The sequence below is a fragment of the Cetorhinus maximus genome, unplaced genomic scaffold, assembly GCF_964194155.1.
Source record: "Cetorhinus maximus unplaced genomic scaffold, sCetMax3.hap1.1 HAP1_SCAFFOLD_514, whole genome shotgun sequence".
In the NCBI taxonomy this organism is placed as follows: domain Eukaryota; kingdom Metazoa; phylum Chordata; class Chondrichthyes; order Lamniformes; family Cetorhinidae; genus Cetorhinus; species Cetorhinus maximus.
The window spans coordinates 5,701-77,789 of record NW_027596456.1 but is presented as its reverse complement, the minus strand read 5'-3'; the positions used below and the strand labels follow the sequence as shown (position 1 = coordinate 77,789).

The following is a 72,089-nucleotide window of genomic DNA, read 5'->3' as shown; positions in this document are numbered from 1 at the left end:
TGTAATTCTCTCTTTTCATAAACCTGATGCTTATCCACTTCAAGTAACTGTCCAATTCACTTCTGAAGAAGGAGTTTCTGCAGAATCCATGCAGTTTGCCTGAATTAACAAAATTTCCCTGAGTAAATCACATGATGAGCTTGACTTTGGTTCATTATACTGTTTTCGATATAACCATTACTCATTTACACAATTGATTTCGTATTGAATTTACAAAAGACGTTTATTCTGATTCAGCATGTCCTTATTATTACTGAGTTAATATTTACATTCTCATTACGTTTCCTCTTCAACCTACCGACCAAGTCTGTTATAGAACTGAGATAAATGATTGTTACAGAAATCCAAAGAGCTGGTTCGATCACATGCTTCAATAGATAGTATAGCTAAATTGGTTTAAAATAATTTAGAACTGGGTATGGAATCTTATAGAGGATAAGTATTTGCCTTGGAAACAGGAAAGCGAGTAACAGTGGAAAAAAAATCCCATGGTTTTCATTTCGAGATTTGGTGAATACTTGCAGATGAACGGAAATGCAGGAACTTGGAAGTGAAGCAAGAAAAATACACGGGAGAGTTTGGAAGGTTTTGATTCAATTTAACTGATAATTAATTCTGGAGACACCAAAAGGAAAAGACAGGGACCAGCGCAGTCGGCAGGATTCAAAACTACGTGGGGAGATTCCAAATGGTTTTCGAGTCTAAACTTAACCACTCGGCCACAGCAACGAGCCTTCAACGTGTATTAACGTTGTTCATATGAAATCATGCGATTGTTACAGCTGAGGAAGAGGGCTTTCGGCCTGATTGATTCCAGGTCACCCTGCAAATTGTACTGCCTTGTTATTCCGAGCACAGTAAAGCACTGCAAACTTCAATGCCGGGAGCAACCCTCGGGTATTTGCTCAGGTGAGGAACCAGCTGAAGCTTTCAATATTGGCTTTCTTAACTCCGAGTTTGCAAATGGGAATTGTGCAATGGCTTGAAAGCGAGAAAACGCTGGGTTAAGAAGAAAGAGAAGGAAATTGAGATTAAATAGAAAGCTGTTTGTACAAAACTGACAAAGACACCATGGGTGGAAGGTCCTCTTACTGCGCTGTGCCATTTGATGATGACATTGTTGATCAGTCTGTCTCCAGCATTCCTAATGAGAACAGCCGAATTCCATTTCTTCAAAACAAAGACCCAAAGTGCTGCTGCATGACGTCACCGCTTAACATTCCAGACAGCTCCATTGGGATCTTTACAGCGCAGGGTTTGTGCAGGGCAGTGGGGGTCACAGTCATTTCATATGTGACAAAGCAACGGTTTGAAGCTGGGAAAGAGCATTATCCAAGTTTGTTCAAGTGGGGGTGAAAGTTCACTAATTTGTATTTGTTGTTAAATATTAACACGAGGGTTCGAATTCTGCTGACTAAAATTTTCAACGTTTGTGATTTTAAATGAATTAGTTGTCATTTAATAAGAAGAAAACCGATGCAAGTACAGCAGTATTTTCTGGAAATCTTCCCCTGGAAGAACATTCAGGGAAATTGCTTTCAGGAATGGAACAATAACTGAGCCAAGTTGGTGACATCCTCGCTTTCTGGGCGTGTGTTTCTCTTTAGGCCTCTGTCACTCTCGGTGTATATCCCTCTCTGTTTCTCTGTGATTGTCAATGTGGTTCAATTCCCTGAGGGGTAAACGTGTTTTTAACGTCGCAAACGTCATTCGAATTAGTTGTGCAACTTCATGTTAAAATGTTACAGAAAAAAATATCAGTGCAAAAGATAAAAGAGGATATTGGTCAAAAGTAGCCTCCATAAGCCAAAAATCAAGCCTGATTGGTAGTTTCTCGGGTAGTCCAGTGACTCGGATTCGGCACCTTCATTGGACCAACAGCGATTAGGTTGGAGGGTTTTGGAAATTGACAGTTACATATGAGCAGCTTGTGGGACTATTTCACCTCACTGTCAATTTCATGTTCCAGCTCACTGCAACTGTTATTTTTATTGGCGGAAGAAGTGGTTTGTGCTGAGCCGAAACATGTAGTTTTGTGGTGAAAGAAATCTGAAATGAAAACAAAAATAGGCAAAAGCAGTGTAGATAAGCCAAATCGCATATCTTTTCCGCAACTTCCCTGGTGGTTAGCATTTGGTGCTCCCTCAGCCGTGGCCCGAGTTCGATGCACGGCCGTGGAAATAAGTCAGATTGACCTTGTGAACTTGTTAAAACGAGTCTTGATTGTTTATTGCTTGAAAACATTTAACAGCTCCACCAGAGTCAGTGGACTGAAAGTTTAAGCTTCGCCTCAGGCAAACAAGAAGTTCGAGAACAAACACAAGGCGTAGAGTGAGCGAATGAACGAAAAAATGACAAGGGCTGGTTGCAAATCACTGACCATGGAATTTGTGGTCAAAATATGGGTGAGAAGGATAAATCTTGCTGCCTCCTGTTTGCACTGGTACAAATATTACTCCTGATGGATCAGCAAATTACAACTGCTCTTTGATAGCAGCAGGCCCGACCGAATGGCCTCTTTCTTTGCTGTAGCTTTCTATAATTTTATGTTTTCCAACACCACAGATGCTTCTTCCACAGTCTTTCTGCCATTTTATAACCCAGTCCATCGAGATGTGCTTTCTTACCTTGTATTCGGCTCGTCTGAAAACAAATTATGGAGCAAATTCAGCGAGTTTTCGTGTCATTTCTAGCACAAGATTTGTCACGAGACTAATTGAACGACACATTAATGGTGCCAATCCTTTACTGGAGCTCACCGTGTCCAGAGAGCACTGTTACCATCAGCCTGTTATGTACCTTCTTGCAGTACATCTGCTGAACAATATAAGCTTATCACAGCTCTGCATTCTCCACCTTGAAATCCAATGTGAAAATATGAACAATTTCAAAGCTGAACAACGTACATAAGGAGGGTGTGACCGTGGATAATCGGCACTGTGTACATCCCCGTAATCGGCATCTGGGAGAATCAGGAAGATGAGATCCTGGTGTCTCTTTACCCTGTTGTGTGCAAACATTTCAACTTGTGTCTTACATTCTCACGAACTGGCTTTATCTTCATCAAGCAGCTAATTGACCTGGGAGCTGGACGGGTAGAGGGAGCTGGAGGCGAGGCAGGGACAGAAGCAGAAACAGATGCGACTTGAAAGTGGTTTGAATTTGATGCCTGTCAGTCACTTTCAGTAAGTTTCACGGTAGCCGCAGTGGTTAGGTTGGTGGTTTTTTTTCAAAGCAGCAAGAATTTTTAAAAATTACAAGGCTTAAACCCACAACTCTGAGATAAAGGGTCACATGCTCAGCCAACAGAGCGAGACGGACATGTGGGGGGAAAAAATCCTCCAAATCCCAAAATACATGGAGAAAAAATGTTCCTTTCCGCCTGATAAATCAGCTTGTTCTGAATTTCAAAGTGTAGAAGGAAATCGATCTACAAAAGCCCCAAGGTTGCAATGCATTCCTCTCAATCATCAATAACATCGTTCACATCTTCCACTTCTGAGCTGCGTCTCCTTCCAAACATTGCAAACCCCTATTGCATCTTTTATCCTGATATCTTTCTCTGCAACATTTTAATATGAAGCTGCACAACTAATGTGAATAAAGTTTGTGCTGGTAAAAATGTGTTCACCCCCTCAGGAGCTGAACCACATTGACACAAACAGAGGAACACACACAGACATCGACACTGAGAGTGACAGAGGGCACGGGTTTGTCTCTGAGGAGAGACAAACACCCAGAAAGCAAGCATGACACCAAGTTTTGTTCCAGTTCCAACTGCAAGTTTCGTGAATGTTTTCGTGAATAATGGGAAATAGGAAAACTCCCGAATGTTTGGATGGATTTTATTCAATTGAACTGATAATTAACTCTGGAGACACACAGTTAAAGCCAGGAATAATGAGAAGCGGGAAACCCCAATGGAGTTGAACTCTATGGCCTTAACCACTCGGCCACGATGACTGGCCCAATGCACAGGCTAATGTTCTTGGTAGAAAATCATACAGACTGCAGCATAGGAGGGCGGATCTCCAGCCCCACCACCAATTCTCCACCACATCCCGATAGCCCTTCATTCCGTCAGAGTCCAAATATCAGGAGAATTTTTGGATGAAAGTAAAATACTGCGGATGCTGGAAACATGAAATAAAAACAGAAAATGCTCGAAAACTCAGCGGGTCTGACAACACCTGTGGAGAGGGAAACAGAGCTAACCTTTCAGGTTCATATGACTCTTCTTCAGAGCTAAAGAGGGTTGCTGCATGTTTTTTTCTTCCATTGATCCGATAGTTAGTTCTGTAAACACCTGGTTGAAATCAGCAATAATGAGAAGCACAGTCCATAAGATTTGAACATTCCTGGAGAGATTCGATGCATGTTGAAACCATCCATTCAACAACTCAGCCGTGATGATTGACGAACTGTCTAATGCTTTTCACTCGATCATCAACAACATCATTCATAACTTCCGATTTTTGTTGCACCTCCTTCCAAATATTGGGATCCATTTTCCTCAGGTTTTGTTCCTGGGTTTAACATTTACCTGCTTTGTGCCCTCATTTTGAAACCAGCTTGCCTTCAATATCCAACACAAATTGAATTGAAAACCTGACGGACAAACAATGGAAAACAAGTCAATCTGTAGCACAAATCCCATGGTGCTCATTTTCAGATTCACAACAGTCAGATTTTCAATAAAATGAAGGAGTTTTCCAGTGAAACGATATAGAAAGTTGCTGTGACTTTTATTTGTGACTCACTCACTCGGGTATTCTGTAAATGCTGCTCGGAGGTTTAGTGACCGGGATATAATCTACTTGAATTTTCCTGAGCTTGTGTTCCGTGTATTGAGAGGCTTGGCCCGGGTTGGGGTATCTTGCATCCAGGGATGGGCAGTAACCCGCTGATTGAAGCTGCAGCAGCCGCTTTCTGCTGGCAGTGGCTGATTGGAGAGTGCGGGGCTGGAATATTGCTGCTTTTCTGCTTTTCCCTGTCTCACTCACTGTAGAGCTGAGGAAGAGAGAATAATTGATGAGTTTGTTTGAATCCAATAATTTCATGGATTTCTAATAAGTTATATGAAGGTACTTAGTGGGTCCAAATCTTTTCTCATTACATTTGACAGAAAAGTTATTTTTTTAAAAACCATTCACATTGGAACTCACTAGATAACAGTAGAGCTGGCAACGTTATGGGAATGTTATCTTGCAGCTCAAGTCCCCATTGACAAACCAGGACCCTGTGACAATGAATGTTGACGGGGAGAAAACGGCAAAAGCTTCACCATTGGATGGTCTCGAAACAACAACCATTCAGATGGCAAACAAATACAATGACCAACTGTGCCACAGAGAATGATACAAACCCCAGTTGCAAGATATCCCCAGCAGGGTGTCAGTAAGTCAAATCTTCAAATTACCACCACCCAAATGACCATTGTTCTCGATCAGCTTTACTCTTCCAAAATAAATTGTGGGGCATTCATTGTGGATACATGGAAACAGTCTGATCCCACCCACTGAAGACACATCCATGTCACTGGCAACCAGCTCTCCCTCAATCAGTGCCGTCTCCCTTCGAGGCTTTCGCTGTCTTGTCTGTTACCAAGCATTCTGAGTGTCCCGAAGCCGATATTAGGTTTGAATTCCTGATGTGCAGTAACGAGAATATTTTCAATGTCTCAGATCAGTTAATTTCACTGATAACATCAGAATCAATGTTCCAGCACCTTAAAGAAGGGAAAGGTGTCTCGACTGTCTCTGGTCAGTCGGACAGTTCACTCTTCATTCTCCTTTGACCCCATTCCTCAAAATGGATTTTCCTTTTCTTCTTGAGTTCCCTGACCACATCTGGCAGCAACTATGGATTGAGAGGCATAATTAACAGTTCGGATGCAGTGTCGTTCTGACGAAAGGTTAAAGACCTGAAATGAATACCATGTTTCCCTCCCGACAGACACAACAGATCTGCTGAGAATTCAAGAATTTTCAGTTTTTATTTCAGATATCCAGCATTTGCAGTATTTTGTTTTTCTTTAACTGATTCTTTAACTAAGTGCTAAGAATGTGGAACCCATTACCAGAAGGGTTTGAGATCTATGTTTGAGCTGAGGACGTATAGGTAAACTCACACTGTAAACAGATCATTCACCAGCTGGAAAAGGAAGGGGATTCACTCTATCATCCCATTTACAGACACAGCAACACAGTCTCACCAGTGCAACACCTGCTGGTTGGATCATACCTAGCACAAAGGAAGATGGTTGTGGTTGTTGGAGATCAGTCATCTCAGCTCCAGGACATCGCTTCAGGAGTTCCTCAGGGTAGTGTCCTCGGCCCCACCATCTTCAGCTGCTTCATCAATGACCTTCCTTCCATCATAAGATCAGAAGGGGGGATGTTCACTGATGATTGCACAATGTTCAGCACCATTCACGACTCCTCAGATAATGAAGCCGTCCATGTCCAAATGCAGCAAGACCTGGACAATATCCAGGCTTGGGCTGACAAGTGGCAAGTAACATTCGCACCACAGAAATGTCACGCAAAGACCATCTCCAACAAGAGAGAGAATCCAAACATCGTCCCTTGATGTTCAATGGTGTTACCATCACTGAATCCCCCACGATCAACGTCCTGGGGGTTACCATTGACCAGAAACTGAACTAGACTAACCAATAAATACTGTGGCTACAAAAGCTGGTCAGAGGCTAGGAGTCGTGTGACAAGTAACTCACCACCTGACTTTCCAAAGCGTGTCCACCATCTACAAGGCACAAGTCGGGAGTGTGATGGCATACGCCCCATTTGTCTGGATGAGTGCAGCTCACACAACACTCAAGAAGGTTGACACCATCCAGGACAAAGCAGCCGGCTTGATTGCTACCACATCCACAAACATTCATTCCCTCCACAACCAACGCACATTGACAGCAGTATGTACCATCTACAAGATGCACTGCAGGAATTCACTAAGGCTCCTTAGACAGCACGTTCCAAACCCACGGCCACTACCATCTAGAAGGACAAGAGCAGCAGATGCATGGGAACACAACCACCATGAAGTTCCACTCCAAGTCACTCACCATCCTGACTTGGAAATGTATTGGTGTTCCTTCACTGTTACTGGGTCAATATCCTGGAACTCCCTTCCTAACAGCGCTGTGGGTGTACCTACACCACATGGACTGCAGTGGTTCAAGAAGGCTGTTCATCACCACCTTTTTAAGGGCAACTGCGGACACTGCAATAAATGTTGGCCTAGCCAGCGAAGATCACATCCCGTGAATGATTTTTTAAAAAATTCAGATACTTCATGTGTGCAAAGGGCTTTATTCAGTTTCCCCACATGGTAACACTCCACCTTTAAAAGTTCAAACGATTTGATCCAAAATCAGAGTACTGCTACTGGCAAGACACGGTTTAAATGTACCAAGTATGGCGGAAATATAATTACTAGCTCACCCCATCTGCTGAGACTCCATTGAGTTCAGATCTAACTGACGGGGTTTGTTCTGCTGTTCATTACATCCAGGAGAGAATTATGGTGGATGCCAGATTGCATCAATTGATTCAACAATTTTATATCTTGGCCCAATGGCACTCATTGTATTCTGCTTACAGGACATAGGTTTCCATTCTGCATTATCGCCTTTCAATGGCGGGGCGGTCACCCAGCATTCGCTGCGGGACAGAATGTGCCCTATCCTTATTAAAGCAGCTCCCTGCACATGCGCATTGAGCTGTGTGTGCGAGCGCGCGCGTGATTGGAGCATGCGCAATTCGGTGTGTTTCATGAGCATGTGCAATGCAGGTCTGTGACTGAAGCTGCTCAGAGCGCGAGAGAATGTCGAGCGGAGCAAACTAACAGAGTTAATGGGTGTGTGAGGAGGAATGGAGCCAGCACAGTGGGCAGGGAGGCTTCATAAAGACACAGTTCAGGCCGTAGACCCCAAATAACAAGGTACCGGTCTTGTATTTGCAGAGAACGGGCCGAAAAAGTCTGGATTTCTCCCTTTGCCAGGCCCCGGGGTAACGGCCGCCATCTTTATAGGGGGCAATGTGCTGTAGGGCGCATGCGCGGTCATCCTGGTCCAGGTAACAGGAGGAGAGAATGTGGTGAATTTCCATCCTGGACTCTCAGGGATTTGATTTTGGACACTCCTTTTACAGGGGGTTTGAAGCGGAGGATTTACACTTCACCAAGAGAAATATTTGTCTCTTCTGATATAGGTCTTGTAAATTTCTTTTGCAGGATATTAGAAGGGGAGGATTTCAAGACAGGAAACTCAAATCAACAATCATATTCAAGTCTCACAGTCACTCAATTCCTCAGAAACTGAATATTATCAGCTTTTGAATGTGGAAAGAATAAGGTTTGTTTGTTTTATTTATGCTATGAGATTTTGAACATCTGTGTGACTGGAAATGGAGAGGAGGAGACCACAGAAGGATTTGTAACCAGGGATGTGAAGTTTAAAATTGATGTGTTGCTTCACCGGGAGCCTGTGTAGGCCAATCCGCAGAGTGCTGATGGGGGGAAGGGACACGGTGTGAGTAAGATTTTTTTAGATTTGATAGAGGTATTCAAAATCATCAGGAGTCTAGACAGAGTTGAGAGGGAGAAAATATTCCCATTGGTGGAAGGTTCGAGAAGAAGAGGGCAAAGATTTAAGGTAATTGAAAAAGAATCAATGGAGATATTAGTAGAAACCTTACCACTCAGTGAGTGGTTAAGATCAGGAATGCTCTGCCTGAGAGTGTGGTGGAGGCAGGTTCGATCGAAGCATTCAAGAGGGAATTGGATTAATACCTGAAAAGGGAGTGTGTGCAGGGTTATGGGGAGAAGGTATGGATTGGCATTAAGTGAATTGCTCATTCAGAGAGCTAGTGCAGACGGCGTGGGCCGAATAGCCTCTTTCTGTGCTGTAACAATTCTGTGACTCTGTGATACAGAGAGTGAAATTTTGGATAATCTCAGGTTTATGGAAGTTGAATGTGGGAGGCCGGATAGGAAAGTGTCAGCATCGTCATGTCTAGAGGGAACAAAGGAATGGATGAGAGTTTCGGAAATGGTTGAGCTGAGGTAATGGCAAAGCTGGGCGATGTTACTGAGGTGGATCTACCTGATCACAGACCTTCCATTTTGTTCTTCCCTCACAATCCCCCTTTCACTGACTCAAAACCTATTACATCTCTATCTTTCCTGAGTGTTTCCGACATCTTCTGTTTTTACTACTGATGTGGAAATGGGCGGTCTTGGTGATGATGTGGATATGTGGTTGGAAGCTCATCTTGGGGTGAAATATTTCACCATGATTGTGAACAGTCTGGTTCAGCCTCAGACAGTTGTCAAGGAGAGGGATGGAGTCGTTGAATAGGGAGTGGAGTTTGTAGTGGGCCTGAAGACAATGGCTTCAGTCTTCTCAGTATTTAAATGGAGGAAATTTCTGTTCATCCAGTATTGGATGCCGGACAAGTCAGGACAGTGTCACATGCACCTGTTACCCTGGTCCTTCCAGGTGGTGAAGGTTGAGGGTTTTGGAGATTCTGTCGAAGGTCCAGTGGAGTTGTAGATGTATAAAATCTCTCTCTTTCACCCCTGCCTCTCCCATCTCCCTCTCTGTTTCCTCCCAGAGATGCTGGTGTTTTGTATAGGCCTAGACTAGTTGGCAGGTTCCATTCGTGAAGGACATTAGTGAACCAGTTGGGTTTTTATGACAATCCAGCAGTTTTCATGGTCACTTTTTCCTAGTGTCGGTCCCACAAGTTCCCAGATTCATTCAGCTCAATTTCATAACCTGCCTTTGTGTTTATGTGGGTTCTCTCTCACTTCCTTTTTTCTGTTTTAAACCAATTTCACAGGGTATTAGAAGGGGAGGATTTGAAGTCGGGAAACCCAAACCGAACATCACATCAGGATCTGACAGTGTCGCCAATTCATCGTAACTTGAATATCATCGGATTTTGAACATGGAGCGAAAAAGCACCGTTCACCATGGGGAGAAACCGTGCACGTGTCCTGTGTGTGGACGAGGCTCCTGCCGATCATCTGACTTGTCAGAATACAAGTGCAGTCACACTGGGCAGAAACCGTGGAAATGTGGGGACTGTGGGAAGAGGTTCAGTTACCCATCCCAGTTGGAAATTCATCGGCGCACTCACACTGGAGAGAGGCCATTCACATGTTCAGTGTGTAAAAAGGGATTTTCTGATCCTTCAACTCTACTGAAACACAAGGGAATTCACACTGGGGAGAGGCCGTTCACCTGCTCTGAGTGTGAGAAGGGATTCACTCAGTTATCCACGCTGCAGACACACCAGCCAGTTCACAATGGGGAGAGGCCATTTACCTGCACTGTGTGTGAAAAGGGATTTGCAGATGCATCCACCCTACTGAAACACAAGCGAGTTCACACTGGGGAGAAGCCGTGGAAATGTGGGAACTGTGGGCAAGGATTTAATACACCATCCCAGCTTGAAATTCATCGACGCACTCACACTGGAGAGAGACCATTCACGTGCTCTGTGTATGGGAAGAGATTCACTCAGTCATCCATCCTGCAGACACACCAGCGAGTTCACACGGGGGAGAGGCCATTCATCTGCTCCGTATGTAAAAAGGGATTTGCTGATTCATCCACCCTAGTGAAACACCAGCACATTCACACTGGGGAAAGGCCATTTACCTGCTCTGTGTGTGGGAAAGGATTCATTCAGTCATCCACACTGCTTAGGCACCAGCAAGTTCACACTGGGGAGAGGCCATTCACCTGCTCAGTGTGTGGAAAGGGATGCACTCGCTCATCCCACCTGCTGAAGCACCACAGAGTCCACAAGGAACTGCAGGGTTTGGATTTTCTTACAAATGCCATTCAGATCTGAACAGTGTTCATTGGGGTCTGTTTCTGCTGATGTTAATAAACTCCAACCCAGTAAAATTCAAATAAATCTGCTTTGTGTTAGGTAAACTGCGTGTCGAGCCTTTATAATATCTCTAACACAAGTTAGTTACTTTTGAAGGGCTCTCCCTTACCCCTGCCTCCTCCATCCTCACCTCCAGCTAGAATATGAGGAACTCATGGAGCTTCTTTGTCACTAAGACTTAGACAATCCGATCAGCTGCTTCCCTCCCTTCCACTCTCCCACCGGGACAAACTGTCTCTAAAGTTCCCCCTTGTCCAAGACCTGAGCCCACATCTTTCTCCAGTTTCTCTCCCACCTTCCCTCATGACCTCTCAGTGCCCTCTGTGGGCACCACCTTCTCTCTCAACCCTATTGCCAGTTAACGACTGACAACACAACTTCCCCATCTTTGCTAACATTGTCAATGGTTTTCTCTTTTCAAGTACTGTTCCTCTCTCCTTTAAAACTTACGTCATTACCACTGTCCTTAAATAAAAACACAAACCCTTCAGCATCTTTGCATGCTGCCGCCCCATTTCTAGTCTCACTTTCCTTTCAAAAATACTTAAACGTTTTGTAATCTCCCAAATCCATGTCCATCTTTCCTCGGACACCAGGTTTGAATCCCTCCAATCAGGTTTATTCCCCACCACAGTTCCAAAACAGTTCTTATTGAGGCCACAAATGACATTCTATATGGCTGTGACAAAGGTAATATTTCCCTTCTGGTCCTTCTCGACCTGTCTGTGGAGGGCCTCCCTCTCTCTGGCCTTGGCTTCCATGTGATGTTCTGAATGATGACAGTATTAACCTTCTCCCTAACCTGTCCTAACCCTTCTGCTCGTTCATTTATTGAAACCTTTTTCCCTCCAGTGGTAACGATGACTTTCCCTGTCTGCCCTATTATTCCTTAAAGTCAGCCCTTGAATTGTTTGTACATTGTTTCATCAGTAACAAATGTTGAAATGTCTGCTCCACATCCACAGGGTTTCATCTGTTTAAAGTCACAAACAGAAAGGTCCACTTTTCTCCTGGAGTTTGAGACAATCCGTTTTCAGAATGATGCAGAGTTTCAGCCAATGAGGGAGATCCGGGCTCAGCCCCGCCCCTCATTCACTTTCATTGGCTGGAGGAGCAGCTGCTCCCATTCGGTCATCCAGCACTGCCTTCTTCTCCTATTGGTCCGCGACTGCCGTCAATCAGCCGGGCATTGTGAGCATTCAGGTGAGTGGCCAGTGTCGGGGGGCGGGGTTTATAAATCCCGAGTGCGGCCCCAGTGCCGAATCTGAACCAATGAACATTCTCCACTCTCTCAATCCGCCGCTTCCGGCTTCTCTCCGGCACCAACCTCAAGCAAAGAGAGCAGGAGACTCCGAGCATGCGCATTCCACCCAGACAACCCGCGGCAGATAGGGCGGTTTCTCAGGCGCACGGGATTGTGGGTAATCTGGCCGCCATTACAATTCCAGTTTCAGTTTATTTCCGGACTTAACATTGAGTTCAATAACTTCAGCCCATTAACTCTCTCCTCCATCCTCACCCCTTTTTTTATCCACTATTTTCAATATTAATTTTCACTTTTTAATTGTTATTTTTTCCACTTATTGTTATTATTATTTTTAAAATTTATTTTCAATTTTATTCATCGTTTTATCCCCACCTTATAGCCTATTTTCGATCTTTTCTCCCACCACCTTCCCCTCCCCCCACCCCACCCCCACTAGAGCAATCTGTCAGTTGCTCATGTTTTTTTCCAGAGTGCTTACCCTTGTCCGACTATTATCACATTCTGCTTTCTACCCTTAATGTCACCATTAGCACCTCATTTCGCCAGTACCATCACCGTCAACACCCTTTGACTTTTTGTTTATGACATCTTTGGCAATCTCTCTTTTAACTCCACGTATCGCTGGCCTTCAATGCAGCTTCACCTGCTCCACCCCCATTAAGCAGTATAAATTTCACCACATTTTTATTCTCTTCGCTCTGAAGAAGACTCATAAGGACTCGAAGCGTTAACTCTGTCTTTCTCTCCACAGATGCTGTCAGACCTCCTGAGTTTTTACAGCATTTTTTGTTTTTGTTTCAGATTTCCAGCATCCACACTATTTTGCCTTTATCAGTTATTTTTTTTTGTCTGAATCTGTTAATTTATGTATTGGAAGCTAAGTAAGATCAAGTGCACATCTCATTCAATGTAAATTTTCATTGGATCATCAGAGTCTTTGAACTCCACCTCTTCTAACAATAAACCAAGAAGGACAAGGACAGCAGATAGATGGGAACACCACCACCTGGACGTTCCCCTCCAAGCCACTACCATCCTGACTTGGAAATGTATCGCCGTTCCTTCACTGTTGTCGGGTCAAAATCCTTGAACTCCTCCCTAACATCTCATGAATGAATAAAAATAAATTGTAAACGCAAAGCTTCCAGCCGGGATTGAACCGGGGACTTTCTCATGTAAAGTAAAGGTGATAATCAGTGCACTAGGGAAATGAGTGTGAATCCCCCCCGGACAGAGGGGAACTGACCATCCATCTCTAGCTCTAATTCCCAAACAGAAAATGCTGCCAAGAATCAGCAAGTCAGGCTGAGTCTGTGGCCGCTCTCACCATCTGAAACCGTCACAATGCCCGGCTGATTGACGGCAGCGCCGGACCAATAGGAAGAGGGGGCAGCACTGGAGGACCGGCTGGTCCTCCAACCAATCGGAGTGAATGAGGGGCGAGGTCGGGCTGGGAGTGAAGCATGCGCAGTGTGAGTAATGGCGCTAGAGATAAGGTTCTTTCTCGGATCCGCAATCGGTGTGTGGAAGAATGGCGGGGCGAAGGGAACGATGGATCCAGTGGGTGAGCGGAGCGGTTTCGTAAACATGTTGTGTAAACCGCAAACCCGAAAAATCGAACTTCCCGGTTTCCCTGGGCCCGTCTCCCCTTTTGCACCGAGCAAGGCCGCAGCTTTCTCCCAGTTGCAGATCTTGATTAACGGCCGCCATCTTTAATTGGGGCAACGTGCAGCATGGCGCATGCGCTGCCGCCATCTTTGTAGGGGGCAATGTTTTTGGAACCTTTTCAATGACTGATGGACAAGTTGTTCCCATTCTGTCTGCTTCACGCTTAGAGTTACAATGTCTTCTTGGTGAGACAGAGACAACGATATATGTCCAGGTCAGTAACAATAACTTGTATTTATATTGTGCCTTTAAAATAATGAAACTTTCCAAGACATTTCACAGAAATGTCACAAATTCACATTTGATACTGAGCCACAAGAAGAGATATTAGGGCAGCTTGGTCAAAGAGGTAGGTTTTAGGGATAATCTTAAAAGGGGGAAAATGAGGTGGAGAGATTTAAGGAGGATATTTCAGAGCTTGTGGACTAGGCAAATGAAAGAACGGTCACCCATGGTGTAGCGATTAAAATCGGGAATGCTCAAGAGGCTGGAATTAGCTGAGGGTAGAGATCTCGGAGGGGTATATGGCTGGAGGCGATTACAAAGACAGGGATGATCACAACCATGGAGGAAAACAAGGATGATAACTTTAAAATGTTGGTGCTTATGAAAAGGAAACCTTTGTAGGTCACTGAGCACAGGGGTGCGGGGTGAACATGACTTTGTGTGAGTAAGCACACAGGTAGCAGAGTTTTACATGACCTGAAAATTACAGAGAGGTTGAATGTGGGAGGCCGGCCAGGAGAGCATTAGGCTAGTTAAGTCTAAAGGTAACAAAGGAATGGATGAGAGTTTCAGCAGCACATGAACTGAGACTGGGTGGAGTCAGGAGATGTTACTGATGTGGAAATAGGCGATCTTGGTGATGATGTGGCTATGTGGTTGGAAGCTCATCTTAAGGTGAAATATTTCACCATGTTTGTGAACAATCTGGTTCAGCTTCAGACAGTTACCAGGGAGAGGGATGGAGTCTGGCTAGGGAGTGGAGTTTGTAACAGGGACTGAAGAAAATGGCTTCTGCCTTCTCAATATTTAAATGGAGGAAATGTCTCTTTCCCAATACTGGATGTCAGACAAGTCAAGATGGTTTGTGACTTGGAGGTGATGGTGTTCACATACACCTGCTACCCTGGTCCTCCTTGGGATGGAAGCTGAGGGTTTGGGAGATTCTGTCAAAGCTTTAGTTGCATTGTAGATGTATAAAGTCTTTCACCCCCGTCTCACCTGCCCCTCTCTCCCTCCCTTTCTCTCCTGTAACAGAGGCCAGAGTCTTGTGTACATCCAGACCAGGTGGCATGTTCCCTTCCCTGAAGGACATTAGTGAATCAGTTGGGCTTTTGCAACAATCCACCAGATTTCATGGTCACTTATTCCTAGCTCCAGGCCCACAGATTACCAGATTCATTCAGCTCAATTTCACAACCTGCCTTTGTGTTTTTGTGGATTTGCTCTCACTCTCTTTTTTCTGTTTTAAATCAATTTTACAGGGTTTTAGAAGGGGAGGATTTGCAGTCTGGAATTTGAAACCAAACATCACATCTGGTTCTGATGGGGTCGCCCAATTTGTGGTAATCTGAATATCATTGGATTTTGAACATGGAAGGAAAAAGCACTGTTCACAGTGGGGAGAAACCGTACACGTGTTGTGTGTGTGGACGAGGCTTCAGTCGATCATCTGGTCTGTCAAGACATAAATATAGTCACAATGGGTAGAAACCACGGAAATGTGTGGACTGTGGTAAGGGATTCAATTACCCATCCAAGTTGGAAACTCATCAGTGCAGTCACACCGGGGAGAGGCTGTTCACCTGTTCTGATTGTGGGAAGGGATTCACTGATTCCTCGTCCCTGCTGAGACACCAGCGAGTTCACACCAGGGAGAAACCATTCACCTGCTCCAAGTGTGGGAAGGGGTTCACTGAGTCATCCTCGCTGCTGAGACACCAGCGAATTCACACTGGGGAGAGACTGTTCACCTGCTCCCAATGTGGGAAGGGATTCACTGATTCATCCACCCTGCTGAGACACCAATGAATTCACACTGGGGAAAGACCGTTCACCTGCTCTGAGTGTGGGAAGGGATTCACGCATTCATACAACCTGCTGACACACCAGCGAGTTCACACTGATGAGAGACCACATAAATGTCCAGATTGCGGGAAGTGCTATAAAGTTCCCGTGATCTGATGTGCCATCAACGTGTTCATATAGATGAGAGACCGTTCATGTGCCCCCACTGTGGGAGTGGGTTCAAGACATCGTCTGCACTCATTAAACACCAGCGAACTCACACTGATGAGAGATCATTCAGGTGTTCTCACTGTGGGACTGGGTTCAGGCGATCATCTCAACTCACTGTACACCAGCAAATTCACAGAGGGGAGAGACCGTTCACCTGCTCCGACTGTGGCAAGAGATTCATTCAGTTAAACTCCCTACTGAGACACCAGCGGCTTTACACTGGGGAGAAACCTTTCACCTCCTCCCAGTGTGGGAAGGGATTCACTCAGTTTTCCACCCTGCTGACACACCAGCGAGTTCACACTGGGGAGAGACCTTTTAAATGCCCAGACTGTGGGAAGTTCTTTAAAAGTTCCAGCGAACTGATGTCCCATCAATGTGTTCACAGTGACGAGAGACCATTCAGGTGCTCTCAATGCGGGACTGGGTTCAGGTGGTCGTCTGCCCTCATTTTACACCAGCGAGTTCACACTGGGCAGAGACCATTCACCTGCTCTGAGTGTGGGAAGGGATTCCTTCAGTCATCCCACTTGCTGAGACACCAGCAAGCTCTGGTGACTACAGTAATTGGATTTTGCTGTTAATCACATCCAGGACTGAATCATGTTCATTGGGGTCTGTTTCTGCTGATGTTAATAAACCCTGGCCCAATTCTAGGGGCTAATATTCTGGGTAAAAGTCAAATAAATCAGTTTTTTTTCCCAAACACACAGTGTGCTGAATCTTTTTAATATGTCAAACACAAGTTAGTTCCTTTTGAAGGGCTCTCCCTCTCTCCTCTCTCCTCCATCCTCACCTCCAGCAACAAGTGTGAGGAGCTCATGGAGCTTCTTTGTCACTAAGATTGAGACAATCCAATCAGCTGCCTCTGCTACTTCCCTCCCTTCCACTCGCCCACCAGGACAAACTGTCTCTGAAGTTCCCCCTTGTCTGAGCTCTGAACTCACATCTTTCTCTCTCGGGCCCGCATACCCAAGTTCAGATTGGAGAGAGGGTTTAAATGTTTAGATTGTGACAAGAGCTTTAACAACCCACATTCCCTGATGGCTCACAGCGGGGAGAGGTCATTCACCTGCTCCATGTGTGGGAAGGGATTCAATGATTCAATCAACCTGTTGACACAGCAGTGAGTTCACACTGGCGGAAGATCTTTTAAATGTCTGGATTCTGGGAATGTTATAAAAGTTCCGTGAAGCTGATGTGCCATCAACATATTCACATTGACGAGAGACAGTTTATGTACTTTTACAGTGGGACTGGGTTCAGGTGTTCATGTGAATTCAGTGTTCATCAGCGTACTCACATGGGGGACAGAGATCATTGACCTGTTCCAGGTGTGGGAAGAGATTCATTCAGTCATCCCACCTCAATACACATCAACTTGTTCACACTGATAAGGAACCTATTCAAAGTTCTGACTGTGAGCGGAGATTTGAAAGCAAAACGGATCTGCTGAAACACAAATACATTCACACTGGGGAGAGGCTGTTCACCTGCTCCATGTGTGGGAAGTGATTCACTCAGTCACCTCACCTACTGACAGACCAGCGAGTTCATAAGTGACTGAATGAGTTCAGTACTGCTGTGATTGCTGCTGTTAATCACATCCAGGACTGAACACTGTTCATTCTGACAATTGGGGTTTGTTTCTGCTGATGTTAATCGTGCTTGTAACCAGGCTGGAGTTTAATATTCTGGATAAATTTCAAACAAATCAGCTTTGTTTTGAAAACATTGTTGTAGTTTTTTGCCTTTCACACCTGAGTATTTAACAACACATTGTCACCACATTACCAGAAAGATATGGAAGTGTTGGAGAGGGTGCAGAGGAGGTTTACCAGGATGCAGCCTGGTCTGGAAGTTATTATCTATGAAGAGAGGTTGGAGAAACTCGGATTGTTCTCACTAGAGCGACGGAGATTGAGGGGCGACTTGATAGAAGTTTACAAAATTATGAGTGGCATGGACAGAGTAGATAGTCAGAAGCTTTTTCCCATGGTGGAAGAGTCAATTACTAGGGGACATAGATTTAAGGTGGGAGGAGAAAACTTTAGAGGAGATGTGCGGGGCAAGTTTTTTACGCAGAGGGTAGTGAGTGTCTGGAATTTGCTGCCAGAGGAGGTGGTGGAAGCAGGTATGATAGTGGTGTTTAAGAGGTAGCTTGACAAATACATGAATAGGATGGGAATAGTGGGATACGGACCCCGGAATTGCAAAATGTTTTAGTTTGACAGGCAATATGATCGGCACAGGCTTGGAGGGCCGAAGGGCCTGTTCCTGTGCTGTACTTTTCTTTGTTCTTTGTTATCACCTGGTTGGAGATCAGAAAGGACAATCTGGGTCGAGGAACATACAGCAAGAACAGGACTTCAACCTGGACACAGTCCCTCAGGGTCACACTGAGAGGGACAAACAGCACTTTGGTCTTTCTCCTCTCTCTTCACTGACAGCAAAGTCCTTGTGTGGCTTAACCCTGAGGTGGGTAAGAAATGTGTCCCAGCTGTTCTCTTCCATGGTTCAGAGCTCCTGGACACAGAACAGGACGCTCCTTTACAACTGTGTTTAGAGTCAGGAAGAACAATGGTGAATGCTGGAAACGTGTTGTCAAATCAGAGATTGGTGTAAAACTGTTCCTGACTGAAAGTGAAATGGCAGGCTTAAGTTTCCAGTCTGAAAATGATTGTGGTAATTATTCTGTATCCACCATTGAAAGGCAGGTGTTAACTCATTTATAATAAATCTATTTTAAATACATTGATTAAACTCTGCATTAAAGTAGCAGATGGACTATTTCAGAGGTACTTGTAAACTGCTGGGAGAATTATACAACAGACATTTATCTCCAGATAAAGAAACACCTGCTTTGTATTTCCTGGAATGCCCTGTTTTATTGATGCGTGTGTGTGTGTGTGTGTGTGTGTGTGTGTTAGACATATATCAGCCACAATTGAGGGAGAGAAAAGCAGCCATTAGAGAAGAGAAGAGACCTTTGGGAAAGAAGGTGGTGAACAATTGTGGGAATAACAGCAAAGCTTTCCCAGCTCCATCAGGAGTGAGAAGATGGTTAACGGTGGTTTCGAGCCACTGAAAGACAGTTGAGGACAGATTGAATCAGATTGCCAGGCTATGACTGAGCTGTTAAATGACTGTTTCACATCAGTCTGCACTCCTGTGGATGATGCTCAGATTCCAGCTGTGGGATGTGCTGTCGACAATAACATCATCAATATTAAAATAGAAAGGGATTGTCATCCTGGAGAAAATAGGAAATCTCAAACTAGATGGTGCTCCAGGTCCAGATGATATCCACCCAAGGGGGTTTAAAGAGATAGAACGGGTGCCTTGTGAGCCTCTTTTCCATATATTCAGCAGCTCAATAGAGTCAGCGATTGTTCCCTGAGATCGGAAAGTAGCTCATGGTGTTCCCACTTTCCAAATCGGGGACAAATCAAAGCCAGGGAATGACAGGCCCATCAGCGTGACCTCGATCACAGGGAAGATGCTTGATGGGATCCTAAGAGATTCTGTTTCTGATTACTGGGGGAGAGAAGGATCCATTAGAGATCCTCAACATGGATTCCGGAAAAGAAAGTCGCACCTCACAAGGAATTTGCAAATGAACTGACGATAATAGTGAGGGGAAAGGAAGGGACCTGGAAAGCAGCAGACACTTCATGTTGTTCCAGGAGAAGTGGGCCTGGTTGTGTTGATGTCAGGTTTTACACAGCACACAGTCAGCCTGTAGGTGAAGAATGTTGTAATTGTAATATTCACATCACTCGATGGGACACTCAAAAGCCACATAGTCCGTTTGGAGAGGAAGGTTTGCGTTACAGCGAATGAGAAGCAGCACACACAGAGACCCAATCACAGAGACCCACATACACTTCGTCTGTCTGTCTTACACACACACACCCTCTCTCCACACACAACACACATACTGACATCTTCACACACACACACAAACACACACCCTCTCTCCACACACAACACACATACTGACATCTTCACACACACACACAAACACACACCCTCTCTCCACACACAACACACATACTGACATCTTCTCCACACACACACACAAACACACACCCTCTCTCCACACACAACACACATACTGACATCTTCTCCACACACACACACACACAAACACACACCCTCTCTCCACACACAACACACATACTGACATCTTCGCCACACACACACAAACACACACCCTCTCTCCACACACAACACACATACTGACATCTTCTCCACACACACAGACGCACACATGCAGGCATCCTCTCTCCACACGCACACACATATACACACTCAGAGACACATTCACACCAATACAAACAGAGAGACATGAGGACACTTCCTGTCCTATCGGGTGGACAACACCAACCAAACTGACTAATACTGGGGATAAAGTATTGGTTCCTATGAGATCCACAATTTTTGGCCAATTCTAGTAAACATCACCCTCTGTAGCATGTGAGCAGGTTTGACCATCCAATCCCATCCCTTTCTCTTAACATTAAATCTATATTGAACCACATCTGGGACAGAGGCAACAGCAAAACTAACATTGAGTGGCCTATTGCCAGCCATGGTGACAGTGGGAGGTAGTGTAAATTTCAGAACAACATCCTGGATAATTAAAGCCTCTATTTTCCTCTTGGAATTATTGAAAATGTTAATTCCCCTCGTATTGATGGTCTAGTGAGGGAGTGAATTCTGAGGCAGGTTACATGGAGGAAGAATATAATGTTGTTTTGACTCGGTAGCTCAATATTCCCCTGAGTTTGTTCATTGCTGCCCCTGGGACATGTGTTGTGCCATACCTAGCAGGTACTGAAGATTTTGTTCCTCTCCATAATTTACAACACTATTCCTGATGTGCATGAGCTGCCTCACTTTCTTTCCATTAATTCTATTTGCTGATCTATCAGTAATGGACTTGCTGCCATCTCGAACAAAACTGTTTTCACCACTAAGGCTCCGCTGGTATTGAATAGTCTTCATGACATCATCGCACTGGGACTGGATGACATCATAAGAGTCCATTGTTTCTTAATGACCCACATCAATAACAAGAGGAAATATTAATAAACCTGAGCACATTATCTAGGCTGACACTCCAGGGTGACACTGAGGGACTGCTGCACTGTCAGAGACAGCATCCTTCACATGGAACTTGTGGAGGCTCTGGTCACAATCTTCCAACCCTCCTTATATAGTAGTGGTGTCAAAGGACTGACAGATTGTAAATGTTACACCCCTGTTCAAAAACACAGCAATTCCAGGACAATCAGCTTCACATCAGTGGTGGGGAAAGGCTGGAGACAATAATCTGGGACAAAATCAATTGGCACTTGGAAAAGTATGGATTAATAAATGAAAAAGTCCATGGATTTATTAAAGACAAATAATTTTTGACAAACTTGGCGTAGAAACGGGAGGGTGTATGAGGGGAGTGGGGTTGATACCTTTTACATGGACATTCAAATGATGTTTAATATGGTACCACACAATAGCCTTGTCAGCAAAGCTGAAACCCATGAGTTTCAGCCTGGGTATAAAATTGGCTCAGCAGAAAAGTTTGTTTTTCAGAATGGATGGGAGTTTACAGCAGTGTGACCCCAGGGTCTAGTGTTGGCACTGCTGATCTCTTTGATATATGTTACTGACCTGGACATGGGGATACAGGCAGAATTTCAAATTTGCACATGAAACAAAACTGGGAAATACAGGAAACAATGAGGAAGATAGTAACAAATGTCAGGAGGATATAGAGAGACTGGTGAAAATGGCAGGCACACAGCAGATACATATATAACATGCTGCTTGATACATTCCATATCCTTACCAACTTTGGGAACAATGCCTAAATAGCCAGAATGGGGAGACCTAAAGCAGATAGGAAACGGAATAAGAAACAGTAAAGAGAAGAAAATAATAGTGACAATACCAGTGAGAAGTATCCATGGAAATAAGAATGGGAACGGCTGAATGCAGGAGCAATAGAAACAAACTGGGAGACAGGTAAGACTTGTTAAGATTGTTGGAAGAAATCTGGGAGACAATCAGCTCTGAGACATTGGACTAAAATAAATGTGTGTGATGTCACTGACATGAAATAGACAAACAATTGCCGTTTATTTTATATTCCTAGCAGGTCAACCAATGCATGGATCATACTGAGTCAGAGGATCAGTGGTTTTCCAACCGTAAGGATGTTACGCCTTGTTATAGAACATTTCTCAGAGCCACTGGTTTATGTCAGTAAAATCTGTGCATTCCTGTTTTTTGTATGGAAATTACAGCAGTCTTTTAGAGATTCAGTTGGAGACATGAGCACAGAATTGTCAGGAAACCATCATGTTAATGTGGGGATTGTTACCACTCCTGTGAAGCAGTTTGGGGCATTTTTACTACTGTTAAAGTGCTATATAAATGCAAGTTGTTGTTGAATGTGGGAAGGGACTGAATTCCAATCTGAGCTGGAAAGTCGTGGATCACTCACACTGCAGACTGATCACTCAGCAGCTGGATGTGGGAAGAGATGAAGTTGGTTATCCCATTTACTTACAGAGCAACACAGTCACACTGGAGAGAGAGACCACCCCAATATTTCATGTGAGCGAGGGCATCTCATCGTTTTCCCAATTGTTCACACCCTAATTTTTAGGTTTAGAAGGTGCTTACCAAGCCTTTTTAGACAGCCCCTTCCAAAACCATGACCACTACCATCTAGACGGGCAAAGGCAGCAGACACATGGGAGCACCACCACCTGGAAGATTCCCTCCAAGCCACTCACCATCCCAACTTGGAAATATATCACTCTTCCTTCTCTGTCACTGGGAGTTATAACACAGCAGTTGGTAAAGGCTGAGTTGTTTAAATCTGAGAGGGTAACTTGAACAACTGTCATAACCTATATTTTCAATTGGTATGTTTGAGATGCAGCTCTGAATTCAGGAATAAGACCACTGAGCTTCAAAAGGTTTTTTTATATATAAAACTAAATTAATAATTTATTAATTTAGCAAGTTAAACACATACACATGTCTACAAATTACTATCATAATAACTTTTAAACAAATCCCCAAATTAATCACTCCAGGTAAATCTTCACCAAGGCAACAGTAACCCATAGACTTTAAACAGACAACTGGCAAAGCACATTTGACCTTACAAATTAAATATGAGGTTCCTTTCAATTTGGTTCCTTTGCATACACAGTTGTAGGCTTACAGGCTGGTTAGATATTAAATGCCTCTGCCCTACACACACAAATTCCTTTCTGTTTATACCTAGCTTCCCATTTCAATGTCAATTTTCCATTGCATCCTAGGTTTTTAATGTCACATCTTCGAACAATAACATTTTCATCCCACTAATTTTATTAGTTATTTAAACACATTGCTTGGCGTCTCCCAGCTAGGTGCAAGGTTTTACTCCCACTCTTGAATGCTGTATTGAACAAATGCAAATTTATACTTTACCTTTTAACTTCCTTATGTTTATCTAATTAACATCTTAAAAGTACATTAAACACCCAGACTAGCTGGCTTTAAACCCCAACTGTCAGAATGAACATGGTTCAGTCCTGGATGTGATTCACAGCAGCAATAACAGCAAAATCAGACTCCTGCAGTCAGTTGTGAACTCGCTGGTGTTTCAGCAGGTTGGATGACTGAGTGAATTCTTTCCCACATTTGGAGCAGGTGAATGATCTCTCTCCAGTGTGAACTCGCTGGTGGATCAGCAGGTTGAATGACTGAGTGAATCCCTTCCCACACTTGGAGCAGGTGAATGGTCTCTCTCCAGTGTGAACTCGCTGGTGTACTTTGAGGTTGGACCAAGACCTGAATCTCTTTCCACAGGAAGTACACGGGATTGGCTTCTCCTCAGTGTGAATTCGCTGGTAGTTCAGCAGGTCAGAGGACCCAGTGAAGCCTTTCCCACATACAGGGCAGGTGAACGGCTTCTCCCCAGTGTGAAGCCGCTGGTGAATTAGCAGGTAGGATGACTGAGTGAATCCCTTCCCACACTCAGAGCAGGTGAAAGGCCTCTCCCCAGTGTGAACTCTCTGGTGTCTCAGCAGGCTGGATGACCAAGTGAATCCCTTCCCACACTTGGAGCAAGTGAACGGTCTCCCTCCGGTGTAAGTACGTCGGTGGATTTCCAGCAAAGATGGGTAACTGAATCCCTTCCCACAGTCCTCACATTTCCACGGTTTATCCATGGTGTAGGTATCCCTGTGTCTCTCCAAGTTTGATAATCAGTTGAAGCCTCATTCACACAGAGAACACGGTATGGTTTCTCCCCGCTGTGAATGGTGTGACGTTATTTCAGGCTGTGTAACTGGTTAAAGCTCTTTCCACAGTCAGTTCACTGGAACACTCTCACTCGGGTGTGTGTGCGTCTCAGTGCTTTTCCAGTCACACTGATGTTTGAAATCTTTTCCCACAGACAGAACTGACAAACATTTCTCCGTCCACATTCAAATTCCGATGATACTCAGGTCCTGATGAATCGAGTGACTGTCAGATCTTGAAGTGATGTTTGGTTTGAGTTTCCCATCTGCAAATTATCCCCTTCTAATTCTCTGTAAAAGGAGTTTATAAAAGTCATCACTGTAAGAACGGGATAGAAATTCAGAACAGGCAATTCTAGTTTCTATGGAACATTTTTTCCTCTCTTGTTCCCCCAAAGCTGCAAATCCCCGTCCCACACACTCTCCCTCCTCCCTGTGCTGAAATCCAGAGTTTTGGACAATTCTTTCTGTATCTTTTTAACAAATTTGTACAACTGGAGATAACAATATGTTTGATCATTCACTTCAGTCATTACTTGTGACAAAACATTAATCTGAAACCCCCTGACCGACCAGACAGAATAGCAGACATTAACCTTGTGTTCAAAACTCAGTTAGGAGATTTAATGAGCAATTGTGAAGATGGTTTCTCCAAACCTCCCTGGGTTTCCTTCCTTCCTTCTCTCTCTCTCTAACCACGTTAAACCTGGGATCAGTCTCATGGTCCATTCCGGTTCCTGCTTCTCTTCCTGATGACTAATTAACCCCAATTAAATACTGAGAAGTCTGAAGACACTGTTCTCAGTCCCTGCTCCAATCTCCATTCCCTAGATACCTACTCCATCCCTCTCCCTCGGAACGGTCTGAGATTAAACCTGTCTGTTCACAACCACGGTGTTAAAATTGATTTCGAGATGAGTTTCTGACCTCATATCCGTGCCATTACTAAGATCGCCTGTTTCCACCTCTGTAACATCACCCAACCTCACCCTGTCTCAGTGAATCTGCTGCTGAAACCCTCATCGCTGCCATTGTTACCTCCAGACTCGATTATTCCAACACACTCCTGGCTGGTCGCTCACATTACCCTCTGCAAACTTAACACCATCCAAAAGTCTCCTGTCCATGTCTTCACTCACAGTGAGGCCCATTCCCCTCACCTCCCTCTGCTTCCTGACCTGCCTTGGCTCCCAGTCAAGCAACAACTTGATTCTAAAATTCTCATCCTTGTTTTCAAATCCCTCCCTGGCCTCGCCCCTCCCTATCTCTGTAATCTCCTCCAGCTCCACAACCCTCTGAGATATCTACACTGCTCTAATTCTCGCCTTGGACATTCCCTATTTTAATCGCTCCACCATTAGTGACCGTGCCTTCAGTTCCCTTGTCCCCAAGCTCTGAGATTCTCTCCCGACACCTCTCCCTCTGTCTACCACACTTCCCCCCTTTAATGCACTTGAGTATTGTTAAAAAAAAGAGACATTCTGTCAAAACATTTAATCTTGTACTCATCAGGACAGACATAAGAACATCAAATTTCAAAGATTATCAGTCAGGCTCGTAAAGTGTCTCACTTACATTTGCTAGAAGCTACATATATTCATACACGGGGACCTGTCCTCTGCAGGCAGAAGGAACAAGTCCAGGCATGGCATCTTTTGTTGAATTAAACAAAAGCACATGATGATAACTACCTGGAACATTCTCCATAGCAATGACCAATCAGAACTGACTGGCCAGCCAATCAGCACCCTTTTCTCATGCAGTATAAACTGTTGTTCCCAATAAAATTCAATTCATTTTCGGCCCTGCACTCTATTTCCTTTTTGACCAACTCCCACCGCTCTGATGTAGATTTTCCTACAAGTAGCTGCTCCCAGTCCACTTTGTCCAGATCTTGTCTTATCATATTAAAATCAGCCTTCACCCAATTCAGAATCTTTATTTCCAGATCATCTTTGGCCTTTTCCATAACTACCTTCAATCTTACTCAATTATGGTTACTATCACCAAAATGCTCCCCCACAGACACTCCTACCACTTGCCCGGCTTCGGACTGCTGCCTCACTCATAGGACTTCCTATGTGCTGGCTTAAAAAGCTCTCTTGGGTACATTTTAAGAACTCAGCCCCCTCTAAATCTTTCACACTTTGTCGATCCCAGTTAATATCGGGGAAGTTGAAATCCCCTTCTATTATTACACTATCATTTTTACGCTTCTCTGAGATTTGCCTACATATCTGTCCTTCCATCTCTCACTGTCTGTTTGGGGGTCTATAGTACACTCCCAGCAATGTGATTACCCCCTTTTTGTTTTTAGGTTCTACCTATATGGCCACATTTGAGGAACCTTCTAAGATATCATCCCTCCTTATTGCCGTAATTGACTCCTTGATCAATATTGTGACCCCACCTCCTCATTTACATCCCCACCCCCGTCTCACCCAAAGATTCCATACCCCAAAGTATTGAGCTGAGTCCTGCCCCTCCCTCAACCATGTCTCCGTTATAGCAATGATATCATATCCCCATGTGTTCATCAACACCCTCAACTCATCAGCCTTATTCGCAAGACTCATTGCATTAAAATAGTTGCCATCCAGCCTTGCCATGCTGCCTTGTGCCTTAACTTGACAATATATGCTCTGCCTTCCAGACTGACTTGATTTTTTCCTTCTATACTTGTCTGTGCATCACGCCTAGTATACCTCCACTCAGTAACCCATCCCCCTGCTAAGTTAGTTTAACCCCCCACCCACAGCATTAGCAACCCCCTCGCAAGGATGTTGGTCCTGTTCCAGCCCAGGTGCAACCTTTCAGACTTGTATTGGCCCAAACTTCCCCAGAAATGGGCCCATTGATCCAGGAATCTAAAGCCCTCCCTCCTGCACCAACCCTTGGATAGTGATGGAATTTTTGGAATCTCCTTTTTACAGCATTTTATTTTAATTCATTCATGGGATGCGAGCATCGCTGGCTGCGCCAGCATTTCTTGCCTATGCCTCATTGCCCTTGAGAAGGTGGTGGGGAGCTGCCTTCTTGAACCGCTGCAGTCCTTGTGGTGTAGGTACACCCACAGTGCTGTTAGGAAGGCAATTCCAGGATTTTGACCCAGCGACATTGATGGAACGGAGATATATTTCCAAGTCAGGATGGTGAGTGACTTGGAGGGGAATTTACAAGTGATGATGTTCCCATGTATCTGCTGCCCTTGTCCTTCTAGATGGTAGTGGTCGTGGGTTTGGAAGCTGCTGCCTAAGGAGCCTTGGTGAGGATTTGCAGACGGGAAATTCAGACCAAACATCACATCAAGATTGGACAGATTCACTCGATTCAACAGGACCTAAATATCATTGTTCCACCAGCTTCAACCCTCATAAACAGTGTGAAGTCCATGATATTTCTACTTCTCCTTAGCTCTGAAGAAGAGTCATACGGACTCGAGACTTTAACTCTATCTCTCTCTCCACAGATGCTGTCAGACCTGCTGAGCTTTTGCAACATTTTGATCTTTTGCCCCCAAAAAAGATGGCGGCGGCGCGTGCGCCCTGATGCACTTTGCCCCTAATAAAGATGGCGGTCGTTACCCCGGGTCTGTAACTGGGAGAAAGCTGCGGCCTCGCTCGGTGCAAATGGGGAAACGCTTACCCCGGGGACCGGAAAGTTATTTTTCAGGGATTTCTGTTTACATAACATGTTCAGGAAGCCTCCCCGCCCACCCGCCGGATCCATCGCTCCCTCCGCCCCGCCATTCACACACTCACCGATTCCGGATCCGAGAAAGAAGCATCTCTCAGTCGCCATTACTCACACTGCGCATGCTTCACTCCCAGCCCGGCCCCGCCCCTCATTCATTCCAATTGGCTGGAGGATCAGCGCGGTCCTCCAGGCACATCCCGTCTTGCTATTGGCCCGGAGCTGCCGTCAATCAGCCGGGCATTGTGACGGTTTCAAATGGTGAGAGCGGCCACAGACTCAGCCTGACTTGCTGATTCTTGGCAGCATTTTCTGTTTGGGAATTAGAGCTAGAGATGGATGGTCAGTTCCCCTCTGTCCGGGGGGGATTCACACTCATTTCCCTAGTGCACTGATTATCACCTTTACTTTACATGAGAAAGTCCCCGGTTCAATCCCGGCTGGAAGCTTTGTGTTTACAATTGATCTTTAAAAATTCATTCATGAGATGCTGGGGGAAGTTCAAGGATTTTGACCCAGTGACATTGAAGAAACGGCGATATTTCCAAGCCAGGATGGCGAGTGACTTGCACGGGAACTTCCAGGTGGTGGTGTTCCCATGGGTTTGCTGCCCTTGTCCTTCTAGATGGTAGTGGTCGTGGGTTTGGAAGGTGCTGCCTTAGGAACCTTGGTGAGTTTCTGCAGTGCATCTTGTAGATGGTAGATACTGCTGCGACTGTGCGTTGGTGGTGGATAGAATAAATGTTTGTGGACGTGGTGCCAATCCAGTGCATTGCTTTGTCCTAGATGGTGTTGAGCTCTTGAGTGTTTTTGGAGCTGCACTCATCCTGGCAAGCAGAGAGTGTTCCATCGCACTCCTGACTTGTGCCTTGTAGATTGTGGACAGGCTTTGGGGAGTCAGGAGGTGAGATATTCGCCGCAGGAATCCTCGCCTCTGACTGGCTCTTGTAGCCGGACTATGTATATGGCTGGTCCAATTCAGTTTCAGGTAAATGGTAACCCCAGGATGTTGATAAAGGGAGATTAAATGGTAGTAATGCATTTGAATGTCAAGGGGAGTTGGTTATCTTCTCTCTTGTTGGAGATAGTCATAGCCTGGCATTTATGTGGCATGAGTGTTACTTACCACTTGCCAGACCAAGCCTGGGTATTGTCCATAAGACCATAAGATTTAGGAGCAGAAGCTGGCCATTTGGCCCATCAAGTCTGCTCCGCCATTTAATGAGATCATGGCTCATCTGATAATCCTCAACTCCACTTCCCTGCCTTGTCCCCATAACCTTGATTTCCTTACTGATTAAAAATCTGTCTATCTCAGCCTTGAATATACTTAATGACCCAGCCTCTACAGCCCTCTGTGGTAAAGAATTCCACAGATTCACTACCCTCTGAGAGAAGAAATTCCGCCTCATCTATTTTTTAAATGGGCACCCCCTAACTCTGAGATTGTGCCCTCTAGTCCTGGACTCTCTCACAAAGAGAAACAACCTCTCAGCATCTACACTGTCAAGCCCTCGAAGAATCTTATATGTTTCAATAAGGTCGCCCCTCATTCTTCTAAACTCCAATGAGTACAGGCCCAACCTACTCAACCTCTCCTCAAAAGAAAATCCCTCCATACCTGGGATCAACAGAATGAATCTTCTCCAGGCTGCCTCCAGTGCCAGAATATTTTTCCTTAGATAAGGGGACCAAAATTGTTCACAGTATTCTCGGGGCGGTCTAACTGCTGCCTTGTATAGTTTTGGCAAGACTTCCCTTTTTTTATACTCCATTCCCTTTGAAATTAAGACCAACATTCTATTTCCCTTCCCTATTACCTGCTGAACGTTTATGTTAGCTTTTTGGGATTCATGCACAAGGACTCCCAAATCCTTCTGTGCTGCAGCCTTCTGCAGTCTTTCTCCACTTAAATAATATTCAGCTCCTCTATCCTTCCCGTCAAATAGCATACTCTCACATATTCCCTAATTATATTCCATCCGCCAAGTTTTTCCAGGTCTTGGAACATTTGGACATGGATTATTTCAGGACCTGAGGAGTCACGAATGGTGCTGAACATTGTGCAATCATCAGAGAGCATCCCCACTTCTGACCTTATGATGGAAGGAAGGCCATTGATGAAGCAGCTAAAGATGGTTGGGCCGAGGACACTATCCTGAGGAACTCCTGCAACGATGTCCTGAGTTGAGATGATTGACCTCCAACAACCACAACCCAGGACTCAAACCAGTGGAGAGTTTCCCCCCTCATTTCCATTGACTCCCGTTTTGCTAGGGCTCTTTGATGCCACAATCGGTCACGTGCTGCCTTGATGTCAAGGGCAGTTACGCTGACCTTACGTCCGGAGTTCAACTGTTTTGTCCATGTTTGAATGAAGGCTGTAATGAGGTCAGGAGCTGAGTGATCCTGGCAAAACCCAAATTGAGCACCAGTGACCTGATTATTGCTAAGCAAGTTCAACTTGATTGCACTGTTGATGACCCCTTTCATTACATTGTTGATGATCGAGAGTAGAATGATAGAGCAGTAATTGGTCCGATTGGGTTTATCATGCCTTGTGTACAGGACACACCCAGGCCATTTTCCACATTGCTGGGGACATGCGAGTGTTATGGCTGTACTGTAACAGCTTGGCTATGGGTGCAGCGAGTTCTGGAGTCCAGGTTTTCAGTACTAATGGGGATATTTGTAGAGCCTCCTCCTCTAGTGAGTTGTTAAATTGTCCACCGCCATTCACGACTGAGTGTGGCAGGACTGCAGAGCTTAGATCTGATCCATTGGTTGTGGAATCGCTTAGATCTGTCTGTCACATATCATTTACACTGTTTGGTCTGCAAGTAGTCCTATGTTGCAGCTTCACCAGGTTGACATCTCATTTTTGTGTATGCCAGATGCTGCTCCTGGCATGCCCTCCTGCACTCTTAATTGAACCAGGGTTGATCCCCTGGCTTAATGGTACTGGTAGAGTTGGGGGGGTTTGCCAGGCCATAAGGTTACAGATTACAGTTGAGTGCAATTCTGCTGCTGCCGTTGGTCCACAGCGCCCCAAGGATGCCCAGCCTTGAGTTTCTAGATCTGTTCGAAACCTATGTTATTTAGCACGATGGTAATGCCGCACCATATGATGGAGGGCATCCTCAATGTGAAGATGGGACTTCGTCTCCACAACGACTTCGTAGGAGGTGACTCCTACTGATGCTATCATGGAAAGGTGCGTCTGCAGCAGACGGAGTGATGAGGATGAGGTCAAGTATATTTTTCCCTCTTGAAAAGTCTCTCACGACTTGTCACAGACCCAGTCTAGCAGCTATTTCTTTTAGGAATCGACCAGCTCGGTCAGTAGTAGTGCTATTGATCTACTCCCTGTTATTGAGGAGGAATTAATCATGAGTTTAGTTTCATGTTGACCAAGCAGACGGAATGTTTTAGGTCGCTGACCTTTTTCATTGTGTCACCTGGAAAGTGTGTTTGGGGACCTGGAATGTGGGAAGGGAAGAGGTGAAGAGCGGGCCCTGCATCTGCTGTGCTTGTATGGAAATGATTCACAGCGATGTTCATAAGAAAACAAGAAATAGGAGCTGGGGTAGACCGTATGGCTCTTTGAGCCTGTTCCACCATTAAATGATCTTTCAGCTCAACTCCACTTTCCCGCCCCATTCCCATATCCATTGATTCCCTTAGTGTCCAAATATTCTAGTGCGATAATCTCTCAAATAGAGGATGATGAATAACAGTCATCTCGAGACCACAGTCCTCTCTCCCACTGCCATACCGATCCTTCCAACATACAGGAATTTGGGGCAATAGTGATGTTGATGCTCAGATTAGCCCTGTCTCCGTATGTTGAATTGGATCGAGAAGCACTGGGGAAGGTGCAAAACAGATTTACTGGAATGATGCCAGAATTGGAAAGTTATATCAATCAACAAAGATTCAACAGTTTGCAAAGATTTTGTTTGGAGAAGAGAGTGAGAGATGACCTGACCGAGAACTTTAGGATAGTGAAAGGGTTTGACAGGATGGACACGTGGAAGATGTTTCCACTAGTGAATGGATGGAAATAAATATAAGTTAGTCACTAATAAATCTAATGTGTAAATCATGATCAATTTTCATTCACCAGAGATAATGCAGAATGTGCCAGAAACACTCAGCACATCTAGGAGCATCTGCATTGAGAAGAATTACGTTTTCAGGACTGTTCACTGATGCTATATTCCTCACTGTACCGGTACTACCAGATCTGCTAAAAATTTCAGCATTTTCCATTTTAATTTCAGATTCACAGCACCCGCTATTTGATAACTGTAGATTTTTGAGAATGTGGAACTCATTATCCGATGGGTTTGAGATCCCCGTGTGAGCTGGAAACTTATGGGTAAAATCACACCGTGAAATGATCGTTCACCAGCTGAGTGGTTACATTCTTACTGATGACAGAATTTAAATGTTCTGTGTATGGAATGAAAAATCACTTGTTCACACGGCCTGCTGAGATTCCAGTGAGTTCACATTTAACGAGGGATTTGTTCTGCTGTTAATTACACCTGGCACAGAACTATGGCGGAAGACCAGTGCACTTTATTAAGTCAATTGATATCAAAAAACATTGTTATATCTTGGTCCTGGGGCTTCAATCGTCACTGGATCACAAATAATAATTTCCTATTCAGAAATAAGGACTTTCAATGGCAGCGGGGCTACCCAGCATTCAAAGGGGAGCAGAATGTGTCCTATCCTCACAACAGGAGCTTCTTGCACATGCGCATTACGGTGTGTGCTGGGGCATGCGCATTGCGGTATGTTCATGCGCATGCGCCGTACTGGTCTGTGACTGAAGCTGCTCAGAGCGGGTGAGGGAATGTCGAGTGGAGCAAACTAACAGAGTTAGTGGGTGTGTGAGGAGGAATGGAGCCAGCGGACTGGGCAGGGATGCTTGATAATGGCACAGTGCAGGCTGCAAAGCCCAAATAACAAGGTACCGGTTTTGTATTTGCGGAGAACAGATCGCAAATATCTGGATTTCTCCCTTCGCCAGGCCCGGGGTAACGGCCGCCATCTTTATAGGGGGCAATGTGCAGCAGGGCGCATGCGCGGTAATCCTGGTCTAGGTAGCAGGAGGAGAATATATTGTGCATTTCTATCTTGGACTGACAGGGATCGATTTTGGAAACTCCTTTTACAGGGGGCCAGAAGGGGAGGATTTACAGACTGGAATGTCAAGACCAACACCACATTTAGATTTGTCAGAGTCATTCGATTCATCCGATTCATCAGGACCTGGATCAGCCCATGCTCTGTATATACCGTTTCCTAAACACGTCACTGTCAGTCCAGGATAGAAATTCAGGACCTGGATATTATCGGCCTCAGAGTGTAATCATTGAGTTCCAGGTCATTACCACTCTCTGTGTAAAATTTCTTCCTCATTCCTCCTACAGATCTTGTCCAAAATCTTTAATCTGTGTCCCGTAATCATTTTACAATCAGTTAATTGGAACAGCTTTTCGTTAACTATCGTTATCATTAGGGACCAAGAGGTCAATCTATGGGTGGAGCCAGGGGATATTGCTAGAGTGTTGAACGAATACTTCACATCTGTCTTCACCCAAAAGAATGAGGATGAAGGTATGGAACTCAGGGAGAGAGACTGTGAGGTTCTTGAGCAAATTGATATAGGGAGTGACAAGGTCTTGGAGGTGTTGGCAGGCTCAAAGGTGGACAAATCTCTAGGTCTGGATGATTTGTATCCCAGACTGCTGAGGGAGGCAAGGGAGGAGATCACAGAGGCTTTGACCCAAAATTTTAATTCCCCTCTGGCCAAGGGGGAGGTGCCAGAGGACTGCCAGAGAACAGTTAATGTGGTTCCGCTATTTAAGTAGGGTTGTAGAGATAAGCCAGGGAACTACAGTCCAGTGAGTCACACGTCAGTGGCAGGGAAAATATTGGAGAAAATTCTGGAGGAGAGAATCTATCTCCACTTGGAGAGGCAAGGTTTGATCAGGGAAAGTCAGCATAGCTTTGTCAGAGGGAGGTCATGCCTAACAAATTTGTTTGAATTTTTTGAGGAGGTGAAAAGGTGTGTAGATGGGGATAGTGAGGTTGATGTAGTTTATATGGATTTCAGCAAAGCCTTAGACAAGATCCCACATGGGAGACTTATAAAGAAGGCAAATGCACATGGGAGACAGGGTCATTTGATAAGTTGGATTCAAAATTGGCTTAGGTGTAGAAGACAGAGGTGATGACAGAAGGCTGCTTTAGTGGCTGGAAGCCAGTGGCGTACCACAGGAATGTGTGCTTGGTCCCGTATTATTCGTCATTTATATAAACGACATGTGGGGAGTAGGATAAGTAAGTTTGCGGATGACACAAAGATTGGCCGGGTGGTTAACAGTGAGGTTGAGTGTCTTGGGCTACAGGAAGATAAGTGGCAGATGGAATTTAACCCTGAAAAGTGTGAGGCAATACACTTTTGAAGGAGTAATTTGACAAGGAAGTATTCAATAAACGGCATGACAGCAGGAAGTTCTGAGGAACAAAGGGACCTTGGCGTATGTGTCCATAGATCTCTGAAGGCGGAGGGACATCTTAGTGGGGTGGTGAAAAAGGCATATGGGACACTTGTCTTCATCAATCGAGGCATAGAATACAAAAGTTGGGAGGTCATGTTGGAGCTGTATAGAACCTTGGTGAGGCCACAGCTGGAGTACTGTGTGCATTTCTGGTCACCACATTATAGCAAGGATGTGATCGCACTGGATGGAGTGCAGAGGAGATTCACCAGGATGTTGCCTGGGATGAAACATTTAAGTTATGAAGAGAGGTTGGATAGGCTTGGGTTGTTTTCGTTGGAGCAGAGAAGACTGAGGGGTAACCTGATTGAAGTGTACGAGATTATGAGGGGCATGGACAGGTGGATAGGGAGCAGCTGTTCCCCTTAGTTGAAGGGTCAGTCACGAGGGGACACAAGTTCAAGGTGAGGGGCAGGAGGTTTGCGGGGCTGTGAGGAAAAACTTTTTTACCCAGAGGGTTGTGACGGTCTGGAATGCATTGCCTGAGAGGGTGGTGGAAGCAGGCTGCCTCACATCCTTTTAAAAAGTACCTTGATGAGCACTTGACATGTCATAACATTCAAGGCTATGGGCCAAGTGCTGGTAAATGGGATTAGGTAGGTAGGTCAGGTGTTTCTCACGTGTTGGTGCAGACTCGATGGGCCAAAGGGCCTCTTCCGCACTGCGAGATTCTGTGTGATCTACCTTATCTAAACCTATCATAATCTTGTACACCTTTATTAAATTTCCCTCAATCTCCTTTGCTTGAAGGAGAACAAAACCTTCCAGCTCATATCCCACATCCCTCGACCCATTCTGTTAAAACACCTCTGTCCCCTCTCAAGGACCCTCACATCCTTCATAATGTGTGGTGATCACTGGTTTGCACAGGCCCAGATGTTCTGTGTCCATGTGTGTGACGTCATCACACATCGACAGTTACACGGTGACATCATCACACATCAACAATTACACGGTGACATCATCCCACATCAGCAATTACACTGTGACATCATCCCGCTCCCCAGGTATTTCCTCAACTGGGAGATTTTTCTCTGACTCCAGTGCTTCTGATATCTTTCCAGCTGCAGGATCCAGCAGGAGAATTTAAAGTTGAACCTCGAAATTGTTTCACAGGTGAGTATTTTTGACTATTCATCTACAATTTAAAGATTTTGGTTTTATGCTCTGTTGTCTATGCTCTGTTGTCTGTGCAAAGTTCCATGGCTCTGAGGTTGGTGTGAATGCCTTCTCAGTTACATTGTTAAGGTTTGTCAATAAGATTGTTCAGGTAAACATGTGATGGGTATTTGAACACAATGAAGTAGGGGATAGCTGGGACACTGGGTGTGGGTGAGCAGTGTTGACAGTGAACCAAGTCAACAAACTTTCTCAGCAAGAAAAGGCCCTGTGTCTTAGTTTTCACTTGACCAATTGGTGTGGATCCTGTTAATGGCTAGTGTGGCTTCTTTCCTGTGGATCTGAATCCCATGTATATTGTTACGATTCTTGGCCAGACACATATGCGATCGGGTGAGGGATCAATAACATTTTGTTTCAAGTAGATGAAGGTTGAGATTTAAGACACCTACTTTTGGAAAAAGGCCACAAGTTTCCATGGGTTTTGAACAACAATAAAACAAAATTTACTGTACAAGTTCAGAAAGATAAAACAATTTACAATCTGTACCTGATACGCGAACATTCAAGGTAAGTATGAGGTACATGTGAATTAACAGATGAACTGTGATGAGACACACCACAGTACAGAGTAAATGACAGATGCAACCAAAAGAGATTCCATGGATTTCACAACAATCCACCCAGACATTAGTTCCACTGTGAGTCAACCAATCTCACTGAAACTTAGTCTTTCTCAAGAGGGTTTCCAATCTCCAGCTTCGAAGATCTCACCTGGAATTCTCTCCAAAAGTCATTCCCACTCAGATGGCTTTAACAATTGCCCACCTCGCAGAGTTTCAGTCTCGCTTTCCAAGATTCCTTCTTCCTGGATTCCCAAGTACAATCAAACACTAGCTTGCACTAGCTGAGACTTATGGCCATGCCAAACAGAACACCATTGCTCCAAAGGGGTACCTTTGCTTCAACAGCCCTCTTTAGTTAAAGTCTGCTCCCTGCAGCCTTTTCTCTAAATTTTTAACTCAACTTAACTGGGACCTCTACCTGTTCCTGTGGCACCTATTGCCTGGCAACTCCCGGAAATAACAGCCTCAAGAAGAGCTGTTCACTGACTCTAGAACTGATCTGGTGTTCTATCAAAACACTCCCAGAGGATCCCACCCTTGTTACTAGACAGGAACCAACGTAACAAGCATTGGAACATCCTGTACCTTAAATGTTACAATCTCCTCAGGTTGCTAATTTATAGGGACCCAGGATGAATTGAATTTATAACACAATCCATTGCTCTGTTTCAGCTCTGTCTTCTCTGCTATTGTCCAATTCCTCTGCCTCTAATACTGGGTGTATTTTAGGTACGTTTAGTATTTAATTGTTACTTTTGCTGACTGTGTCTCAATGAGGTTACCTCCGCTGCCCATCCCCTGACCATGTGCTGCTGTCTTCCCAGCTTTATCTTCCCACAGTACCTTTCGTAGTCAGGAATTGTTTTTCCTGCACTATAGTCCATTTCTCTTCCGCCTCTGAGCTTATGTTGACCATCAAATTCTGCAACATTTTTAGTCCCTTTAATTTGTTCTGCACACCCTGAAATGTTTATTCTGTTTCCCTCTCCACAGATTTTGCCAATCCCCAGTTGCCTGTGGGGAAGATGATGTTTGACCTTCTTGAACCGCTGCAGTCCGTGAGGTGAAGGTGCTCCTACAATGCTGTTAGGTAAGGAGATATTCACCCAGTGATGATGAAAGAACAGTGATACATGTCCAAATCAACAACAATCATTTTTGTTTCATCACACTTTTAATGTGATATAATGTACCAAGACATTTCACAGGCATGTCACAAAGTAACATTTGACACTGAGCCACATGAGGAGATATTAGGGCAGGTGACCTAAAGCTTGGTCAAAGAGGTCACTCTTAAAGGGAATCTTCTTAATTCTTCCAAGGGATGTGGACTTCGCTGGCTGGACCAACATTACTGACCATCCCTAATTGCCCTTGAGAAGGTGGTGGTGAGCTGCCTTCTTGAACCACTGGATTTCACATGGCGTAGGTACACCCGCAGTGCTGTTAGGGAAGGAATCCCAGCATTTTGACCCAATGACAGTGAAGGAACAGCCGATATATTTCCAAGTCAGGATGGCGAGTGGCTTGGAGGGGAGCTTCCAGGTGATGGTGTTCCCATGTGTCTGCTGCCCTTGTCCTTCTAGATGCTAGTGGTCATAGGTTTGTAAGACACTCTCTAAGGACCCTTGGTGAATTCCTACAATGCATCTTGTAGATGGTACAGACTGCTGTTACAGTGCATCGGTGGTGGAGGAACTGAATGTTTGTGGATGTGGTGCCAATCAAGTGGGCTGCTTTGTCCTGGACAGTGTCAAGCTTCTTCAGTGTTGTTGGAGCTGTACTCATCCAGGCAAGTGGAGAGTATTCCATCACACTCCTGACTTGTAGATGGTGGAAAGGTTTTGGAGAGTCAGGAGGTGAGTTACTCACCACAAGATTCCTAGCCTCTGACCTGGTCTTGTAGCCACAGTATTTATATGGCTGGTCCAGTTGAGTTTCAGGTCAATGGTAACCCCCAGGATGTTGATAGTGGGGGATTCAGCGATGGTAATGCCATTGAATGTCAAGGGACGATAGTTAGATTCTCTTTTGTTGTAGATGGTCATAGCCTGGCACTTGTGTGGGGTGAATGTTACTTGCCACTTGTCAGCCCAAGCCTGGATGTCACCCAGATCTTGCTGCATTTGAAGATGGAGTTATTCAGGATCTGAGGAGTCATGAATGGTGCTGAACATTGTGCAATGATCAGAAAATGCCCCCACTTCTGACCTTATAATGGAAGGAAGGTCATTGATAAAGCAGCTGAAGATGGTTGGGCTGAGGATGCTACCCTGAGGAACTCCTGCAGTGATATCCTGGAACTGAGATGACTGACCTCCAACAACCACAACCATCTTCCTTTGTGCTAGGTATGACTCCAACCAGCGGAGAATTTTCCCCCCGATTCCTACCAACTCCAGTTTTGCTAGGGCCCCCTGATGCCACACTCGGTCTTATGCAGCATTGATGTCAAGGTCAGTAACTCTCACCTCACCTTGGGAGTTCAACTCTTTTGTGCATGCTTGAACCAAGGCTGCAATGAGGTCAGGAGCTGAGTGGCCCTGGCGGAACCCAAACTGGGCGTCAGTGAATAGGTTATTGCTAAGCAAGTGCCGCTTGATAGCACTGTTAATGACCCCTTCCATTACTTTACTGATAATGAAGAATAGGCTGATGCGGCGGTAATTGGCCGGGTTAGATTTGTGCTGCTTTTTGTGTACAGGACATACTTGGGCAATTTTCCACTTGCCGGGTAGATGCCAGTGTTGTAGCTGTACTGGAACAGCTTGGCTAGGGGTGCTGAAGGTTCCGGAGCACAAGTTTTCAGTACTATTGGCTGAATATTGTCAGGGCCCATAGGCTTTGCAGTGTCTAGTGTCTTCAGCCGTTTCTTGATATCACGTGGAGTGAATGGAATTAGCTGAGGACTTGCATCTGTGATTCCGGGGACTTCCAAAGGTAGAGAGGTTTAGGGAGGAAATTCGAGAGCTTGGGGCCTTGGAAACTGACAAATGGCTGCCAGTGGTGGAGGGATTAAAATCAGGAATGCTCAGGAGGCTGGAATCAGAGGAGTACAGATATCTCGGAGGGTTGTGATACTGATGGAGATTTTTGAGTTCGGGAGCGGCCATGGAAAAATGTGAAAGTAAGGATAAGAAATTGAACATTTTGGTGTTTCTTAACCTGGAAACTTTGTAGGTCAGTGAGCACAGGGGTGATGGGTGAACAAGACTTGGTGAGAGTAAGCACACAGGCAGCAGAGTTTTGGATGACCTCAAGATTACAGGGAGGGTGAATGTGGGAGGTCGGCCGGGAGTGTGTTAGGATAGTTAAGTCTAGAGATAACAAAGGAATGGATGAGAGTTTCAGCAGCAGATGAGCTGAGACTGGGCTGGAGTCGGGCGATGTTACTGAGGTGGAAATAGGCGGTCTTGGTGATGATGTGGATATGTGGTTGGAAGCTCATCTTGGGGTGAAATATTTCACCATGGTTGTGAACATTCTGGTTCAGTCTCAGACAGTTGGCATGGAGAGGGATGGAGTCGGTGATCAGGGATTGTAGTTTGTAGAGAGGACTGAAGACAATGGCTTCAGTCTTCCCAATATTTAAATAAAGGAAATTTCTGCTTATCCAGTACTGGATATCAGACAAGTTAGGACGGTGTGTGACTTGAAGGGGAACTTGGAGGTGATAATGTTCACATACACCTGCTACCCTGGTCCTTCTGGGTGGTGGAGGTTGAGGGTTTGGGAGGTTCTGTCCAAGTTCTGGTTGAATTGTAGAAATATAAATCCCGTCTGCTTCACCAATTCCGAAGAAGTGTAATACAGTCTCGAAACTTTAACTCTGTTTCTCTCTCCACAGATGCTGCCAGATCTGCAGAGATTTTCCAGCACTTTGTTTTTATCCCTCTCCTTCACCCCCCTCTCCTTCACCCCCTGCCTTTCCCTCTCTCTCTCTCACCCACTCCCATCTTTCTCTCTCTCTCCTCCAATCGAGGCCAGAGTCTTGTGTAGGCCCAGACCAGGTGGCAGGTTCCCTTCCCTGAAGGACATTAGTGAACCAGTTGGGTTTTTATGACAATCCAGCAGTTTTCATGGTCACTTTTTCCTCGTGCCGGCCCCACAAATTCCCAGATTCATTCAGCTCAATTTCACAACCTGCCGTTGTGTTTTTGTGGGTTCTCTCTCACTCCCTTTTTTCTGTTTTAAATCAATTTCACAGGGTATTAGAAGGGGAGGATTTGCAGTCGGGAAACTGAAACTAAACATCACATCAGGATCTGACAGAATTTCCCAGTCTATCGGAAGCTGAAGATCATCGGATTTCAAACATGGAAGGAAAAAGCACCGTTCACACTGGGGAGAAGGTGTGGAAATGTGGGGATTGTAGGAAGGAATTTAACTACCCGTCTGAGCTGGAAACTCATCGGCGCACTCACACTGGAGAGAGACCATTCACCTGTGCCATGCGTGGGAAGGGATTCACTCATGCATCCAGCCTGCTGACACACCAGTGAGTTCACACAGGGGAGAGACCATTCACATGCTCCCAGTGTGGGAAGAGATTCACTCAGGCATCCAACCTGCTGATGCACCAGCGAGTTCACACAGGGGAGAGACCATTCACCTGCTCCCAGTGTGGGAAGAGATTCACTCAGGCATCCAACCTGCTGATGCACCAGCGAGTTCACACTGGGGAGAGACCATTCATCTGCTCTGCATGCGGGAAGGGATTCACTCAGGCATCCAACCTTCTGATGCACCAGCGAGTTCACACTGGGGAGAGACAGTCCACCTGCTCCGAGTGTGGGAAGGGATTCACTCGATCATCCAACCTGCTGAGACACCAGCGAGTTCACACTGGGGAGAGACCGTTCACCTGCTCTGAGTGTGGGAAGGGATTCACTACCTCATCCCACATGCTGAGACATCAGCGAGTTCATGAGACATGACAGTGATTGGATTTTGCTGTTGATCACATCCACGACTGAACCATGTTCATTGAGATCTGTTTCTGCTGATGTTTATAAACTCCAGATAAAATTCAAATAAAACAGCTTTGTGTTAAACACAAAGTGCTGAGTCTATTAATCCAGTGCTTCCCAAACCTTTCCAAGTGAGACCCCATGTTAATGTTTCAGACTTGGTGTGACCCAAGAGTGAAAATCTGGGGATTACAGGAGATGTTGAGCGGGAAAGAGGCTTCAGGCAAAGTTTGGACAATTGTTATTCTGCAGAAAGTACTTCAAGCAGCTAAATATTTGCAATTGCTCAATGAAAAATTAGCAGATTATAAAGTCTACATTGTAAATTGGACTCATGTATAGTTAACTCAATGATTCTCTTAACTCTCTATAATTCTTCACTAAATAAAATCTTGAAGTTCCAATTCTGTGTGTGCAGGATATTTCATATAAATGACTTTCAATTACACACAGATACAGCTTTTATCATAATCACTACAATAGGGTTTTAGTTATATACAACAGAAGCTATTAGCGTGATATACAGGCAGAAAGGTGCTTTCTCCTCTACAAATATTTAATGGCTCATAAAACCTTTAGTAATCCTAAAAATATACTTTTCGAAATGGTGAACGTACATCCCTCAAATTCAGACTGATCCTCCTTTCGTCTGCTGAAATGACAGAAGAGGTAGAAAGCTTTTTTGAATCTATCATAATCCCCAGGATGTGTGTTTGTCTTAGTTCGGTAACGACGAATGAATTGGGGGAGTTGATGAATAGAAAACAAAACGCCTACCTTTTCACGGGCGTTTTATGCAGCAATCAAGCCTCAGATAGCAGCCATGAGAGCTCGTCCACCAATAGGAAAAGGTGAGGATTTAAGGGGCCCTCGTAGCTGTCAGGGGACAGTCCAAGCTCCCTGGCAGCCATGGATGCCTCAGAGCTCGCGAGCCCAAAATCTCATCACTGGGGATCACGAGCCACAATTTGGGAAGCTCTGTTTTAATAACTTGAAGTCAAGTTAGTTTATTATGAAATGCTCCCCTCTCCCCTGTCACCTCCATCCTCACCTCCAACAACAAGTGTGAGGAGCTCATTGAGCTTCTTTGTCACTAAGATTGAGACAATCCGATCAGCTGCCTCTGCTGCTTCCCTCCCTTCCAATAGCCCACCAGGACAAACTGTCTCCAAAGTTCCCCTTGTTCAAGCCTGAACTCACATCTTTCTTTAGTTTCTCTCCCATTTCCCCACATGGCCTCTCAGTGCTCATCTTGTCCATGAGACCCACCTCCTGCTATCGACCCTATTCCCAATAAACTGCTGATCCCCCAACTTCCCCATGTTTACTGATATTGTTAACAGTTCTCTCTCTTCAGCTATTGCCCCCCTCTCCTTCTAATCATCATTCCCTTCCTCAATAAACATCCTTGACCCCACCATCCTTGAAAACGACTACACCATTTCCAACCTCTCTTTCCTTTCCAAAGTCCTTGAAAATGTTGTCACGTCTCAAATCCATTCCCATCTTTCCCAGAACTCCCTGTCTGAATCCCTCCAATCAGGTTTCTGCCCTGCTACTGTACTGAAACAGCTCTGATCAAAGCACCAATGACATCCTATGGGACTGTGACAAAGGTAAACTATCCCTTCTCATCCTTCTTGATGTGTCTGCAGCCTTTGACAAGGTTGACCACACCATTCTGCTCCAATATCTCTCCACTGTCATCCAGCTGGGTGGGGCTGCTCTCTCCTGGTTCCATTCTTCTCAATCTAATCATAGCCAGAGAATCACTTGTAATGTCTTCCCTTCCCACTCCCACAGTTACCTCTGGTGTCCCCAAAGGATCCAGTCTTGGCCTCTTATTTCTCATCAACATGCTCCCCACAACAACATCATCTGAAAACACAGTGTCGGTTATCACATATACACTGACAGTGCCCAGCTCTACCTCACCACCACCTCTCTCCACTTTTGTTAAACTATCAGACTGTTTGTCTAATATCCAGTGGTGGATGTGCAAAAATGTCCTCCAATTGAATATTGGGAAGACTGAAACCATTGTTTTCATTCCCAAGCTACCAACTCCATTTCTCTCCCTGGCAACTGTCTGAATGTAAACCAGACTTTTTGCCCACGTGATGTCAGGTTTGACCCCGAGATGTGATTCTGAGTCGGGTGTGTGTGTCCCGGTGATTTTCCAGTCACACTGATGATTTAAATATTTCCCCACAGACAGAACAGACAAACATTTCTCCTTCCATAATCAGAGGCTGATAATTTATGAATTCAGTGATTCTATAAGATCTTGAGATTTTTGCTTTGAGTTTCTCATTTGAAAATCCTCTCCCTCTAATACCCTGTAAACAGAGTTGACAAAAGCCATCGCTGTCAGTACAGGATAGAAATTCAGAACAGACAATTCTAGTTCCAAGGGATATTCTTTCTCCTTTCATTCCCCCAAATCTATAATTCCCTGTCCCACACACTCCTCCCCCTCTCTGCTCATTGTTACAGATTCAGTGCCTGGTCTCCTACTAATTATTTTCTCCTCTCCAGATTCCCTCTCTCCCTGTCCTTAAAGTGGTGGCTCAGGCTGTGGGTCAATCCCACTCCTTCACTCTAATTCTACCAAATAATTCAGCTCACAACAGATGTTCTTTAATGGCTTTGTGGTAATTTTGAATGTTTGGAAAGAATCACCTTTTCTCAACTGTGACACAAGCTGTGCCTGAGTTACATTAAATAGACTCATTCACTCAGTAAGTGATCAGATCTCACTGAACTATGACACAAGCTGTGTCTATCTGAGTTACATTGACACAGACTCAATCACTCAGTAAGTGATCAGATCTCACTGAACTATGACACAAGCTGTGTCTTTCTGAGTTACATTGAAACAGACTCAATCACTCAGTAAGTGATCAGATCTCACTGAACTATGACACAAGCTGTGTCTATCCGAGTTATATTTATACAGACTCACTCACTCAGTAAGTGAACAGTTCTCACTGAACTACAACAACAACTACAACAACTTAAATTTATATCGAGCTTCTAACATAATAAATTGTCCCAAGGAGTTTCACAGGGGCAGAGGGATATATTAAGTCAGATGACCAAAGGCTTGGCCAAAGAGGTCGGTTATAAGGAGTGTCTGTAAGGAGGAAAGTGAATGAGGAAGGTGGAGAGGTTTAGGGTGGAAATTCCACAGCTTAGGGTCCAGGCAGCTGAAGGCCCGGCCACCAATGGTGGAGTGATTAAAACTGGGGATGAAGGACATCCGGTAATTGTGATCCGTGTATGTGGGCCCCATAGCCCAGGCTCAAGGCCCAAATCTGAACTTTGGGACATAGTTTGACCATCCCTGGTCTCAGAGAAAAACACAGCAGGTCAAACATCGTTAGAAAGTGATAAGTTAGTGGTCACTGTTTCAGGTGGGACTCTTTCAGAATGAACACTTCCCACCACCAGCACCAACCCCCCTCCCCCATCCCCCTCCCTGTGAACTGAACATTCCTTCACCCACTCATCCACCCATTGCCCATCCACCCAATGGCTCCCAGCCTGGATTGACATTCAGCATGAACCCAGTGAGAGGGTGAGCTGGCCCACGGGATGTCAGAATGGACAAGAGCTGGAAGTGGTTCCAATCAATGCGTTTTAAGTTTCATTGTTAAAAACGGTAAACTTAATATTTTGTTAAACCCCCATGTGCACACCCTTTGTGAATTACAATTTCTCACCCAGTCCTTTCCTCTGGCTTCAACATGGTGCATCCTGTGTGGGTTCAGCAGAGGTAGAGACAAGCTGCTCGGGAGATGGGACAGAGTGTCGGGAGATGGGGCAGAGTGTCGGGAGATGGGGCAGAGTGTCGGGAGATGGGGGCAGAGTGTCGGGAGACGGGGGCAGGGTGTCGGGAGACGGGGGCAGAGTGTCGGGAGATGTGGCAGAGTGTCGGGAGATGGGGGCAGAGTGTCGGGTGATGGGGGCAGTGTGTCAGGAGATGGGGCAGAGTGTCGGGAGATGGGGCAGAGTGTCGGGAAATGAGGGCAGAGTGTCGGGAGATGAGGGCAGAGTGTCGGGAGATGGGGGCAGAGTGTCGGGAGATGGGGTAGAGTGTCGGGAGATGGGGTAGAGTGTCGGGAGATGGGGGCAGAGTGTCGGGAGATGAGGGCAGAGTGTCGGGAGATGGGGCAGAGTGTCGGGAGATGGGGCAGAGTGTCGGGAGATGGGGGCAGAGTGTCGGGAGATGGGACATATACTGGACATGTTTCTCATCTTCATAATTCACAACACTAGTCCTGATGTTCATGAGCTGCCTCACTTTCTTTCCCAATAATTCCATTTGCTGATCTATCAGTAATGGACTTGCTGCCATCTCGAACAAAACTGTTTTCACCACTAAGGCTCCGCTGGTATTTAATAGTCTTCATTACATCATCACACTGGGACTGGATGACATCATCGCACTGGGACTGGATGACATCATAAGAGTCCATTGTTTCTTAATGACCCACATCAATAACAAGAGGAAATATTAATAAACCTGAGCACATTATCTAGGCTGACACTCCAGGGTGACACTGAGGGACTGCTGCACTGTCAGAGACAGCATCCTTCACATGGAACTTGTGGAGGCTCTGGTCACAATCTTCCAATCCTCCTTATATAGTAGTGGTGTCAAAGGACTGACATATTGTAAATGTTACACCCCTGTTCAAAAACACAGCAATTCCAGGACAATCAGCTTCACATCAGTGGTAGGGAAAGGCTGGAGACAATAATCCGGGACAAAATCAATTGGCATTTGGAAAAGTATTGGTTATTTCCAGCATTTTCTGTTTTTAACACTGATACTTCCCTGGATCCCAAGGCTCTCTGGGAGGTGTGGGGAGCTGGGACGTATCCATGATAGTAACCAAAGGTCTGAGAACTGAAAGAATCTAGGGTTAGAGAGGAGACCAGATCCAAAAATGGAGCAGTTGGCAACAGGAAATCAATCAGTCTCCTCTTATCCTGGAGAAATCAAGGACTCGACATTCTGAGAGTTTGAAACAAAACTGATTTATTTAACAGACATCAAGATATTAAACTTCAGCCCAGTTACAGGGATTATTAACATCAATAGAAACAAACCACGACTATTAGAATGAACATGGTTCAGTTCTGGATGTGATTAACAGCAGCAATAACAGTAGAATCCAACCCCTGCTGTCACTTGTGAACTCACTGCTGTCTGAGCAGGTGGGATGACCAAGTGAATCCCTTCCTACATTCGGAGAAGGTGAACAGCATCTTCCCAGTGTGAACTCGCTAGTGTGTCAACAGGTTGGACAAATGAGTGAACCCTTTTCCACACTCGGAGAAGGTGAACGCTCTCTCTCCAATGTGAATTCACTGGCGTACACTGAGGTGGAATGAAGGCTGAATCTCTTTACACAGGAAGTACAGCAGAATGGCCTCTCCTTGTGTGAATTCGCTGGTGTTTCAGCAGGGTGGATAACAGAGTGAATCCCTTCCCACACTGGGAGCAGGTGAATGGTCTCCAGTGTGAACTCACTGGTGTCTCAGCAGGTGGGATAACTGAGTGAATCCCTTCCCACACTGGGAGCAGGTGAATGGTCTCTCCCCAGTGTGAACTCGCTGGTGTCTCAGCAGGTTGGATGACTTAGCGAATCCCTTCCCACACTCGGAGCAGGTGAAAGGCCTCTCTCCAGTGTGAATTCGCTGGTGCACTTTGAGGTTCAATGAAGTCCTGAATCTCTTTCCACATGAAGTACAAATGAATGGCCTGTCCTCAGTGTGAATTCGCTGGTGTTTCAGCAGGTTAGAGGACCCAGGGAATCCTTTCCCACATACCGTGCAATTGAATGGTCTCTCTCCAGTGTGAACTCGCTGGTGTGTCAGCAGGCTTGATGACCAAGTGAATCCCTTCCCACACTCGGAGCAGGTGAATGGTCTTTCCCCTGTGTGAATTCGCTGGTGTGTGTGCAGGTTTGATGACTGAGTGAATTCCTTCCCACACTGGGAGCAGGTGAAAGGCCTCTCTCCAGTGTGAATTTGCTGGTGTAATTTGAGGTTCAATGAAGTCCTGAATCTCTTTTCACAGGAAGTACAACTGAATGGCCTCTCCTCAGTGTGAATTCGCTGGTGCTTACGCAGGTTAGAGGACCCAGTGAATCCTTTCCCACATAGCGTGCAGTTGAATGGTCTCTCTCCAATGTGAACTCGCTGGTGTGTCAGCAAGTGGGATAACTGAGTGAATTCCTTCCCACACTCAGAGCAGGTGAACGGCCGCTCCCCAGTGTGACTGCGTCGATGGATTTCCAGTTTGGATGGACAATTGAATCCTTTCCCACAGTCCTTACATTTCCACGGTTTCTCCATGGTCCAGGTGTCTCTGTGTCTCTCTAAGTTTGATGATCAGTTGAAGCCTCGTCCACACAGAGAACACGTGTACAGTTTCTCCCCAATGTGAATGGTGTGATGTTATTTCAGACTGTGTAACTAGTTAAAGCTCTTTCCACAGTCAATTCACTGGAACACTCTCACTCGGGTGTGTGTGTCTCGGTGCTTTTCCAGTCACACTGATGTTTGAAATTTTTCCCTACAGACAGAACAGACAAATGTTTCTCCGTCCACATTCAAAGGTGATGATATTCAGGTCCTGATGAATCGAGTGACTGTGTCAGATCTTGATGTGATGTTTGGTTTGAGTTTCCTGCCTGAAAATCCTCCCCTTCTAATTATCTGTAAAAGGAGTTTACAATAGCCATCACTGTAAGAACAGGATAGAAATTCAGAACAGACAATTCTATGGAACATTTTTTCCTCTCTTGTTCCCCCAAAGCTGCAAATCCCCGTCCCACACACTCTCCCTCCTCCCTGTGCTGAAATCCAGACAGAGTTTTGGACAACTCTTTCTGTATCTTTTTAACAAATTTCTATAATTGGAGTTGACAATATGTCTGATCATTCACTTCAGTGATTACTCATGACAAAACATTAATCTGAAACCCCCAGACCGACCATACAGAATAGCAGATCTTAACCTTGTGTCCAAAACTTACTGTGTGGAGATTTAATGAGCGATTATGAAGGTGGTTTCTCCCAACGTCCCAGAGTTTCCTTCCTTCCTTCTCTCCCTCTCTAACTGAGTTAAACCTGGGATCAGTCTCATGGCCCATTCTGGTTCCTGCTTCTCTTCCTGACGACTAATTAACTCCACTTAAATACTGAGAAGTCTGAAGATACTGTTTTCAGTCCCTGCTCCAATCTCCATTTCCCAGACACCAACTCCATCCCTCTCCCTGGGAACAGTGTGAGATTAATCCAGTCTGTTCACAACCTCGGTGTTACATTTGATCTCGAAATGGGCTGCTGACCTCATGTCTGTGCCATCACTAAGATCGCCTGTTTCCACCTCCGTAATATCACCCGACCTCACCCCTGTCTCAGGAGTGTCTCATCTGCTGCTGAAACCCTTATCACTGCCATGTTTACCTCCAGACTGGACCATTCCAACACACACCTGGCTGGACTCCCACATTCTACCCTCTGTAACCTTGAAGACATCCATATTTCTGCTGTCTGTGTCTTCACTCACAGCTAGGCTGGTTCCCCGACCTTCCTTGGCTCCCGTTCAAGCAGCAACTTGATATTAAAATTCTCATCCTTGTTTTCAAATCCCCCAATGGCCTCCTCTCTGTGGCTCCTGCAGACCCACAACCCTCTATGATATCTGCACTGCTCTAATTCTAGCATTCCCTGTTTTAAATGTTCCACCATGAGTGTCCGTGCCTTCAGTTCCCGCGACCCCAAGCTCTGAGATTCTCTCCCTCTGTCTACCACACTTTCCCCCTTTAAGACAATTGAGTATTAATAAAAAAAAGACATTCTGTTAAAACATTTTATCTTGTACTCATCAGGATAGAGGGAAGAACACCAAATTTCAAAAATTATCAGTCAGGCTAGTAATGTGGCTCACTTACACTTGCTAGAAGCTACGTATGTTCATCCACAGGGACCTGTCCTCTGCAGGCAGAAGGAACAAGTCCAGGCACGGGGTCTTTTGTGGAATTAAACAAAAGCAGAGGGGATTACAGCTCCTGGCTGTATTGTCCATGGCAACAACCAATCAGAGCCAACGGGCCAACCAATCAGCACCCTTTTCTCGTGCAGTATAAACTGTGGTTCCCTTTGAAATTTGGGATTCTTGCGTCTGTCCTGGTGAGTGCAACAGGAAAAGCTTTGACAGCTTGTCTCTTTTTTCGTTAATAATCAAATTCTGTACAAACAAGTGACTATTTAAGTAAAAACAAAAAGCTCTTTTTAACACCTCTTTAACCCTTTTGTCTCTGACATCTTTTGATTATCTGCTCACACCACACCCTCAATGTGTCTCTTCCCCCCCACCCACCTTAAACCAATTTATATTTCTCCCTTGTTGAAACTATGCTTCAGTTCTGCTGAAGGGCCATGAGGGCTCGAAACGTTGACTGATTTCTTCTCCACCGATGCTGCCAGACTTGCTGAGTTTTTCCAGGTAATTCTGTTTTTATTTTGTTTTGACTATTTAAGTATTTTGGTCACCTCCTTCTGTGTCTGAATGTTATACTTTATTTTATAATTTCCCTGTGAAGCTCAATGGGATGATTTATGATATTAATAGAAGTTGTTGTTCTTTCTGATTTACCCTGGTCTCCTGTTTTACAACAACCCATTGATTTCACCAAACTCTATCTCTGATTTATTGTCCTTCCTACGGGTCATTCATCCGGGCCTGCAGCCTCTGTAAAGATCGCGACCACGCATGCTCCCTGTTGGACATTGCCCCCTATAAAGATGGTGACCGCACATGCGCTCTGCTGCTTCTTGCCCCCTATAAAGATGGTGGCCGCACACACGCACTGCTGCTCGTTGCACCCTATAAAGATGGTGACCGCACATGCGCTCTGCTGCTCCTTGGCCCCTATAAAGTTGGCGGCCGTCAACTCGGGCCTACTTCCGGAGAAATGGCCTAATCTGTGGTTGGAAGGATGGTTCCTTATTGAGGGTTTAGGACAGAGACGGTGAATTCATAAAGCCTCCCAACTCACCCGCCAGCCCTATCTATGCTCACGGGTTTTTTTCCAGCTCTCAGTCCGCACTCGGGCTTTGTAAATCCCGCATTTTAAATCCGCTCGCTCCAGCTCTCTTCACGCCCGATTTCACGCTCTGCACATGCGCCAACTCACAATGATTGACGGCAGCTCCGGACCAATAGGGACAGGGGGCGGGCCTGGAAGACCAGCGGGAGTGGCTGTTCCTCCGGCCAATCGGAGTGAATGAGTCCGTGGCCGGGCTTGAATTGGAGCATGCGCAGCGCGGGTGGGGATCGGGATGAAGGCGGTCGGGTGAAAGTCCAGCGGGTGAGAAAGGGCCGAGTGCAGGAGAGGGATGGAGCCGGAGGGTGGACTGGGAGGATTCACAAACACCCGGTGTAGGACTCCAAACCCGGATTACAAACTCCCGGAGCCCAGTTTACACCCAGTGTTTGGAAACTCCTTTTACAGGGGGTTAGAAGGGGAGGATTTACACACAGCAAACTCCAACCCAGAGAAATGTTTGTCTCTTAATTTCTATCCTGGACTGACAGGGATGGATTTTTTATAATCTCCTTTGTACAGGGTTTTCAATGGGACGGATTTGGAGACGGGGAAACTCAAACCAAACATCACATCAAAATCTAACAGAGTCACTCGAGTCATCAAGTCCTGAATATCATCGGACTTTGATTGTGGAAGGAAAAAGGTTTGTCTGTTCTGTTTGTGGGAAAAGCACCAACATTTTCAAAATCCTGGTTAGACTGCACCTGAACCACTGTCATAAAAATAAAAAATGCTGGAAGTACTCAGCAGACCTGGCAGCATCTGTGGAGAGAAACAGAGTTAATGTTTCGAGTCAACATGACCTTTCATCAGGACAGGAATACTGTGTTCAGTTCCGGGCATCACACTTTAGGAAGGATAGACTATATTGGCCTTAGTGGGAGAGCAGTGCAGATGTACCTGAATAACAACTGGACTCCAAGGGTTAAATTATGAGGAGTGGTCAAACAAATGCATCAGAGTAATTACAGCACAGAAAGAGGCCATTCAGCCCATTGAGTCAATGCCAGCTCTCTGTAGAGCTGTCCAGTCTGTCTCATTGCCCCGCTGTGTCTTCAACCCCCTGCATGTTTATTTCTCTTAAATGCTGGTCCAATTTAATTTTAAAGCATTTATCATGTCTGCTTCCAGCCCCCTCGTAGGCAGTGAGTTCTGGGTTATTACCACTTGTTGTGTAAAATATTCCTCCCTGCATTTGTCCTGTATCTATTGCCCATAACCTTCAATCTGTGTCCCCCTAATCCTTGTACCATCACCAGATGGAAACAACATTTTCTTTGTCCACCTTATCTGAACCTGTCACAATCTTGTTCACCTCTATCCAATCTCCTCTCAACTCTGTAACTCCAAGAAGAACAACTTCAGCTTCTCCAATCTCACTTTGGAACCGAATTCCCTTTTTCCTGGAACCATTCTGGTAAATCTCCTCCGCATCCTCTCAAGGACCCTCACCCCTTTCCTAAAGTGTGGCGACCTGAACTGGATGCAATACTCCTGTTGTGACCTAACCAGAGCTTTATAACGGGTCAGCTTATTTTCCCTGCGTTTATACACATTAAATCTGCTTATGAAGCCCACGATCTCATATATTTTGCGATCTGCTCTCTCAATATGTCCTTTCGCCTTCAAATGTGTATGCACATCAACCCCCAGGTCCCCCAGTCCCTACACACCCTTTTGGACTGTACCATTGAGTACCCTATTCATTCTGCCAATATTCATCATCTCACGGTGAGGTTTGTATTCCCTGGAATTTAGAAGATTGAGGAGGATTTTCTCGAAGTTTTCATGATATAAATTGGAAATGGTGTGGTAGATAGACGGGAACTATTTCCATTGGTTGGGGAATCCAGGACTGAGCAACATAGTCTAAAAATTAGAGCCAGAACTTTCAGGAGTGAGATTAGGAAAATCTTCTCCAGGTAAAGTTGGGAGAAGTTTGAAATTCTCTTCCTCAATTAGCAGTTCATGCTTGATCAATGTTCAGTTTCAATCTGGTATTGATAGATCCTTCCTAACACAAGGTATAAATCAAGGGACAGGAGACAAAGGGTCACAGATCAGCCGTGATCTGATTGCACAGTGGGACAGACTCGACGGGCTAAATGGCCAACTCCTAGAATCATTGAAACTGAGAGCACAGAAGGAGGCCATTCAACCCTTTGTGCTTGTGCTGACTCTTTGAAAGAGCAGTTGTGTTTTGTCCCAAATACCCACTTTCTGTTTGTCACCCTGTAAGTTCCTCTATCCCAAATCCCTGTCAACTCCCTTTTAAAATTCCTGATAGAATCAGGTTCCAGCACCTTTTCAGGTAGAATGTTCCAGATCCTGAGAACTCTCTGTTGGTGTAGAAACTGCTGAACTCGATGTTGAGTGTGGAAGATTATAAGTGGGAGTGGGGCGGAGAATTAAAATGACCAGTGACCGGAAGCTCAGGGTCAAGCTCACAGACTGAACGGAGGTTGTTCCATAAAGTGATCACCCAACCTGTGTTTGGTCTTCCCAATGTCGAGCAGATCACATCGTGAGCAGTGAATACAGTAACTAAACTGCAAGAAGTACAAATAAATCACTGTTTGGTTCCATCTTGCACAACCTTGAGAACAGCCTGAAGAGAGATCCTTGAAGAATAAAGGTTAAAATATAATTACATTGTCTATCTCAGAGTGTAATCCAAGAACAACACCTTGTATTTACAGGAAGGGTTGTGGGGCTGGAGGAGGTTACAGAGATACTGAGGATCCGGTTGACATTGTCTATCTCACCGGTGTCAAATTCATTTTCCATGGTGGCTCTGATCCAATATCCTGACACTGGCTGAGGGCAACATTCAGCAGAATTTATAAAAATGGAACTAGATACAAATGAACTATATCAGTATTTACGGACACCTCGGTTTTATTTATTGTTCCTGCTGCTCCCGATACCCGGCATCTCTTCGCTTGAATCATCACATCGACACTCGGGGCAAATGACTGGGCTGAGGCCTGTCTCAGATAAAAACACGAGGACCACTTGTCACCACAGAATCATAGAAATTGTAGCACAGAGGAGGCAATTCAGCCCATCATGTCTGTACTGGCTGAAAATGAGCAAACCAGTCTAATCCCGCTTCCCAGCTCTTGGTCCATAATCCTGTAGGTTACAGAACATCCAGTGTATATCCCAGTACTTCTTAAATCTGTGTATTTCTGCCTCCACCACCCTTTCAGTCAGTGAGTTCCAAGACCCACCACCCTCTGGATAAAAGCATTATTGAACTCCCCTCTAATCCTTCCACTAATTACTTTAAATCTCTATCCTCTTGGTTCTGACCTCTGTAAATGAAATGGGTCCTTCCTATCTGGGACCCTCACAATTTTTACACCTCAATTAAATCTCCCCTCTTCCTCCCCTGTCCCAAAGAAAACAACCCCAGCCTCTCCAACCTTTCCTCAGAGTTAAAATTCTCCAGTCCTGCCAACATCTAGGTAAATCTCTTCTGCGCCTGCTCCAGTGTGATCACATCTTTCCTGTAATGTGCTGACTACAACTGGATTCAGTACTCTAGCTGTGCTCTAACTAGTGTTTTTTTTATAGTTCTAGAATAACCGTGCTCTCACCTTCCATTAACTTCAATGTGATGGAAATCTAAGCGGCTGGAATCTTTCAGCATTTGAAAGATATTTACAAATGATTCGAGGGTTTCTTACAGTTGGGATCTTTCTCTGTTCTGTCCATTCGAAGTGTCAGATAACAGACTTTCTCCTGGGAATATCGAGCTGGTGTTTTGGGCCGTGATGTGTTTCCTTGTTCATCTTGTTGACTCTAAATGATGAATCTTGTGGATTCAGAGACCAGATAATCAAGCTCACAACAGATTGTCTCACGCTGACTTTATTAACAGCACCGCAGTAATACAGACAGGGTATACTTCCCCGATCCAGAGAACAGGGATAATGTTGGGGTAGACTCCTCGTTGTTCGAGTGCCCAAACTGTAAATGATTTAATCATTTCCTGTGGGTCCTCTCCTGACTGAAGAGTTCGGTGTGGGTTCGACATGGACGTCCACAGAACTGACCGTTCATATTGTTGTTGGTGGTGATTGGGTTAACTTCTGCCGCTGTGCCACCTCTGACCTTCCTCTGGGCACTTCGGATGTTGAGTTTGGTGTAGATGGTCCTCGAAACACACTGAACCAAACTTCAGTGCTTCCCACCATATATACACTCATAGAGCACAGAAGGCCATTCGGCCCATTGTGTCCACGCTGCTCACAAAGTTCTGACTACACTAATCCCATTATCCAGCGCTTGTCCCATAGCTCTGCAGGCTAAGGCAATGCAAGTGAATATTTAAATACTTCTAAAATGTTACAAGAGTCTCTGACTCAACCACCCTTTCAGGTAGTGAGTTCTAGACTCCCACCACCCTCTGGGTGAAAAAACAATTCTCCTGAACTCCCCTCTTAGCCTTCTACCTCTTACCTTAAATCTATGCCCCCCCCAGTTATTGACCCCACTACTAATGGAAAAAGTGCCTTCCTATCCACCCAACTATGCCTCTCATAATCTTATACACCTCTATCAGGTCCCCTTCGCTGCTTTTGGGAATACAACCCCAGCCTATCCAATATTTCCTCATAGCTCAGACACTCCAGCCTGGGCAGTATCTTGGTAAATCTCCTCTGCACCCTCTCCAGTGCTATCACATCCTTCCTATAATGTAGAGACCAGAACTCGGCCGGTTGACTGCAGTGTTTTCCGAGGAGAGGCGGTCTGCAATGCAGGAGTTTGTGAGGCTCTTTTTTAGGGTGTCCTTGTATCGGTTGTGCTGACCACCTTGATGTTGTTTGCCCTGAGACAGTTCCCCATGGAAGATCAGCTTGGGAATTCTGTGATTGTCCATGTGGGAAACATGGCCTGGCCATCGGAGCTGAATTTTCTGGAGGGTGGTCTCCAAGCTGTTGAACCCAGTGTGATGGAGAACCTCGTTATTTGTGATTTTTGTCCTGCCATCTAATTCTCAGGATGGACCTCGGGTGTCTTTGCTGGAAGTGTTCCAGAGCTTTGATGTGGCTCCAAGAGCAGACCCAGGATTCTGCTCCATACAGCAGGGTGGTCAGGACAATGGCCTGGTAAAGTTTGATTTTAGTTTTCAGTTTAATGCCATGCTGCTTCCAGACAGATAATACCCTGGTTTTAGACTAGACTGCACAGGAGTTCACGGGATATACAGCAGAGAACCAGGCCATTCAGCCCAATCAGTCCATGCTGGTGTTTACGCTCCACTCGAGCCTCCTCCCATTTTTTCTCATCTAAATCTACCAATGTAATCATCTTTTCCCTTCTTTCTCATAGAGCTATCCATTTTCCCCTGAAATGCACCTATTTTATTCACTTCCTGATGCAAATTCTATGCAATTCACCCCTGTCCCGAGAGGATGGATCTTAGTCCCGGTGGGCTAGTGGAAGGGAGGGAAGCAGCAGAGGCAGCTGATCAGATTGTCTCAATCTTAGTGACAAAGAAGCTCCATGAGCTCCTCACACTTGTTGTTGGAGGTGAGGATGGAGGTGACAGGGGAGAGGCAGAGACCTTCAAAAGGAACTAACTTGTGTTAAAGGTACTAAAAAGACTCAATACACTGTATTTAACACACAGCACTTCAATAGTACAAATGGCCCCCTATAACTGGGCTGGGGTTTATGAAGATCAACAGAAACTGACCCCAATGAACATAGTTCAGTCCTGGATGTGATTATCAGCAAATCCCAATCACTGTAGTTACTTGTGAACGTGTTGGTGCCTCAGCAGGTTGAATGATCGAGTGAATCCCTTCCCACACTCCGTACAGGTGAACGGTCTCTCCCCAGGGTGAATTCTCTGGTGTACCGTAAGGTCAGATGACCATCTGAACCCAGTCTCACAGTGAGAGCACCTGAATGGTCTCTCGTCAGTGTGAACATGTTGATGGGACATCAGGTTCCCGGAACTTTTGAAGCACTTCCCGCAGTCTGGGCATTTAAAAGTTTTCTCCCCAGTGTGAACCCGCTGGTGTTTCAGCAGGATGGATGGATCAATGAATCCCATACCACACTCGGAGCAGGTGAATGGCCTCTCCCCAGGGTGAATTCGCTGGTGTCTCAGCAGGCTGGATAACTGAGTGAATCTCTTCCTACACTCAGAGCAGTTGAATAGCCTCTCCCCAGTGTGAATTTACTGATGTGTCAGGAGGTGGTGTAACTGAGTGAATCCCTTCCAACACTCAGCAGTTGAACGGCTTCTCCCCAGTGTGAATTCGCTGATGTGTCAGGAGGTGGTGTAACTGAGCGAATCCCTTCCACACTCGGAGCAGGTGAACGGTCTCTCCTCAGTGTGACTGCGTCGATGAGTTTCCAGGTCAGATGGGTAAGTGAATCCCTTCCCACAGTCCCAACATTTCCACGGTTTCTTTTCGCTATGACTGCATTTATGTCCTGCCAGGCCAGGTGATCGGCTGAAGCCTCGTCCACACACAGAACACGTGTACGGTTTCTCCCCATTGTGAACGGTGCTTTTTCCTTTCATGTTCAAAATCCAAAGATATTCAGTTTACGATAAATTGGGCGGCGCAGTCAGCTCCTGATGTGATGTTTGGGTTTCAGTTTGCCGACTGCAAATCCTCCCCTTCTAATCCCCTGTGAAATTGATTTTAAACAGAAAAGAGAGTGAGAGAGAACCCACAAAAACACAAAGGCAGGTTGTGAAATTGAGCTGAATGAATCTGGTAATTTGTGGGGCCGGCACTAGGGATAAGTGACCATGAAAGCTGTTGGATATTTGAAAAAACCTCACTGGTTCGCTCATGGACTTCAGGAAGTGGAACCTGCCACCCAGTCTGGGTCTACACTGGCCTCTATGGAAAGACAGAGTGAGAGAGAGAGAGAGAGAGAAAGAGGTAGGTAGCGCAGGAGGCAAAGGAGATGGATTGTTTATATCTATAACATAAGCAGAACTTTGACAGAATCTTCCAATCCCTCAACCTCCACCCCCAGAAGGACCAGGGTAGCAAGTGTATGTGAGCATCATCGCCTCCAAGTTCCCCTCCAAGTCACACACCGTCCTGACTTGTCTGACGCACTCCCAGCCGGCCTCCCACTTTCAGCCTCCCTGTAACCTTGAGGTCATCCAAAACTCTGCTGCCCGTGTGCTTACTCACACCAAGTCTTGTTCACCTATCACCCATGTGCTCACTGACCTACAAAGGATCTAGGATAAGAAGCACCTTCATTTTAAAACTCTCATCCACTTTTTGAAATTCCATGTTGGTCTCGCTCCTCCCTATCGCTGTAATCCAGCCTCACAACCCTCTGAGATGTTTGTGCTCCTTTCGTTCTGACCTGCTGAGCGTTCTGTCAGTTTCCATGGCCCCAAGCTCTGGAATTTTCTCCCCAAACCTCTCTTCCTCTCTACTTCATTTTTCTCCTTTAAGACACTGCTTAAAACCTACCTCTTTGACCAAACATTTGGTCACCTGGCCTAATATCTCTTTATTTGTCTCAGTGTCAAACCTTGCTTTTAACATTTCTGTGAAATGCCTTGGAACATTGTCTTACATTAAAAGTGCCATATAAATACAAATTGTTGCTGTTGATTTGGACATTTATCACTGTTCCTTCATCATCGCTGGGTGAATAACCTGTAACTCCTTACCTAACAGCATTGTGGGATCATCTTCACCACATGGACTGCAGCGGTTCAAGAAGGTCAAACATCATCTTCTCCACAGGTAACTGGGGATCACAATAGATGCTGGTATCTGTGGAGAGAGGCAGAGTTAACATTTCAAGGTGTGCAGAATGATTTTTCTAAATTCATGTGGGCATCACTCAGGCCAGCATTCAGAGGGCAGTTAAGAGTCAACCACTGCTTGGTCTGGAGTCACATGTAGGCAAGACTAAGGACGGCAGATTTCCTTCCCTAAAGGGCACTAGTGAACCAGGTGGGTTTTTAGGACAATCATCATCGGTCATCATTAGACTTTTAATTCTAGATTTTTGTTATGGAATTGGAATTCCACCATCTGCCATGACGGGATTTGAATCCGTGTCCCCAGGATATTGCCCTGGGTCTCTGGATTACTCGTCCAGTGACAATACCATTACAGCATCGCCTCCTCCCTGAGAGTAAAAATGGTGCAGAATTTGATGGTCAATATAAGCTTAGAAGTGGAATAGAAATGGACTATAGGTCAGGAAAAGCAATTCCTGACTATGAAAGATACTGTGGGAAGATAAAGCTGGGAAGCCAGCAGCACATGGTCGGGGGGTGGACAGTGGTGGAAACTTCATTGAGACACAATCGACAGTAGTAACAGTAAAATACTAAACATAACTCAAATACATCCATTATTAGAGACAGAGGAAGTTAAAAAATGGTAGAGAAGTGATCAGGGAGGGCAGAGGTGAAACAGAGCAATGGATGAACATGGATTCAGATCCACAATAAAGGAGCAACACCAGCCCCAGAGCCATGGAGCGTCTCACAGATGCAGAGCATAGAACTAAAAGCTCTAAATTGTAGGTGGATGGTGAAAAACAGTCAACTCTGAAACAGTTTCAGTTTTCAACTTTAAACTCTCCTGCTGGATTCTGCAGCTGAAAAGATATCAGAAGCACTGAAGTCAGAGAAAAATCCCCCAGTTGAGGAAATACCCGGGGAGTGGGGTGATGTCACCGTGTAATTGTCAATGTGTGATGATGTCACTGTGTAATTGTCGATGTGTGATGATGTCACAGGCACGAATACAGAACATCTGGGTCTGTGCAAACCAGTGATCACCACACAATGAAGGATGTGAGGGTATAGAGGAAATTAACCAGAATGGTTCGAGAGGTGAGGGGTTTTATCTGTAAGATGAGGTTCGAGAAACTGGGGTTGTTCTCCTTGGAGTAAAGGAGATTGAGGGGAGATTTGATAGAGCTGTACAGGATTATGAAAGGTAGTTAAATAAAAACTGTTCCCATTAGTTGATTCTGAAAGGATTAAGGGACAGAGTTTTAAGATTTTGTGCAAGATCCACAAGGGGGATGCCAGGAAGAGATTTTTTTAACCCAGTGACTGGTAATGACCTGGAACTCAATGCTTACATTCAAAGGCTGGTGATATTCAGGCCCTGGTGAAACAAGTGACTTTCAGATTTTGACATGATGTTTGGTTTTGGTTTCTCATCTCCCTCAAGTTTGCCCTCCTCTTCTAACATCCTGTAAATAGAGTTCACAAAATCCATCAGTCAGTCCCGAACAGAAATTCAGAAAGGCCAAACGTTTCTCTTGGTTTGAGTTTGCTGTGTGTAAATCCTCCCCTTCTAGCCCCCTGGAAAAGGAGTTTCCAAAATCCATCCCTGTCAGTCCAGGATAGAAAAATCACAACATTCTCTCCTCCTGCTACCTGGACCAGGATGACCGCGCATGCGCCCTGCTGCACATTGCCCCCTATAAAGATGGCAGCCGTTACCCCGGGCCTGGCGAAGGGAGAAATCCAGATTTTTTCGGCCCGTTCTCTGCAAACACAAGACCAGTACCTTGCTATTTGGCGTCTTCGGCCTGCACTGTGTCTTTATGAAGCCTCCCTGCCCACTCCGCTGGCTCCATTCCTCCTCACACACCCACTAACTCTGTTAGTTTGCTCCACTCAACATTGTCTCACCCGCTGTGAGCAGCTTCAGTCACGGACCAGTACTGCGCATGCTCATTAAACAGACCGAAATGCGCATGCCCCAGCACACACCGCAATGCGCACGCGCAGGAAGCTGCTGAAGTGTGGAGAGGGCACATTCTGTCTCGCAGTGAAACCTGGGTCTCCGCTCCGCCATTGAAAAACTATGTTGTAGAACAGAAACCTATGTCCTGTAATCAGAATACGATGGGTGACATAGGGGCAAGATATAAAATTGTTGAATCAATTGATGCAGCGGCCAAATTGCTCAGGGCTCCACCACAATTCTCTCCTGGATATAATGATCCTCCAGTTACATCTGAACTCTTTGCAGTCCCAGTGAAGCTCAATGCAAACTGGAGGAACAGCACCTCATTTTCTGACGAGGCACTTTACAGCCTTTCGGACTGAATATTGAATTCAACAACTTTAGGTCTTGAATTCCCTCCTCCATCCCCACCCCCTTTCCGTTTCTTCCCCCTCCCTTTTGTTTTCTCCAATAATTTGCATAGATTTTTATTTTCCCACCTATTTCCATTATTTTTAAATCTATACCTTTTATGCCCTGTTAGTCTTATTTCACCCCACCCCCAATAGAGCTGTACCTTGTGTGTCCTGCCATCCATTCTAAATTAGCACATTCTTTTAGATAATATCACCACCTTCAACACCTCTTTGTTCTTTTGCCTCTGACATCTTTTGATTATCTGCTCCTATCACTGCTTGCTTGTCCCTATAACCACCCCCCCACCCACCCCCACTTCTCTCCCCCCACCCCCCACCTTAAACCAGCTTATATTTCACCCCTCTCCTAATTTTACTCAGTTCTGTTGAAGGGTCATGAGGACTCAAAACGTCAACATTGTTCTTCTCCGCCGATGCTGCCAGACCTGCTGAGTTTTACCAGGTCATTCTGTTTTTGTTTTGGATTTCCAGCATCCGCAGTTTTTTGTATTTATCTCAGCAGATGGGGTGAGCTCCTGACTTTTCCCCCTATACGTGGAACATTTAAACCGTGTCTTGCCAGTATAAATTCTCTGATTGTGGATCAAATCCTTTGAACTTTTAAAGTTGGAGTGTTAACGTGTAAGCTAACTGAATAAAGCCCTTTGCACACGAGAAGTATCTGAATGGTCTCCCACCAGCAAGACTGTGTTGCTGTGTCAGTAAATGGGATGAGAGTGAATTCCTTTCCAATTCCAGCTGGTAAATAACCTGTTTACAGTGTGAATTTACTTACACATTTTCAGCTCAGACATGATCTCCAAATCTACTGGTAATGGGTTCCACATTCTTAGCACTACATAAGAAAACGGAGCATGAGTAGGCCATTCGGCCCCTCAAGCCTGCTCCGCCATTTAATAAGATCATGGCTGATCTGATAGTCACCTGAAATCTGTACCCTACCTATCTCCGACAACCTGTCACCCCCTTGCTTGCCAAGAATATATCCACCGCTGCCTTAAAAATATTTAAAGACTCTGCTTCCAGAGCCATTTCAGGAAGAGTTCATAAGTTTCACGACCCATTGAGAGAAAAAAAATCGCCTCATCTCCGTTTTAAATGGGTGACCCTTTATTTTTAAACAGCGATCCCGAGTTCTAGATTCTCCCACAAGAGGTAACATCCTCTCCAAATCCGCCCTGTCAAGTACTGCTCAGGGTCTTATATGTTTCACTAATCAGGAAAAGAAAATCAAAGCACTGCACATGCTGGTTACCTGAAATAAAAACAGAAAATGCTGGAATTCTCAGCAGACCTTTTAGCGTCTGTGGAGAGAGAGACATCGTTTTCAATTCAGGCCTGTAGCCTTTCATTAGAACCGCACTGCATCTGAAATGTTAATTAAGCCTCTCAATCCAAAGATGCTGCCAGATGTGGTCAGGGAGCTCAAGAAGGAAATGAAAATCCCCTTTGAGAAATGGAATCCAATGAGAATGAAGGATGAACCAGAGACAGTCAAGGCACCTATCCCTTCTTTAAGACGCTGGAACATTGACTCTGATGTTATCAATGAAATTAGCTGATCTGAGACAGTGAAAGGATTCTCGTTACTGCACAGCAGGAATTCAAACCTAATATCGGCTTTCAGACGAGCAGAAAACGTGGTAACAGACAAGACAATTAAAGGCTCGAAGGGAAATGGCACCGGTTGTAGAAGAGCTGGTTCCCAGTGACATGGATGTGTCTAAAGTGGGTGGGATCAAACTGTTTCCATGTGTCCACAATGAACGTCTCACTCTTTATTTTGGAAGAGTAAAACTGATAGAGCGCGATAGCTATCTGGGTAGTGGCAATCTGAAGATTAGACTCACTGACACCCTGGTTAGGATACGTTATCAGTTAGGTTTGTGTAAGTGTCTGTGGCACAATTGGTCAGCGTGTTTGCCTGTTAACTGAAAGGTTGGTGATTCAAAACCACCCAGTGGTTGAAGATTTTTACTGTTTTTCCCCCACATCACCAATCATTGCCACACAGTCCCGGGCTGTCATTGGGTACTTGGGCTGCAAGATATCCCCAAACGGTGGCAGGTCTTTTGTTGTCCAGTGAGATCCCACAAAAACAGCTTCTTTTTAAAACTACGTTTTCTGTCAAATACAATAAGAAAAGATTTGGGCCCACTCTGTACCTTCATCTAACCCATTAGAAATCCATGAAATTGTTGGAATCAAACGAACCCATCAATTACTCAGTCTTCCACAGCTCCACAGTGAGTGAGACAGGGAAAAGCAGAAAAGCAGCAAAATTCTGACCCCGCTCTCTCCAATCACCCGCTGCCAGCAGAAAGCGGCGACTGCAGCTTCAATCATCGGGTTACTGCCCATCCCTGGGACGCAAGATACTCCAACCCAGGCCCAAACCTCCCAATACACCGAGCACAGGCTCAGGAAAACTCAGGTAGATTATATCACGCTCACTAAACCTCCGAGCAGCATTTACAGAATACCCGAGTGAGTGAGTCACAAATAAAAGTCAGATAAACTTTCTAATTCTTTTCACTGTAAAATTCCTTCATTTTTATCGAAAAGCTGACTGTTGTGAATCTGAAAATGAGCACCGTGGGATTAGTGTTACGAGTGACTTGTTTTCCATTGTTTGTCCGTCAGGTTTGCAATTCAATTTGTGTTGGATAATGAAGTGAACCTGGTTTCAAAATGAGGGCAGAAAGCAGGTAAATATTAAATGCAGGAGAAAATCCTGAGGAAAATGGATCACAGTATTTGGAAGGAGGTGCAGCTAAGAAGTGGAAGATGTGAATGATGTTATTGATGACTGAGAGGAATGCATGGTAGCCTTGGAGCTTTTGTAGGCCGATTACATTCCACACTTTAAAATTCCGACCAAGCTGAGGTATCAGGTGGAAAGCAACAGGTTTATCCATGTATGTTGGGATACGAGATAGTTTTTCACATTCCTGGCTAGCTCAGCCGGTAGAGCATGAGACTCTTAATCTCAGGGTCGTGTGTTCGAGCCCCACGTTGGGCGTTGTAATATTTTTAAAATCTGATTAAGAGTCGTACAGTCTGGAAGCATTGACTCTGTTTCTACCTCCAGCTGCTGAGTTTTTCCAACATTTTCTGTGTTTGATTCAGATTTCCATCATTTGCAGTAATTTGCTTTTATCTTTTCACTTCTAAATCTTGTTGCTTTAAAAAAAAACACCAACCAATCACTGCGGCTCCTGTGAAACTTTCATCACTGAAAGCAACTGACACACATCAAATTCAAAGCACTTTATTGTCGCATTTCTTCCTGCTTCTGTCCCTGCCTCGCCTCCAGCTCCCTCTGCCCGTCCAGCCCCCAGGTCAATTAGCTGTTCAATGCAGACACAGCCAGTTCGTGGGAATGGGTAAAACTCATGGGTAAAGAGACAGCTGGATCTCACTTTCCTGGTTCTCCCAGATACTGATTACAGGAATGTGCCCAGTGCCGATTATCCACTGTCACTCTCCTCCCAGTTGTTCAGCTTTTTAATTGATTTTCACACTGGATTTCAATGTGAAGAAAGCAGAGCTGTGATAAGCTTATATTGTTCAGCAGATGTACTGCAAGAAGTTACATGACAGGCCGATGATAACAGTGCTGTTTGGACGCGGCGAGCTCCAGTGAAGGATTGGCACCATTAATGTGCCGTTCAATTAGTCTTGTGACAAATCTCGCGCTGGAAATGAAAAGAAAACTCGTTTAATTTGCTCCGTGTTTTGGTTTCAAAAGAGCCGAATACAAGGTAAGAAAGTCCAACTTGCTCGAGTCGGTTATAAAATGGCAGAATAACCCGTGCTGTTGGGAAACATAAAATTAGAGAAAGTTACAGCACAGAAAGAGGCCATTCGGCCGGGCGTGCTGCTTTCAAAGAGCAGTTGTGATTGGTTGATCCATCAGGAGTGATATTTGTGTCAGTGCAAACAGTAGGCAGCAACATTCGTACTTCTCCCACCCATATTTTGCCTCACACCAACATTTCTATAGTCAGTGCTTTGCAAACAGCCCTTCTCCTCTCCTCTTCCTTCACTGCCACTCACGAGTGTGATGTTTTCCAGATCTGAGGCGAAACTTAAACTCTCACTCCTCTGATTCTGGTGGAGTTTTTAAATGTTTCTAATCAATGAGTAATCAGCACTCGTTTCAACAAATTCAATAAATTGACATTCCCTGACAGGATATACTTAGAAAGGGCCAGTCTCCTGCTTGGTCTTTCACGCTGATAGTTTTCTGATCGACATTTTAACCTGAGCTAATGTGAATCAAGTTTGCGACGTTAAAAAAGTTTTAACCCCCTCAGGGAACTGAACCACATTGACAATCACAGAGGAACAGACACAGAGAGATATACACCGAGAGTGACAGAGGCTTAAGGAGAGAGCGCCGAATCCTAACCACTAGACCACCAGGGAAGTTGCACCAGTTTGTTTCGATTCGGCTTATGTACGCTGCTTTTGCCTATTGTTTTTCAGTTCCGATCTCTTTCACCACAAAACTGCCTGTTTATGTTCAAGATCAACGACTTCTTCGGCCAATGAAAACAACGGTTGCTGTGAGCTGGAACATGAAATTGACAGTGAGGTAAATAGTCCCACAAGCTGCTCATGTGAAACTTTCAATTTCCAAATCCCTCCACCGTATTCGCTGTTGGTCCAATGGAAGCGCCAATCCCGAGTCACTGGACATCAGGGAAACTACCACTAAGGCTTGACATTTGGATTATGGAGGCAACTTTTGACTTTTATTTTCATTCCCGATCTCCTTCACCAGAGACAACTTTCTCCGACCAAATAGTCTGTTTGGGTTGAACAAAAGTGACTTCTTCACAAATGAGAAGAACCATTGCTGTTAGCTGGAACATGATATCGACACTTTCCTCCTTTAAGACAGTTCTGAAAGCCTCCCCCTTTGATCGAGCTTTTAGTCACCTGAACGAATATGTGGCTCGGTGTCACACTTTGCTACATAATGATCATGGGGAACGCATTGTGACGTTTCAACAGGCTAAAGGCGCTTTATATATACAAATTGTTGTTGTTGTAGGATATACTTAGAAAGGGCCAGTCTCCTGCTTGATCTTTCACGCTGATAGTTTTCTGATCGACATTTTAACCTGAGCTAATGTGAATCAAGTTTGCGACGTTAAAAAAGTTTTAACCCCCTCAGGGAACTGAACCACATTGACAATCACAGAGGAACAGACACAGAGAGATATACACCGAGAGTGACAGAGGCTTAAGGAGAGACACACACCCAGAAAGCAAGATGTCACCAACTTGGCTCCGTGTTTGTTCCATTTCCGAAAGCAAATTTTCTGAATGTTGACAAATGAATGAAAATCAGAAAATACGGACGTATTTGGATGGGTTTCCTTCTATTTAACTGATAATTAATTTGGTTAAAATCACAAATGGTGAAATCTTTAGTCAGCAGGATGCCAACCGTCATTTTCATATTTACAACAAACGTAAATTGTTGAACTTTCACTTACTCGAATAAACAAGCTTGGATAATGCTCTTACCAGGTTTCAAACCACAGCTCCATCATATGTGAAACGAATATGACCCCACTCGCACATATAAACCCTGCGCTGTAAGGAGCCCAATGGAGCTGTCTGGAATGTTTAGCGGTGACGTCATGCAGCAGCACTTTGGGTCTTTGTTTTGAAGAAATGGAATTCGGCTGTTCTCATTAGGAATGCTGGAGACAGACTGATCAACAATGTCATCATCAAATGGCACAGCGCAGTAAGAGGACCTTCCACCCATGGTGTCTATGTCAGTTTTGTGCAAAGAGCTTTATAATTAATGACAATTTCCTTCTCTTTCTCCTTAGCCCTGTTTTTTTCGCTTTCAAGCCATTGAACAATTCCCATTTGGAAATCAGTGTTAAGAAAACCAACATTGAAAGCTTCAGCTGGTTCTTCACCTGAACAAATACGTCAGCCTTGCTCCAGTTTGCAGTGCTTTACTTTGGTCAGAAGTTCAAGGCAATATAATTTGCAGGTAAACCTGGATCTTCTTTTTTAATTCATTCACGTGATGTGGGCTTCGCTGTCTGGGCCAACATTTATTGTCCATCCCTAATTCCCCTTGGAAAGGTGGTCTGCCTTCTTGAACCGCTGCAGTCCATGTTGTGTAGGTTCTTCCACTGTGCTGTTAGGAAGGGAGTTCCAGGATTTTGACCCAGTGACAGTGAAGGAACGGCGATATATTTCCAAGTCAGGATGGTAAGAGAATTGAAGGCGATGGTGTTCCTATCTATCTGCTGCCCTTGTCCTTCTAGCTGGTAATGGTCGTGGGTTTGGACGCTACTGTCTAAGGAGCCTTGGTGAATTCCTGCAGTGCATCTTGTAGATGGTACACACTGCCACTTCTGTGCATCGGTGGTGAAGGGAGTGATTGTGGATGTGCTGCCAGTCAAGTGGACTGCTTTGCCCAAGACGGTGTCCAGCTTCTTCTGTATTGTGGGGACTGCACTCATCCAAGCAAGTGAGGAGTATTATATTACACTCCTAACTTGTGCCCTGTAGATGGTAGACAGGATTTTTGGAGTCACGAGGTGAGTTGCTCGTTGCACGATTCCTAACCTCTGACCTGCTCTTGTAGCCACAGTGTTTACATCGCTAGTCCAGTTCAGTTCCTGGTCAATGGGAGCCCCCAGGATGTTGACAGTGATGGATTCAGTGATGGTAATGCCATTGAACATCAAGAGGCGATGGTTGGATTCTCTCGTGTTGGAGATGGTCATTGCCTGACACTTGTGAGGTACGAATGTTACTTGCCACTTGTCAGCCCAAGCCTGGATATTGCCTAGGTCTTGCTGCATTTGGACATGGACTGCTTCAGTATCTGAGGAGTCGGGTATGGTGCTGAACATTGTGCAATCATCAGCTAACTTCGCCACTTCTGACCTTATAATGGATGGAAGTTCATTGCTGAAGATGGTTGGGCCGAGGACACTACCATAAGGAACTCCTGCAGCGATGTCCTGGAGCTAAGATGACTGACTCCAACAACCACAACCATCTTCCTTTGTGCTAGGTATGACTCCAACAAGCGGAGAGTTTCCCCCGATTCCCATTGACTCCAGTTGTGCTCGGGCACCTTGATGCCACACTCGGTCAAATGCTGATCTCACCTCATCTCGGGAGTTCAGCTCTTTTATTTATATTTGACCCAAGGCTGAAATGAGGTCAGGAGCTGAGTGGTCCTTGCGGAACCCAAGCTGGGCATCAGTGAGCAGGTTATTGCTAAGTCAGTGCCGCTTGATAGCACTGTTGATGACTCCTTCCATTACTTTGCTGATGATGGAGAGTAGACTGATGAGGCGGTAATTGGTTGGGTTGGATCATTCTCACTCTTTCTTTCCCAGTTTAGTCGGAAGATCGAGGAGAGACCGTGTAAATTGCAGGGTTCCGGGGAAAAGATCCGGTAATGGCAGTGACAGGACGGGCAGAAAGACCGCTTTCTCCGCTGTAACCATTGCATGATTTCATACAAATAATAGTAGTATTAGAATAGCTTCTGTAGTCGTGGCCGAGTGGTTAAGGCGATAGATTTGAAATCCATTGGGGTTACCCCGCGCAGGTTCGAATCCTGCTGACTATGTTTCTCATTAGTTCTGATTTTATCGGCGCACAGACGGAATTAATTATTGTTTGAATCGAGGAAAAGCGCTCCAAACACACCCCTGTTCTCTTATTTCCATTCATTTGTCAGCCTTCTGCAAATCTCCAGTCGGAATTGGAAAAAGAAACTGAGTCAATTTGGTGACATAATTTCATTCTGGAATTTAGGCCTCTGTCACTCTCGGTGTATATCTCTTTGTGTGTTCCTCTGTGTGGGTCAATGCGGTTCAGTTCCCTGAGGAGGTGAACACATTTTTACGAGCACAAATTGTCTTCACATTAGTTGTGCAGCTTCACATTTCAATGTTACAGTGAAAAATATCAGGATGAAAGAGACAAGAGTAGTTTGTCTCTTTCTATGTATGGACTACAACAACAACTTATATTTATAAAGCTCCTTTTTCCTAATGAAACGTCACAAGGCGTTTCCCAGGAGCATTTTATCACAAAGTGTAACACCAAGCCACATAATCGGTCAGATGACTAAAAGCTCGGTCAAAGGGGGAGGCTTTAAGAACTGTCTTAAAGGAGGAAAGTATCGATTTTATGTTCCAGTGAACAGCAATGGTTCTTCTCATTGGCTGAATATGTCACTTATATTCACCCGACACAGACTATTTGGTCAAAGAAACTTGTCCTTGGTGAAGTTTGTAAAAGTAAACTCCACCACAGTTTGGCGGCCGATAAACAACGTCCACCAATGTTTGCTGCCTCTTGCTGTTTCCTAGCTTATCTTGATTCTTCAATCTAAGATCCTCTCTCACTAATGTACCGATCTCGTTCCTTATTAACAGTGCGACCCGCCTCGTTTTCCTTTTTGCCCATTCTTCCTAAATGACGAATATCTTTAAATATTCAGATGAACCAATCACACTGCTCTTTGGAAGCAGCACACAGGGCCGAATGGCCTCTTTCGTTGCTGTAACTTTCTGTCCTTTTATGTTTCCTAACACCACGGTTAAGATGAACTTTCTTATCTTCCATGTGATGCTTTGAATTGAAGACAATAGGGAAATTTAGCGAGTTTTCTTATCATTTCTAGCACAGAATTTGGAACCGGACTCGTTGAATGACAATTAGATGGTCTCAATCGTTAGATGCAGCTCACCGAGTCCAAACAGTGAGCATCAGCCTGTTATGTACATTCTTGTTGTGCATCTTCTGAGCTATAAGCTGATCACAGCTCCGCTTTCTGAACATTGAAAGACAGTGTGAAAATAAGCACAATTTCAAATCTTAACAAGATATTTTAATATTTGTGATTTTCTGTGTGTGTCAATGTGGTACAGTTTCTCATTTTCACCACCCAATCATTATCCATGTTAGTTCTCTGGCTTCATATCAGCCACAAAAAAAAGCAGTTAACAGGACATTTCTCTCTTTATTTTGAGTGGAGACTGTTCAGTAACTAAATTTCTAGATGTTACAAAGCGGAGGATGATTGAAGTTTTCACATGATCTTATTAAGTAGCTGAGAATGCTCAAGGGGCCGAATGGCCAATTCCTGATGATAATTTTTTATATTCTAATTCAGTGTCAATGTTGGTGAAGACAATGTTTGTGTCCAATCTGAATGTGTTAGTGAGGCCGAGCGGGATCAGCCGCTGGTTCAGGTTTCGATCTCCCTGGTGATTTGGGCTTTACTCCCACCGCTGCCAAATTTTCTGGTGCTTTGTTATTTCAGGCGCTTCCTAAAGATTCTCTGTGCGGTGAAGGGGCAGCTGAGCTGTGCAGTGTTGTAGTTCAGTTGGAAGAATGAAGAGAGGCAGTGTAAATCCCAGGGTGACTGGGAAAAGTTGGGGCAATGGCACGGACTGGAAGACCTTCTTTCACTGGAACTCCCTGTATTCATGCTATTATTTTAAACAAACAACATGCAGCCTTTACCCAGTTGTCCTTGCCGAGTGGTTGAGGCGTTTTTCCACGTGGTTCCAATCCTGCCAACTCCCCTTCTTCTCATTCCTGATTGACACAAACTGTCTGCAGAATAAATTATCAGTCAAATGAAAAAGAAAACCACCCAAACACCCCCGTGTTTCTGACTACAGTTCATCTGCAAACATTCACTACATTTGCAGTCTGAAATGGAACAATAATTGGCCAAGTTGGTGACATCCTTGCTTTCTGGGTGTTTGTCTCTCCTTCGGCCTCTGTCACTCTCGGTGTATGTGTCTGTGTGTGTTCCTCTGTGTGTGTCAATGCGGTTCAGTTCCCCGAGGGGATGGACACATATTCACCAACACAAACTTGATTAACATTGGTTGTGCAACTTCATATTAAAATGTCAAAGAGAATAATATCAGGATGAACGATGCAAGTGGAGTTTGCAATGTTTGGAAAGCAGTGCAGCAAAGAAGTGGAAGATGTGAATGATGTTATTGATGATTGAGAGGAATGCATTATCACCTTGTGGATTTTGTAGGTCGATTACCTTCCACAGTTTGAAATTCAGAACAAGCTGAGGCTCCAGGAGGAAACAACATTGATCTCCCTGAATTTGCACATCGGAAATAACGCGCGTGCATGCCCGGCTAGGTTGTGACAGAGACAGGGCGGGCAGAAGGCCCTCTTTGTCTGCTGTAACCATTCTATGACTTCATATAAATAATACATGCTTACTGTCAAGCTCTGTAGTCGTGGCCGAGTGGTTAAGGCGATGGGCTTGAAATCCATTTGGGTTACCCCGCGCAGATTCAAATCCTGTCGACTACTTTTTCCATTATTTCTGATTTTAACCATTGTAAATGGACTCGACATTTTCACAACACCTGCAGTAGCAACGAGTGACCAGTGGGTGGCAGTGGAACCGTGATTGCCCACATCACATGAAGCAGACGCGGTCTCAATTATTACTGCATTTGGCACTGTCTCTGTTCAGATTAACTTAGACGCCGTTTCTGTTTCTATTACACTAGAACATGTCTCTGATCATATTAGAGAAGGTCATCTCTCAGTTGTTTCTGTAATTGGTTCAATCTCAGTTGTTAATGTACTGGGCTAGAGCCACAATACAGTTGGCACTATCTCAGTCATGACTGCACTGAAGCAGGTCTCGACCAAAGTTACAATAAGCCATGCCCCAGTTGATACTGCATTAGAGCTTGTCTCTGGTTATAGAAAACTAGAACATGTTTTTATTTGCATTTCACAAGACTCTGTCTCAGTTATTACTCCAGTAGAACTTGTCAGGTGTCTATCAAACTGGACCCTGTCTCAGGTGATGCTGCACCAATACATGCCTCCATTCATATCACACAATTCCCTGTTTCTGTTGTTATTGTCCTTAACCATTACTCTCTTATTGCTGTACTAGTGTATGTCTCTGATTTTATTGATCTCGTACCTTTGCCGGTATTTAATTCACCAGACACTGCGTCAGTTGATATTAAAAAGAGCCCTGAATTATGTGAAGCTGCACTAGACCGTGTATCATTTTCTTAAACTGGATCTGGTCACTGTTATTGCTACACCAGGCTGGTTCGTATTACACAAGATCCTGTCTCAATTATTACTGCACTCGGCACTGTTTCACTTATGTTTCACTAGGTCACGGCACTGCTTATAACACACTGAATCATGTCTGCACTTATATTCCTCTAGACCGTATTTCAGAACAATTTACACTAGACTCTGTATCAGCCTGTATCACACTCGAGTTTGTCTGTCTTTTTAATTAAAATGGATCTTACCTTTGCAGAGACTTTGTCTTTGTACCTCTGTCTCTGCTTCTATTCCACTCTCCCTTTCCCTGTTTTTACTCCACGAGATCAT

At 45.0% G+C, this 72,089-nt stretch overlaps 1 protein-coding gene, 1 long non-coding RNA gene, 3 other non-coding genes and 1 pseudogene across 5 annotated transcripts; 4 read left to right on the top strand and 2 right to left on the bottom strand.

Moving 5' to 3' along the window:
• Positions 1 to 35,745: 35,745 nt before the first annotated feature.
• On the top strand, positions 35,746 to 41,798 carry LOC144673923 (uncharacterized). Its single transcript, XM_078535524.1, has 3 exons — positions 35,746 to 35,797; positions 37,420 to 37,516; positions 40,634 to 41,798. The coding sequence occupies exon 3, from the start codon at positions 41,001 to 41,003 to the stop codon at positions 41,361 to 41,363; it is 363 nt and encodes a 120-aa protein (XP_078391650.1). The 5' UTR covers positions 35,746 to 35,797; positions 37,420 to 37,516; positions 40,634 to 41,000; the 3' UTR covers positions 41,364 to 41,798.
• Positions 41,799 to 46,934: 5,136 nt separating this feature from the next.
• On the bottom strand, positions 46,935 to 56,936 carry LOC144673926 (uncharacterized; annotated as a pseudogene).
• A 223-nt stretch (positions 56,937 to 57,159) lies between these two features.
• LOC144673924 (uncharacterized) lies at positions 57,160 to 59,829 on the bottom strand. Its single transcript, XR_013574448.1, has 3 exons — positions 59,636 to 59,829; positions 58,200 to 58,305; positions 57,160 to 57,184 (listed from the first exon to the last, which is right to left on the bottom strand). It is a non-coding gene; the product is annotated as an uncharacterized LOC144673924 (long non-coding RNA).
• A 3,788-nt stretch (positions 59,830 to 63,617) lies between these two features.
• trnak-cuu (transfer RNA lysine (anticodon CUU)) lies at positions 63,618 to 63,690 on the top strand. The gene has a single exon. It is a non-coding gene; the product is annotated as a tRNA-Lys (tRNA).
• Positions 63,691 to 68,216: 4,526 nt separating this feature from the next.
• On the top strand, positions 68,217 to 68,298 carry trnas-uga (transfer RNA serine (anticodon UGA)). The gene has a single exon. It is a non-coding gene; the product is annotated as a tRNA-Ser (tRNA).
• Positions 68,299 to 70,948: 2,650 nt separating this feature from the next.
• On the top strand, positions 70,949 to 71,030 carry trnas-uga (transfer RNA serine (anticodon UGA)). The gene has a single exon. It is a non-coding gene; the product is annotated as a tRNA-Ser (tRNA).
• The last annotated feature ends 1,059 nt before the right edge of the window (positions 71,031 to 72,089 follow it).

Bases quoted from the DNA above. Each gene is read 5' to 3' on its own strand.
- LOC144673923 (XM_078535524.1), top strand. From the start codon at position 41,001: ATGCACCAGCGAGTTCACACAGGGGAGAGACCATTCACCTGCTCCCAG.